Genomic DNA, 68,619 nt, shown 5'->3' with positions numbered 1-68,619 from the left:
CTCTTCAACTCGTCCCGACCTTTCACTTGTAAAAAATCCGTTATTCTTGCCAACTCCTTTCCTTTAGACTTGTGCTAGCAAGTTTGAGACTCGAGTTTTGCGAAGTTCAAGGGGTGTGTCATAGGTGCAAGGAAAACATTTACTTCAAACTATTGTTTGAATTTAAAGACCTCGAATAGATGATATGTAGACAATTTGAAATAGACAATACAATATTTATTATTAATTTAAGAAAAATGATATTTGTAGTCATAGAGTGCACAAGTAACGCACAATCATTTTGAAAAAAATGAGTAAATACGAGACTCACATAAAAAAAAAAACTAATTTTTTAATAATGGACCTCATTCTTTTTTAAAATGCTTAAAATATTTTCTCTTTCAGTTCATGTCCTCACGTTTTAATAAAAACCTTTTTTCCCAAATGCAAATGAGATTCTTGCCCATTGATCGGACATCAACGACATTAGAGAGATATTATTCTTTATATAATATTATATTATTTCCATATATTGATTTTTTAAAATACGTGTTGCCTTTAAAATTAATTTCGTCTTAGATCTAATTTATGTAAATCTTGCAATCTTCATAGAGAACGGTTGTCTAAATCATACTCAATGACTAATGTTAGTATATGTCTTCCTAACTAATAAAGAGCCTCTCTTTTTTCCACTCTCACCTTTGATAACCCCTTCCAAATCTTTCATGCAGAAAGTGAACGAGACAATGAGGGAGACAAAAAGGCTAATTGAAGTTTGGATCAAGTTCAATGCCTTAGACCCATGCACAACCTCGTGTATGGAATTCTTGGCGCAGTGCAATGCACGCAAGGCCAAAGAGTCCAATCCCGCTTGTCAATTCCAAGTCAGGTGCCAAACGCCGACCACCCGCCCCATATCACCGCCATTTCATAAACGGGGTTGAAGAGGTCTTCGAAGCAACAGCCACCCACCCATGCCCAGACCATAAGGAACATGATTCTTGAAAAGAGTCAGTTACTCGAAACCAAGCAAAAGTTTTGAGAAGATGTCGAGTCCTAGCTCGTTACCATCTCCGAGGAGGAGCTCCACAAACATGCGCTTGGTACCAAGGTGTGGACTTGTTCCCTCTTGATGCATGGATTTGTGGGTTGTCTTTTATTTGGGTTTGTATTTTGGGGCATGGTTGAGGCATATGATCAAACTAGAGGTTAATGGGTTCTAAATTGGTTGTTTTGTGGTACATATCTTCCCATATTTCTCAATTTGTTATTATCATTAGTTGATCGATTTGAATTATTTTTGTTTGGTGCTTGTCATTCTGAGCTGTTGTATTTCATGTTCACTGTTTCACCATATACCTCACCCGAGTGCATCTTTCCTTTCATTTATGAAATTTTTGGAACCATTGGTACATCTCGTTTCTCTTTCCCAAAGTTTCTACAAGTGTATGCACGTTTGAATCTGTAATGCATGATGTAGCATTTTTCTTTTTGTTATATGAATTATGGCTTCAATGATTAGAGATAATGCATGTTGTATTTTTTTGTTATATGGATTGTGGGTTCAATGATTAGAGGTTTTATTTTCTGCTATCTTATTATTTTATCTTTATACCCAATGCTATTATACTGGTAGCAAAGCTGTTAAAACTAATTTTTTTTTCTTATTATATTGGTATGGTTTATGGTTGATAGTTATGCACCCTCGTGTATGTAGCATGTGTATAGCTTTAGATAGCAGAGTATCGCCCTTTGTTTATTTTACTTGCATTGTTGTGTCTGTCTTTGTGGATAAGCTAAGATAAGCTATAACTCTCTTTCGATTTACCATGGAACTGACTTATATTTATGCTTATCTCTTGCAAGAGTTGTAATAAATGATAATGTCATAAATTATGATGCTACAACATGTTGGATCTTTCAGCCTAGGAAAACAAAGGAAAATAAGTAGTCATTGTGTCTTGCCTGATCTATGTGTTGTTGGGTTGCATGTGGAGACTGGTCTGTGAGTAGAAAATAGAGAAATAGAGAGTTCGCTTGATGTCGCTCAACCGAAGCTCAACCCGTGAGTTAAAGGAGTGCATATTGTGTGAGAGAGCAAACAAAAAAAAAAAAGCCTTACTGAGTGTGAGTTGAGATTGCGTGATTATAATCTCTTCTGATTAATAAGATTTATGCAACTCTGTGGACATAGACAATTTGCCGAACTACGTATATTGTGTGTCATGTGCTTTATTGATCATGTTTGCTTTTATTTTTGTTTGCCATCATTGATGTATGTGTTTTGCATAACATGTGTTGCTTGAGATTGGTAAGGATGGTTGTCAAGTTTTCTCCATTGTAATTGGACGTCATTTTGGCAATAAAATAGAACATAAAACAGGATTTTGAACTATGTTTTGATTTGTATTGCTTGCATGTGGACTCTGCTTCACCATTGAGGCATTGAGTGTATCGAGATGATTTAAACTTCTTGAGTTTGTGGATGTTTATAAATGTTTTCCTGATTTGATTCATCATTAAATGAAGTGTTTTGGCATGGACAATATGACAGAAAAAAGCAGTTTAAAGTTACACATCAAATGCCTACAAGAGAAAATTAAAAGATGACTTATCTGCCTGTTCCTAGCCACATTCGGAGGGAAACATCGACCAAATTTTACAGGTGTTAGTAGCGAGGCTCAATTGTCAGTGGCCTGTTTGTACCAGAGTTTTGAATTTCATATCGTACCAGCCAGTATTTAGCGTACCGGGGTAGTGACCGGTACAGGAAATGTATGTGTTTTGTACCGGGTCAAATATCGACCATATCGGTGCGTTTCGGTCAATACCGGCTGGTTTTCGACGTACTGGCTGGTTTCTGCGTACCGACCGTTTTTTTTTTTTTGTAATTAATATAAAAATTTTGAATTTTTCATAATTTTCACTCCAATTATCACATTTGAAGACTATTTTCTTAACTTTTTTTAATCCATTTTTCTCAATGACTTAAAACCAAATCTTTACTTCTATTTTCGTGATGAAAATGAGTAATTATTTTTTTTAAATAGTTAGATTGAGAACTTAGAAGTATTATTGAGTTTTATAAATATGTGTTTTAACTTTTTAATAATTGCATTAATGTTATTTTAAAATATAATTTATACATAAATAATTAATTTATTATACATAAACTATTCCGAAATAATATTAATATTTAAATATTTCATTTTAATAACTTAACTAAAATGATATTCAATACATCGGTTTATACTATAATTCACATGTTGACACACAAAAGGATTAAGTAGCGAGGCCCAATAGTCAGTCGGCTTTCTGTACCAAAACTCTGTTTTGGGAGGGAGAAGCAATGGCCCATAATATTTCGGGTAGAATAAGAGGAAGTGTTGGAATATATTTTATCAAAAAAAATCTTTACAACTTCTTAACACTCTATATTTTACATTATTTTTAATTTTTATTATTTTTTTCTTTTATCAAATATTTATTATATAAATAATGAATAGAAAATTTGAAATAATTTAAAAAGAATAAACTCAAAAAAAATTAAAAAAAAATATTAAAAATTAAAAAAAATATGAAGTGTGGAGTGTGGTGGAGATTGTGTAACAAAGCTCATATTTTATTTGGGCTCAATTAACAGTGATCTCTGTGCTCTAATTCCCCCCACTCTGGATTTCGTATTTTGGACCACCTAGGCAGGATTGGTGCCACTGCTTAGGGACATTAGACACACGTCTCTTGAGCTGATCACTGGAGTTCATGAAATTTTTATTTTTAATAACGGTAATCAAATCATCTCTGATGTTGGGGCCTCAAAAGTATAACTAAAAGATGGCCAATCATAACCATTCATACTTAACGAATTCTAGATTTCAATGGCACGTTGATTTCAGGTACGCATACGACATCACGTTATGTGGGCATGAGTTGTAATTTCTCTTTGCTGGACTGCAAATTGTTTCCAATAACATTAAAGCTGAATACAATCTCCCACCCAATAACCAGCGATCAAGACCATTTTTTCAAGTTATTTGATATGCTGCAAATACTTCTTGATAAAAAAAACTTTGTGTAGTTTAATAGTTTTTAATAGTATCAGAGCTATTATATACATTCAAGCATGTCCATATACGTGTGTAACAGAAACATGAAGTAGCGGTTCTGAAAGAAGGAAAAAAAAAAAATTCCAATCAACTAAAAACAAAAAACTCTGAGTATGGAGGAAACGATGTGTGTGATGGAATTGGAACCTAGTCTTGCGGAAGTTGAGCAGATTTTAGGATATGAGTTAAAGGCAAAAACTAAACTTGTTAATAGTTAGAAGAGTGATGCTACATACAATTATAGTTGTGCATGTATCGCATACTCATTTTAAAAAAATTGAGTAATTACAGGACTTACATAAAAAAATTAATTTTTTAATTATAAATTCCACTCATTTTTAAAGTGAGTAGGCGTTATTTACACACCCAATGACGTAGATGGACGAAGAAAATGCTAGCGTATTAAAGAAAAAGAAAACTTTGCAATTATGGGAGTAAGAACCCAAAATTGCGGTGCCAGCTTCCTGATTTACCCCATGGTCGTTCTTGTTGTCTTGCCAAACCCCACCGGGAGGGTTGAGTCCAGCTTGGAAGGTAGCAGCAGCAATCAGTGCCATCACTACTAGAAGTGCACTTCGTACATCACTGGCGGAATCTCGTTCTGGCTTATATTGAAAGTATGAAACCCAATCATCTCTGAACGTTTGATCAGGCTGGATAGGCCGCATGATGGGTGGCTGGGCTTCCATTTCTAACGAGGAAACAGCTGGTTGGTTGGGTTGGGTTGGGTTGACATCTGTAGTACTAGGCATGTAGCAAATAGCAAGCTTACAAAAAAGTGCGATCAAGACGTTAAAAGAGGCATAGAAACTCTCCAAGAAACTCTCCAAGATTCTTTCCAAGAATACGTCGAGTGATTGGGGCTATGCATGGCTGTCACCGAAGGCCACCAGGCCATTTCGGTGGTTGCTCCTCGCCTCCGATCCTATGCAGACTTGATCCTGGAGACTCCTCAGCCTATCCCTGAAGTCATGGTACCTTTCCGATCTCACAAACTTGTTGATGGAGAGGTATGTATTATTTTTTCTAAAGATGAAGTGGACCGTTCGGCTATACCTTTTCAATACTCTCTAGTATTGAAATTTCTCAGACAAAGACTCTCTCTTGATTCCATAAGAGCGTTCATCAAAACCAGATGGGGTCTATCAAACCAACCGATTGTTTCATCTATGAGTAAGCCGCGGAATGTCTTCGTGCGACTGGCGTTGGAGGAAGACTTTGTTAAGGCTTTTGCTCGTGAGAATTGTGAAATCAATGGAGTACCGTATAGAGTTTTCCATTGGACTACTGATTTCCAAGAAGATAAAGAACCAGTCCGTGTGCCGGTGTGGATCACGCTTCCAGGTCTTCCACCAAACTATTATCATGAATCGTTCCTTCGCAGCATTACGGCTCCCATTGGAAGATTTCTAAAGCGTGACAATCCCACTCGATGCGCTACTCGTACAGATGGTGCAAGAATCTGTTTAGAGATGGATATTTCTAAAGAACCTATTCAAGCGTTGTGGATTGGTACCCCCCGTCATCCACAAAGTCTCTATCAAATTATTGAGTTCGAGACCTTGCCGGCATACTGTCCTAAGTGTCATGTTCAAGGCCATAATTCCAAGACTTGTAAGGGTGAAGGCAAGAAACGGAATGTGCAGATGAAAGATCCTAAAGACAAGGCAACGATGGAACAGGTCTGGGTTATCAAGGAATCCAAAGCTGGGAGTCTTGTTCAGAAGGGTGAGTCTAGTAAGGTGGACGGGAGGCAGTTGATTGTGGAGGACCGTATTCCAAATGATCAAGTTAGGGAGACATCGGATGCTGACCGTATGAATGGTGTTGAAAACAGAGGAATGGAAGCAGTTACTCAATTAGAGCAGGAAGTGGTTGATGGTGAACCGGGGTTCATAATTCAGGTTCCCATAGTTCCAGTTATGGACCAGGTGGGGCCTGGTAGTTCAATGGACGTTGATTTGGAGGTGGCTGATCTTGAGGAGGGGATGTTGTTGGAGCCGAAGCTGCTAGATGAACATGCAGGTTTGTGTTCGGGAATAGACCAAGAACGTGTGGCATCGGGTTCGAAGACTGATATGGCAGGTTTGCAAATGGACGGCATGCTTGCACCCATTATGGAAGTTTTTCATACGGAAAATATTGAAGGACATACGCTGGAGGAGGCCTCGGTACAGGAAGGAGATGCTTCAGTTTTTGAGGAGGTTGGGCGTAAGAATTATTGCTCAGATGGTCACACTTGCTCTGATTCGGACTCGGACGGGGAAGCGGATAATTTAGCTAAAGATAAAATTGTAGTCTCGGATTCAGATTCTCAATTGAATAAAAAAAGGAAAGGGAAATGTATTAAGGTAAGAGGTTCTTCCAGGGTCGTAAATAAGCCCGCCCGACTTAATTTATGAAGCCATCTTTATTGTACTGGAATGCTCGGGGGATAGGTACGTCAAGAAAGCGCCTTAAAAAATTGGTATCTAAATTTCTTCCTTAAATTCTTGTTATTGCTGAGCCAATGGTAAGTAATTCCCGTTTAGATTTGTGGCGTGATTGTTTGCGGTTTGATTATTGTTGTTCTAATGTTAATGATGGAGGTAAGTTATGGATGTTTTGGGTTCAGGAATTAAATCTTGTAGTTGAGTTTATGGGTGATCAATTTTTGACAATTCGTATTGATAATCCTAATGTTGTCCGCATTACTTTTGTATATGCGAAATGCTCCTATTTGGAGCGTAGAAGACTGTGGGATGTTTTGATGGCGGCTAATATTCACCAGTTACCTTGGATGGTGATGGGTGATTTTAATATTATTAGGAATGATTCGGAGCGCAGAGGGGGACAGCCAAGATTAGCTTTGGCTATGGAGGAGTTTAATGATTGGGTGGGTGCTTGTGGTCTTCTTGATATGCCTTTTTGTGGGAATTCTTTTTCCTGGTGTAATGGTCATTCGGGGAGATCTAGGCAATGGGCGAGGCTTGATCGTTGCTTTCTTAATACTGCGGCTCTTGATATTTTTCCTGATGCTAAATTGGAATATTTATCTCGAACCTCTTCTGATCATGCACCTATGTCGATTTTTTTGGAGAATCAGTTTGTTTCTTATGGCTATCCTTCTTTTAAATTTCAGCAAATGTGGGTATCTCATGCCCAATTTTTTGAATGTGTTTTGAATTCTTGGAAGGTGGATGTGGTTGGAGGCTCTAGTTTAAATGTGCTGATGAATAAACTTAAAAGACTCAGAATTGCTTTGCGAGAGTGGAATAAGCATGTTTTTGGGAGGACGGAATTTCATATAGCAGAGCTTGAGGCTCGTATTAGGGGTTTGGAGGCTAGTCTGCAATCTGAATATATCAAAGATGTAGAGGATGATCTCGTGGTTTCTCAATTGGAGCTTTCAGTTTGGTTGGAGAGGGAAGAAAAGCGTTTGGCTCAACAAGCTAAACAAGGTTGGATTCAGAAGGGAGAAGCGACATCCACGTTCTTCCGTGCGGTCAGTCGTCGTAATCATAAAGTGGTGAAAGAGATGAAACTTGCAGATGGTACTATTCTTTCCTCACCAGAACAGATCCATGACGGGGCTATTTCTTATTTCTCACAATTCCTGGAGGTTGGTTCTTGTTGTGAAGAGCCGAATCTGGGGGGTTTGGTCATTCCTACTATTTCTCAGGGTGATAATGAATTTCTGGCTCGTATTCCATCATCCCAGGAAGTTTACGAAGCTCTTTGTTCCATTCCGGAAGATAGTAGTCCAGGTCCTGATGGGTTTGGATCGGGATTCTATCGTTCATGTTGGCATATAGTGGGTAATGAGGTTGTTGATGCGGTTTCAGAGTTTTTTCGAGGTAAGAATCTTCCGAGGTTTTTTAATGCTACTTTCTTGGTTTTAATTCCTAAAGTGGATAATCCGACAAGTTTTGATAAGTTTAGACCAATTAGCCTGTGTACCGTGTTTTACAAAATATGCACTAAAATTATGGTTAATCGTCTTTCCCCCATATTGGCAAAAATTATATCTCCTGAACAATGAGCTTTTCTTCCGGGTCGAAGCATATTTGAGAATATTAGTATTACACAAGAAATGATCCATTCTATTAATAAGCCGGCTCATGGTGGAAATGTTGTTTTGAAGATTGACATGGCTAAAGCATATGATAGTGTAGACTGGTCTTTTCTTTTGCATGTTCTTAAAGCATTTGGGTTTTCAGATTTTTTCTGCATGTTAATTCAAAAATGCATCACTAATCCTTGGTTTTCTGTGATTATGAATGGGGTGCCCAAAGGTTTTTTTAAAGGTGGTCGTGGGTTGAGACAAGGAGACCCTATCTCTCCTTATTTATTTATTATTGTTGAGGAAATTTTTACAAGGATGATAAAAAAACAGGTGGATATGGGTAAGATTATTCCTTTTTACCATTCTAGGGGTACTCCCATTATTTCTCATTTACTCTATGCAGATGATATGGTGCTTTTTTGTAATGGGGGAAAAAAATCTTTAAGAACTATTTCTGATGTGTTAAAGACGTACGAACAATGGTCGGGGCAAGTAGTTAGCAAAAACAAGTCCTCTATTTTTTTCTCTTCGCAGATTCCTATTTCTAGACGTCGGGCTCTTCTTCGTTTCACGGGTTTTACGGAAGGGACTTTTCCCTTTAAATATCTAGGAGTTCCTATTATTTCAGGAAGATTGAAAATTGCTTATTTTGATGACTTGATTGCTAAAGTTCAATGTAGATTGGAGGGTTGGCAAACCAGATTGTTATCTAGTGGGGCGCGTCTGATTCTTATTAAACATGTGCTTCAAAGTATTCATGTTCACAGTCTTTCTATCTTAAGGACGCCTAAAGCTGTTATTGAGAAACTTAAAAAAATTATTAGCACCTTTTTCTGGGGTGTTAAAGATGGAAAAAACAAGAAAAAATGGCATTCTTGGGTGGATATTTGTAAGCCTGTTTCGGAAGGCGGGATGGGTATTCGGAGCCTTCAAGATGTGCAAACATCTCTACATATGAGGTTAGCTTGGAATCTTTTGCAAGGTACATCTCTTTGATCTAATTTTTTTCATGCTAAGTATGTTGGTGATAGTCATATTTCTATAGTGGATCCAAGGAAAGGGTCTATTTTTTGGAAGATGATTTTGGAAAATATTCCTTTAGTGCAAACAAATTCTAAATGGAGAGTTAGAGAGGGTAAGCTTCTTTTTTGGCATGATAAGTGGGTTGATGATGCCCCTCTTAGTCATAATATTCAGATTTCGGGTATGCCAAATCTTAAGTTGGAAGATTGTAAAACTGAGTTGGGTTGGAATATGGAGATTTTTGCTCAGTTGGTTGGGCATCAAAAAGCTGAAGATATTATTATGCAATTGGGTAGGGTTAAACATGGGAAAGATAAATTGATATGGCTTCCTAATGATGACGGAACTTTTTCTTCGAAGAGTGCTTGGAATTGTATTCGCTTGAGGGGACCAGATTTCCCTTGGGCAAAATGGGTTTGGCACTCTGTTCTTCCTAAAAAAATTTCAATCACAATGTGGAAGGCCATACATGATTGTCTTCCTGTGGATGATAGAATTTGCAGAATTGGTATTCCTATTGTTTCCCGTTGTGATTGTTGTTCCAGTTATACTTGTGAAGATCTAAATCATATTCTTGCGGGAGGTGATTTTGCTGAAAAAATTTGGCGTATATGTTCGGTGGTTATTGGAATTCCGTGGGTGGAAGGTTGTTCATGGAGACAGAGGGTGGAGTGTTGGTATAGGAGGGCTAAGAATTCTAATCGTCCTGGTCAACTGTTGGGTCTTCTTCCGGCAATCATTACTTGGCGGTTATGGGGCCGTCGTTGTAAAGCCCGGATGGAAGGAATAATGGAATCGGTTCAACAAGTTTGGTGTTCTATCAAATATTGGGTTTCTTGGATTGCAGTTAAACTTAACAAGGTTAATTTGTTCAATCGGCGAGATGAAGGTATTTTAAAATGTTTTAATATGCCGTTAAATGTCATGAGGAAAGAGATTGTCATTCCAGTAAAGTGGAATCAACCTAAGCAAGGTTGGGTAAAGCTGAATGTTGATGGTTGTTCTCTAGGTAATCCGGGCCCTTCAGGTGCGGGAGGTATTATTCGAGATGAAAAAGGTAATCTGCTTTGTGGGTTTGCTATTGCTATGGGGCATCATTCGAACAATTATTCTGAGCTAATGGGTTTACTTCATGGGCTTCGATATATTGGTTTGATGGGTTTTCTTTTTGTGGAAATTGAACTAGATTCTTTGATAGTTCTAAATTGGTTGAAGAATCAGAGATGTGGCTTATGGTATATGGAAGACTATTGGGATGAAATTCAGAGTCGTATAGCTGGTATTAATGTTTCATTTGTTCATTGTTATAGAGAATGTAATTCGGTTGCGGATGGTTTAGCTAAAATGGGTGCTAATGGTATTTCGGGATCATGGTTGTCTCTTCCTGAGTTACCTCCTGCTATTAGAGGTAACATTAGGCTGGATAGAGGGGGTCTCCCTTACTTACGTAGAATCCGAAGCAGTTGATTAAAAGATTTGTGAGCTGGCTGTTTGAGAGGTATGTATTTTTTTGCATTTGATCATTTATTTCTCACTCTATGTTCGTGCAGATTTTGTTTTTGCAGGTTGTTCTTTGAAGGTTTTTTTGGAGGTTTTTGTATAGTGGTTGAGTTTTTTGGTTTTTAGGCTTGGGTTTTGGTTTTATTATATTATTTGTAGCCCACAGGCCTTGGGTTGTAACCACGGTTTTCCTCCGCCACAAGTGAGGGTTGATTAATAAAATTTGGGACGGAATCACAATTGGACATGTGACTTTCGGCTCTTCATAAAAAAAAAAAAAAAAAAAGGCGTTATTTACATAATCTATAATTGTATTTTAGTATTATTCAGTAACTTTTTGGTTTCACAATTCAGAAAAGTATTGAGAACGACATGCATCTCACGGGCCATTGGCTTTTGTTGGTGACTCGATACTCAACTTTTTAACTACGAGGAAACTGTTCTGCTTGCACCCAAAACTCTCTTCTGGGAAGTTGACCGATCTCCGCAGTAACAATTCTGACAAGTGACAATGAAAAAGCTTGCATGTGTGGTTTTCAACATGGTCTGCATCGATTTATACATTGCAAGATGCCGGTAAGTCTTCAATATGAATTTGTATATGGTCGAACAGAGAGGAGGGATCCAAAATCCCAAAACACGAGACACATAATCTGGTCCTAAAGTTTGACAAAGATCAGGCGAAAACCACAAATTTGGTGCATGACTATGAATTTTTAAATGTGGGTTTGATATGGTACCAAAGAAACAGATCATTAATGTAAAGGTATGTTGAATTTTGAACATGGTTTTATTTATTTATTAATTTTTTAACATGGCTTTTTGGTATTATATGTAACCTAGATTACTCGTCTGGCATTTGGGCATTTTCTCGACAATGCAGAAAAAAATGTAGAGGTTTATGCCTATTTTTCAGCAATGCAAGTCACTAATAAAATTAGAATGAAGAAACGTTATGGAGCAGGGGAATTTGAATTTGCCACTAACTTGGAGAATTTAATATTTATAGCCAATTTTAAAAAGAGTAATACTACATATAATTGTAGAGTGCACAAGCATTGTGCAATAGATTACTAATCTAAAATTTAGCTAAATCCATAATGAAAATTAAATTAGCCTATTTTAGCTAAATCCATAATTAAATTTTAGCTAAATCCATAATCATTGCCTCCAAAAGTCAAATTAAGTTTCGTAGGTTTGTTTGAATTGAGCATTGTGTCAGAGAAAGAAAAATTATATTCATCAACCTTATAACATATGAAAAAAATAAAAAAGATAAAAAATTAAAATTCACTTCACACATAGAACTACTGAATAGAAGAATTCTAATTACAAATATACATTGTTTATGATATAATGCATGATAAGTTTTTTGGGATGTTTTGGAGCCTTTCGTAACCTCGGAAAAGCTTGGAGAGAACCCTGTGGTAACACTATTAAGGATGTGCAACAAGAAGGGATTGGAATAAAGATTTGAAACAGACCCATGGGAAAGGCCGAAAGAGACCAAACCGCTAAAGTCTATGCGTGTGAGAGACAAAACAATGATGTTTGCCATCACGCCCCCACAAGCCCCATTAGATCAGAAAAGACATCGTCATCAACTTGAGTGACAGTAATCAACGTAGTTCATTGCACCAAAGTAATTATACCTTTTGCAAGACTTGCCTTTCGTATTTTCCAATTTCAAGCTATTAAATAATTGCTGTAATTATTAACCTTTTTCTATCTATCATCAACTTATGATTTCACAGAAACAACAGAGTCTCTCTTCCTTCCTTTCTAGTCTTTGGACGTCTCTCTTTTTTTCCCTTTCTGGTATTTATTATAATAATACTGAGATTAAATCGATTGTTCTGTGTGTTCATCACAACCATGTCACGGGAACATATTTTCAATCGTCCCGTGACATGGTATGATACCCTGCGAGATGGAATCATGGAAGAGAGGGAGTATGAGTTGGATTTCTCGGGCTTTGACTTTGTATGGACCATTTGATCCTTACGTTCTTTACCGAGGATAAATTTTACGAGCTATTGGATTTGGGCACATCCTATCTGCGATGCTTACACGTGGATAGACGGACTGTACTCTTACGAGGAATGGATAAAAGATTTTCTAAAAATATATTTATATAAAAAAAAATTTATAAATTAACGATTTCATATGGTTAAAATATATATTTTTTAATTTGTCAAAATGAGAGGTGTCCAACTCAGGACAATGATTAACTTTTTTACCCCTCTATTGTCACTAAATGATAACACATTATTAAGTTTGCATAAGTCGTAACACAAATTTTTCTGGATGTAATTTATTTATTTATTTATTATTTCGAGGAATATTGTTAAGACTTTGTTGGATGCATAATGCATAGGTCGTCGTCTCCAAAACATTTACGGATTGCGCCACAAAAATTTAATGAGTAGTGCTAGTAGTAGTTAGAGTTTTACTTATATTTTTATTTATAATATTTATTTCGTTAATTATATTTTAAATTTTAAATTTTATAATTTTTAACATATATATGTAGAAAAATAAGTTTTTTGTAAATTTTTTTAAATACATTTAGCATTTTTTAAATTTAATTAGTCTACTAGAATTTGTTTTGAGGAAAAAAAATATAAACTAATTATGACTGAATATATCAACCTTGCCCTTGGGGACAGGCTTGAATTTTTTCGGAACCTGCTGCACCTAATTAAAATTTAAATGATAAATCCCTACAAAAATTGAGTTTATTTTATTTTGTATTTTATTCGATAAGTAACACTATTCACTTGTGCGTAAACAACAAATAGATAACGGCATAAAGATTATGAAATATGCTATATACTACACTATCAAATATGTTATAACTCTATTTAAATCAATTAATATAATTGTGACACTCCATTCAAATAAAAGCAATCTTATACAGCTACCTGTCATTTTAAATTTTTAAGTAGAATGATAAAATAGTTATAAACTAAACCTAGATTTATCAATTTTCTTAACATATTTTTTTAATGTAATATTTTCATTATTATTTTTTAAATATATCTCAGATTTATAAATAATACACATAAAAAATATGAATATAACGATATCGTAGTGTATAATATTTTTCTACTTGTAAAAAAAAATGTAACATTTTCATATATCACATTATCACGAGACATGATTGTAAATTGCTAAAGTATAAAATAAATAAAAATTTATAAACTTTTGAAATAAGTGATATTTTTATATAATAATCACTCTACGCTTTATTTCAAGAGGTTGAACTTAATTATTAAAAAAAATATAAAATAAATAATAAAATTGATGTCCTTCGTCTAATTAAGCTTGAACGCGAAGACAGCTTTACTTCGTTCCAGCTACAGCCGATCTGATCACAAGCACAACCGACAACCACCCAGCATCAAACTCACTGTCTTAATTTACAAAGGACTGCGTGCTGTATGCCATAATGCCCTCTTAATTTACAGATTGTTTGCCAAGTCCTCTCTTTCACCTGCTCCACTTCACAAATCTGAATCTCTCAGAACCTTCTCACTCACTGTCTTCTCTCTTTGGTCGAAAAGTAGAAGCAGCAAACGCAGGATGGGCTCGGTCTCTCTTAAAATAGGGGATGGAACAGCCAGATTCAGAAGAGCATCCCTGTGCTCTTCAGCAGTCAACATTCTCATGCTTTTCTCCGTGCTCACCACCAATCTTTTTGCTCTCTACGCTTTCACATCCTCCCCAAAGGACCACCAAAACCACTTACTTCTCCGCAATCACAAGAACATCTCTCTTATCTCGGAGCAGGTCTCTCTGATCCTCAGAGAGATCGCTGTCTCGCAGAAAAAGCTGGCCAAGATGGAGAAGGAGCTCCTTGGCTATGAAAGCCTCGATCTTTCAAGACCCAATCTCGCTAACGAGCTCAAAGTCTATCTCCAGCCCCACCAGCTCCCACTGGGGAAAGATTCAAAAACTGGAATCACTGAAATGGTGGCTTCCGTGGGTCATTCCTGTGAGAAATCCGTGGACCTATTGTCCCAGTATATGGCCTACAAGGTCTCTGGGCCTTGCCCTGATGACTGGAGCCTTGCCCAGAAGCTAATTTTACGCGGATGCGAGCCTTTGCCGAGAAGGAGGTGCTTTTCCAAATCTGTTCCTAAGGTTGGTCTCTACCCTTTTCCTACTTCTCTTTGGAAACCTGTTGGTGATAAGAATGTTACCTGGAGTGGGCTTGGGTGTAAAAGTTTTGAGTGTTTGAACAACAAGAAATTGAGCAGGGATTGTGTTGGTTGTTTTGATTTGGTTAATGGGTATGAGAATCAGAGGTTTGTTAAGGCTAGAGGCAAAAATGATTTTCTTATTGACGATGTTTTAGCTTTGGGAGGTGGAGGGATCAGAATTGGGTTTGATATTGGAGGTGGGTCAGGTACCTTCGCTGCTAGAATGGCAGAGAGGAATGTGACTGTGATCTCTAATACCTTGAATATTGATGCCCCATTTAGCGAATTTATCGCTGCAAGAGGACTTTTCGCTCTATTCTTGAGTCTAGATCATCGGTTCCCTTTCTATGACAATGTCTTTGATTTGGTTCACGCCTCAAGTGGATTGGATATCGGGGGAAAACCTGAGAAATTGGAGTTCCTTATGTTTGATATTGATCGCATTCTGAGGGCTGGCGGCTTGTTTTGGTTGGATAATTTTTACTGTGCGAATGAAGAGAAGAAAACGGAGTTGACAAGGTTGATTGAAAGGTTTGGATATAAAAAGCTGAAATGGGTCGTGGGGGAGAAGGCAGACGCAGCCGGGTCAGGGAAATTAGAGGTTTATTTGTCTGCCGTTTTACAGAAGCCTGTAAGAGTATGACAGGAGCTTCACTAGGAAACTCCAAGAGGTAAGATATTTATTGCTATATCTATCGCTGTTCACACAGAAATTGTGTGATTCATTGCTTATAACATCCTCCTGATATTCCTTACAGAGCAGAATAAGTTTGTTAATTGTTTCTTTCGCCGACTGCAAATCAGCAGTGAAGGATTATATGTTATGTAGCTTTAAGGCTGTTGTATCTCTTATCCTGTGCTTTAGGTAGCCATCGTATTTATTTGGACAATCAAATGTTAGGAAATGAAAGAGTCATAGTGTATTTTTGCTTCTGTTAAGGTATTTGAATTGACGTTTTGAGTTTTTAGCACTGAAATATGTTTCCCTATGAATAATGTTTATAATTGAATCAAGATGCGCCTTACTCAGATCCTAACGATTAGCACTATTCCAATTTTTGTTTAGGATATTAAAATGTTTCTTACCAATAATCTCTGTGAATGACTATATTGCAAATTCTGGAACCACTCAGATGGTGATTTGCAGACTTTTCGTGCATATATTTTATGGAATGTTTGACTTTGCATTAGCTCGATTGTAATCTGTGCATGATTAAACATTGCTTGTTATATGGACTCCATGAAGTCAACGAGTACATAAATTATGATATTCCGTCAATTCAGTACCCTTACTGCATGCAGTAATTGATGAGTTTTTTTGCATTGGTCAATATTGCCCACAAGCCACCTCTCCAGGCCTAACACCACCCATCCTACGACCATATTTGTATAACCAGCATGGGCTACTGCCCACCAAATTTTGCTTATAAGTCATGACCCTCAACATTCATTAATTCCATCCACTTCCTCTTCATGATGTGTTCATTCTTTTTATAGGTAAGCATAAAGAAAGTGATAATCGGATCTGTTCATTGGAGTAAACTGATAAATTAATCAGAAAACCATTTGTGGTGCCTTACTAATCTCTGTTATAAGATATTCGAGGTATTTTATTTAGAAAACTGTAGATACTACCAATTCCAAAATAAAACATCAGTGATGCATTGAAAACGGGGACTGTTTATCACAATCATTAGTTTGACTTTCCCCTTATAGATATACTACATGATTGCAATAAGGGTTTGTCATACCTTGGCTCCTTTCTTTAGTTCTACAGTTATGGGACCTAAATTCTAGGTTGATGAAGTAGGCACTTGCTGCATTGCAGCCTTGATTTCTTAGACCTCTCTCATCACATACTGGTACTGGATGCAGCTACCTTCTCCATTTTTCACTCTGAATTATTGATTGAGGATAGTAGGACTACTGAAAAAAAAGGCAAGAAGTGCTCGTTCTGTGAAATATTGATCAAGTTCAAGGTCTCAAAAGGTTATTTACTGTAGCGCAATATTGACATCAAAGTTACAAATACACCTTTAACCTTCAATGCTCTTTACAGAGAGGCCATAGACCCAAACAGGGGGATTTGCCCACGAACCATGGCCCTTGAGTCTTATGTGCCCGGGAAACCGGACCCCACCCGGAACAAAGTATTGGGCACTGCAGCCCATATGCATGGTGGAGGCGAATCAGTTAACCGACTCATGGTCCGACGCCTAAAGTAAAGGACCGGATCCTTTTTAGCTTTTGCTTGGATATCTTTCTGCCTTTTTCTTGGTAGTGCAATCAATCATAGTGACACTGTCTTCATCAACATTTCTTTCTTTTCATTTTTGGGTCTTTTCAGATTGAGTAATGATACCACACTCTTATCCTACTTTTATCACACTACATAAGATATGACATATTTTTCACCAAGAATCATCTAATAAGAGATTATTCAATGATGATAAACGTAACACATCTTACTTAGTGGGATGGTAGTGTAGTATATAAAATTTTTCTTTCATGTTGTACGAGTTATAAAGGATGCGCTACTCTTTTTCCTTTTCTTTCACTTTGTATTAAAGAACTTGGTGTCTTCTATTAATGTTTTCCTTTCTTAGCTGCATAGATTGTTTTCGCCACTCTCTCTCACTCGGCCGCCCTTGTGTCGGTCAAGAATTGCAAGAAAATCTCTACTTTTCAACGCTGAACTCGTGTTATTGTTGTGAAATTTCAGACACGAAGTGATCCTACGGGTACAACTTCAGTAGGATCTCGATCTTCTTCTATCTTATTACCCAAAAAAACAGAACCATTAACATCCATCATTTCAAATTAAATGATTAGTTTCAGGATTTATCAATTTCAATATTTAATACATTGCCAGCATATGAAGTTACTACATGTTATAAATACTAAAATTAGCAATTTAATTCTAAAATTGAAGTTGGTCTATGGCTTTTATCGTCCGAACTCTGTTATCTAAAGCTGTCGCTCCCATTAACCTCTCACGAACACTCCCGCCGCCGGGGGATCAATACCAACACGTGGCTCAGAGATTTTGGGTCGCTAGCAACTTGGGTTTAAAAAGTTGCATTTCAGCGGAATCAGGCCCAATATTGGCTAGTCCCCGGCACATGAAATGGGCTTACTTTTCAACAAAAGTTTTGAAAAGTAATGTGTATTTCATGTATTTTTTTTAAAATTATTTCTTATATAAATTTTTTTAATAATTTTAAATATTTTTAAAAAATAAAAAATATTCAGAATATTATTAAAAAATATTTTCTTAATCACAAAATAAAATAAAAAATTATTATTTTGTGATTAAGGAAGTATTTTTTAATAATTTTTTTTATTTTCTAAGTAAGTATTTTTAATGATGTTCTAAATTTATTTTATTTTTTAAAAATATTAAAAAAATTACTTAACAAAAACACATAAAAACACATACTATAGCTCTAGCGGGAGCCCCAGCTAGAGCTGTAGCATCTTCCTTTTGAAAATCGATATTTACCGAACATTTACGTTTAGTATTGGGTCAAATGTTGGCCATTTTGGAGTGTTTCGGTCAATACCGGCCAATTTTAGACATTTCGGCCGATATATCAATTTCGGTCCGATACAGTAAATCGGGGGCTGGACAATTTTGTAATTACAATGAAAGGTCAAGAGCTTTTTCGTAAAAATAACTCAAAATCTAAGGTTTTCTTTATGGGAAAATATTTATTGCAGCCTACTGTGTGCTGCAGCCGCAGCACACCCTGTGCTGAGTTATAAAAAAAAAAAAAAAATCTCATGTGAAGTGTGGGAGAGTGGGGCTGATGTATAGCCGCACTCTTTCTTTTTCCCTTGATTTTTCTTGGTCGGCAACAACAAAACAAAGGAGAATTTTTTCCTTTAGTGAATCGGTCCTCTGCCTATCGCCACCGGCGCCCAGAGTCCCACACGACCAGACCCGAGTCGGCAATAACCCACCCCACGCCTTTCTCGGTTTCCCCTTCTTCGTTTCTCCCTAGCGCCGCCCAGAGTCTAAACCGAAATCGAGGAAACCTCTCCACGCCGCCATCGTCGCCTCTTTCAGCTCGTGTCGATGTTGCTCCTCTATCGCATGTAGACGCTCAAGCCCCAGACCCCACATTCTTAGTTATCTTGAAGCTTGATGATGACGTTTATTTTTGTTGTAAATAACCTACATTCTGATGTGTATTCTGGTCATTCTAGGCTCAAAGGCTTCAATCAAAGGGGTTAATTTAAGAGGTTTCTAAACAAACTTCATTTTGTTTTGTGTTTGTTCAGTGTTTAGGATAGAGATGTATTATTGAGAACTTACAAGTACGTGTTGTTAAGACTCATATTGAAAAGTATTATTGAGTTTATGACTTATATTGTTGTTTTTTTAGAATATAATTTATATATATATATATAATCAATTCAGAACTGCTATAGGTACCTGTCATGGGGTACCTTTTGGGGAATCGGCTGCCATGGTTAATGCCATGTCAGCCTATATTAAAAAAATAATAATAATAATAATCGATTTTAGAAACTCACCTTGCGGGAAACTCATCTCACCTAGCGGCAAACTCATTACTGATATTACATCTCAGAAGAAACGTACCTGCAACAACTTGTCTTCATTCTTGGCCATCGGAGCAACATGTATCACATCTGATCAACAGGTATCTACAGCTCGGTTTCGTTCTGTTGAAACTGTGCTGTTGTGCCAGAAGAAACAGAAACGGTAGTAAAGTATACAATCGACCCTCAGTAGATTCCCCATTTGAAAGCCATGGGCCCAAAAAAGGGAAGGTAGTAAAGCATACAATTTTTGCATCTTTCTAGTTTTTTCTGATCTACCGCAAAACCAGATATTCAATGTTTTCGACTTTTCCCAAATAGTTGGTGGGCAAATTCCATTATGAATAATGACCAGGGTAGTGACCATGATCATGAATCCCTCGCCTCACTCTGTCCCCATCAAACAGACCAATAATCAAACATTCTCCATCTACTTCTATTCTTGTTCTACATAGGTTAATCAGAACATAAAATTGGAGATTTCTTCTTCGGTTTAGGGTATGCGAAGAAATGGGGCACGAAGAAGATTTCAGAAGATGAGAAGAATGTGTGAAACAATAGATGAGAAGAACTTGTCTTCCCGTTTCATCTTCGTGGTCGTCTGTGGGGAAGCTTGCTCCAGAAAGTCGAATTTGTTCCATGGGCTTCAGATGAGAAGAAGCAAAAAATGAAGATGAGAGGTACTTGATCTTCGTGGTTCTCTGTGGGGTACAAGAAGAAGAAGATGAGAAGAAGAAGATGAATCGATCTTCGTGGGTTTTTGAAGCTTGCTCCGTTTCAACCTAGCTGAATTCAACGAAACGACACGTTTCATTTTTACACGTGGACGGACGTGTACATGGGAATTCCCTAACCCCGAGTGCGAGTATAATTTTTGTAATTAATTTATTCATGTATAAACTATCCTAAAATAGTTCTGATATCAAAATATTTCGTTTCAATATCTCACCCAAAACGATCACTGAAACAGTATTCAAAGCCTTGCTTTTCATAGTAAAATCTAATGAATCAATGATAAACCAGGCTGACTCATTGCAAGCAGTAACCAGTGCTGAAGCCCGGCAATAATGGACCAGACCATTGATCATCAAGCCCAATTACGCCCTACAAATTGGGCCAAATTACAGCCTCCACAAGGTGCATGATTTAATTGTTAGAAAATGATACTTGACCCCCCTTAATCTTACCGCTCAAAGTTATTGATCAAGTATTTTAAATTTTTTTGGTTTAAAAATTAAGGAAGTGACTATCAATAAAGTTGTGTTTAAAAAAAATTAAAGAAAAAAAAAATCTCAAATACACTAGGGACATGCCGAGCGGGACATGCTGGGCGGCCCCTAGCGTTGTCCTTAATTATTAATCTTCCCTATCAACCATAAGCTCTATTACACCAATAAGGGTTCCACGTCTAATTTCATGTTCGAACAAATGCGACTCAAATGTCAAACAGCACATAGCAGCTTTACAAAGGCAAAAGCAAGTAATAGAGTACCGTTCACCCACATCAACTAGCCTGATCGAGGTGCGTGCTAGACCCAGTTAAACTCATGCAGTTCCTGGCCAGAAACTGAGATCTCCCCACAAATCAGACTCATGTGATCTCGAGGATGATTGCAGTCAAGTTAATGTCCAGCATGCTCACTTAGACCCCTTGCATTGCAGCACTGTTTAGAAGCTTCATTCCCTCTTCACTCATCTTCTGAACCTCTGAAGGTGATAAGATTTTGATGCACCGGACACATCGAACAAATTGCCTGCACAGACACCAGGCATATTTTGTAGCTGAGACAGAGAGTATCTCCTGAATATTTATGCAGGCAAAGCAAGAGCAGCAAATGAACCATCACACAGAAGAAAGAAAACTTACTCCCAAGGATCATCTCCTACGAGTAGAACATCATTCTCGTAATCTACATATACTAGCTTCCACCCTGAACCTCTTGGGTCATTGAGCAGCCCCTCAAGTCCAAACATGCACTCAATTGCAGCACACAGTTCATCGTAGTTTTTAAAACCAGTGACATCAATAGACCTCCCAACAGATCCTTTTTTCTGGACCTGTAAGCCAAAAAACAAATTCATTACCTCTGGACAAGTTTATATAAAAGTAGAGCCTCCAGAATACACAACGTGCAGGCATAGAGAGCTTATGACATATTCTGGCATCCACTGAATCAATGGAACTTAATCCAATTCAGCCAGTGCATCAGGCTTGGCAATTTGGCAATATGTGCTAGGGCATGATATACTCCATGAACATAATGACAAAACTGTGGATATATATAGACACGCATACGTTTCCCAGATCGATAGGCTACTATGGCCACACAATACAAATAAACTTCCAGTTCACAGTGTGGGGCAACATTTTGACAATTTAATAATATCCATACCTTTGTATAGGTTCGCACAGGCAGAACTACTTGCTGCCATGAGTTATTCTGAAGAAGACTGCCCTCATCAAAATCTATGTTGCTCGAGGACGTACCTCCTGAGTTGTCGGGTAAGTCCTTACGAGAGAGAGCCTGAGAGTCTCCTAGGCTCACCGAGGTAATCTGTGATTGAACATCTTGACCAGAACTGAAGTTGCCTATCAAATAATCAGGAGGATTCAGAAAATCTGTACTCTTTAGCATACATAGGTCATCCACAATGGTGCTCGAAACAGAAGGATCTACCATAGCACTTCGACCATTATTTACATCAATGTTAGGGCAACTGTAAATCCCACTTTGGTTGTAGCTCTCATCTGACATATCTCTTAAAACAATTGAATTAGACGTACAATTAACGTTACATGGGTCTTGTTGTGAAAAAGAAGAGAGCTGCTCCGCTTGGGATAAACTATTTAAATTATTAAGTTGATGATCCCAAATTTCCTGTCCCATTGAAGGTAGAGGAGGATTAACTGCTTCAGGAAACAATGTCGAAGGGTCTTGCAATCCAAACACAGATAGAGGTCCAGGTGATCTAAACATCCCACTAAGAGGTTGGCATGAGGGATAAAATTTCCATTCATCAAGGTCTGGGGATGGAAGAAAGCCATTGAGATTAGAAGAATCAGATTGGGGTACGTCAAGTTGTTCAGTATGGTAGATCAATGATTCCAATTGCGGCTGCATAGGCCATAGACTAGTTTGTGCTTGTATCGATTCCTGGCTCTGGTTAAAGAATGTTGGCTGGTTTACAGGGTTTTGAAGACTCATAGGTCCTGCAGCCATCTTTTGCTCATTGCACTCGCCAGTGGATGTCACCTGGCTTAACTCCTCTGCTGAAATCTCAGGCTCAAAATTTGGCTTCTCTGTATTAGCTCCAGCCAGTGTTTGATTTTCAAATTTCGGTAGAGGGTTCAATTTTCCTGATGCAATTGCTTTCAATGATGAATTTGAGTTCACGACGTCTTGTTGGTCAAGGCATGACTGAGGGGGAACAGGGGATGTACCTTCTGATGAGATGGACTGAGACTTTTGGTTCATCGTGCCCAGCATGGTCTTCACATCTTGTAAGGGCTCTACCTTAGTAGCATATTCTTGTTGAGTAGATAAAAAGTTTCCAGGATGGTTAATAATCTGAGGTTTCAGTAACATGTTGATCAGTTTTTCTGAGCATATATTAGATATTGAGTATGGCAGATTCCCGTTTCCATTTTCAGGAACCTGGACAGGGGGCCTTTTAACCAAATGTCCCCATTCAGTTTCTGTTCCTGGTAGCATAATAAATGGGCATAAGATAGATATATGGTCAACTCGAACAGAAAAAACCACTGAAAAGACAGACTTACCAAAAAAACCGGAGTGCAATGGTCGTTTGAGACCGGAAGTCAAAGAAGGGAAAATGAAAATACTTTCAGGAGTCTCTACTTCCCATGGACTGACCCTATTCTGTTTATCGCAACACCCTGGCTCATCCCACTCCACCTGTTAAGAAAACAAACATGAGGTTTGATTCACAAACATCAAAAGAAAAAACAATTTCATCAAAGAGGGAAAAAAAAAATTAAATAGAAAAATAGTTTAGTTCCTTAAAAAATAGGCATTTAATCCACCTGAAGATTTCTCCACTTGGAACCAGGCCACCTCAGGGGATCGAAGTCACTAATACCGACTATTGTACCCATATACCTGCAGGAGAGAAGAAAAAAGTAAAGTCTTATAAGCATACTCAGGCAATGAACTCATGCTGATAATGCATCAGCGTGGTTTGGTCAAGCAGAGACAAGTGGCTATATTTTCTTGTCCACTAAAATTATCAAGCAAAGAACTCACCATGATAACATTGATATCAATGTCTTTCGTCAACTAGATTCTAAATGGACATAAATTGGCCCATATCATATACATTTTGGCCAATAATTAATCACAATACCCGCTGGCTATGAACAAAAATGAAGCAGGTCCAGGCATTAAGAAAATTACCTCCGCTTACCCGACTCCTCTGTTTCAAACATCATCCCAAACCTCATGCCAACTGACAGTTGCGTCCCATAGACAGATTTGCGGAATCTAGCTAAATGAATGATAAATTCTGAAGGGCATGCCCTACAAATAAGAAAAACGATGATAGGGTAAAGAAGCAGATACAAGATAAAGGAGTGTGGCAAAAAGAACAAAGAAAACACAAGTAGGTGAAAGATTGCAGATTCGGTGAACCTTGGGTTGTAGAAAATTGTGAATGGGCAGCGGTCAGCTGCGGCGTGAGCTGCGGCAGCAAGGACACCAATGTGCATGCTATCAGCAGATAGAACAGATGACGGTAATGTTGTTTGCTGACGGTTGGCACGCCTCACGCCAACCAGTAGCTGTGACTTTTCATCCCTTGTAACAATACCATGAAATGCACAATCAAATGAGGGCAGTATATTATAGCGTAACAGGTGGGGGGGTTTTATTTATTTTTTTAAATGGTGTTTAGAATGGTATCACTTCTACTACAAGTAAAGTACATTGGATTGGCAAGTAATACAGCCCCAAACTTTAGGATGGCTTAGATTATTCTTGGATTTGGAGATCTCAACACTCCATGAAAGGTACAACCTAGATTAACTTTGTTTGGAAATTATTGGGACTTTCCAAACTGCATTGCTAACCGTTTGCCAGGCCAGAGGTTTTAGGACCATTATTCGGTTTTGTTCATTCCAAAAAATGTTGCAATAACCCGGACCCAAATCGAAAAACAATAAACTTCCTTGAAGTTGTAAAGCAGAAAGAAGTTGTCAAACATGAAAGGAACTGAAAAAAGATACCAACAGCTATTGCATCATAAGACAGCAAGGTAGGTGATTACCATTTACCTGATAAAAAGGACAGCATCACCTGCTTTAAGCCTTTTAGCACCAACAAACAAACTCCATCCAGTTGTGAGAAGATGTCGCTTCGGTTGTCCTATATAAAGGAGAAACAATAGGTCATACTTGATAGTACATATCTAATGCATTGAGGACAGGTACATATAAACAAACAAGCTACAACTATGCAGAATGGAAAAAGTCTGATTACTAGAAAAGGCAAGCACTTACTAGAGAAAAAAAAAAAAAAAAACTAGTAATTCTACGCATTAAAAGTCATATGGTAGCACAAAAAATAGAGAAATCACAGCAAACTCACCACGGTATATGTGACGAAATGTCCAGGTGTTATCATGCAAATCGCGGACAACAAGTTCTTGAGTTGGTGGTTGCATTGTATAATCCTGGTATAGGTATTCCATTTGAAGGTGAATATATATAAAGCATTCCCTAACCTCTATTAACGGAGAAATGATTTGTACAAGTTTCAGATAGACAAGTCTTGCGTAGGCCTCTCTAAAAAATAGATCTCACTTCGAAAAAATATTAAAAAAAATATATTCTTTTTTAGGAGGACCCATCTTTTCACAAAGGACCTATGCGAGACTTATCTATTTAGAGCTTATACTTGCATTACTCCTATTAACATTAACAGGTATATATAAACACAGGAATTTTAAAGCCTCACCAACGGAGGAAAGAGCTTCTCTGCTGCTCTGCGCGGTACTGAGAAGCCACCATGTGTGCTTGTATCACTTGCGGTTAACGTTTTGCAGAAAAACTCGTTTGGATGTTTGCTGGGCTTCAGCCCAAAGTCTGGTACAGGGAATACATCTTTTTCCTGCAGATAATGATAAATTAATAATTGGAAATAAGTAACCTACACCAAGAACTCGTGTTGTTCTTTAATCCTTTCAATTTCTGGATTGTTGGAACACTTTTAAAGCTAACTAAACGTACAGAGGTCACAGGTTGAAGACTCATTTGAGCATAAATTTCGTCCGTATCTTTGTCTGCCTATCAAAATGTAAAGAAAAGGAGAAATCATAGATGGTCTAATGTTGTATATAAGCAATAACATCCATGAGTACAGGCTGTACAGGGAAGCAAGTAGCCATAGACAAACACATACATGCAATGTGACATTTTGAACTTGGCACATCAGCTGAGAAGGGAGATTCGGATAATTGGGAATTTGTGAAGTAACTGTCCGTTTAGTGGAAGCAGCTACCTGTTTCAAATAGAAGCACAATAGTGTTAGCATTTTTTTCTGGAAAAGTACAATGGTGTTAGCAATTATAAAGGCAAAATAAAAACAGTAAAACTGAATATAGAAGACCCGGTGCATGTATCCAGAAAAATCACTTCCAAAAAGCTCCATTTTTGTTTTAGCATTTTATGAAACAAACCTAAGTATACAAACTTCATTTAAAAATGCAAAACCTGTTTGTTTTTTCTTTTGATAAGTATATTTAAAATATAATACAAATAATTAAATTTATCTCTCGTTCTTGGCCCAAATGAGTTAGCTCAATTATAATGCAGTAATTCAATTGAAAGCAGGTAGCCCAATAATATACAATTCCTCCCTTTATAATCAGTACATTGTTTACCAATTTCATTCTGTTAAGCCACAAAAACCTGAACTTTCAATCGAACGGAGAAAGCTGCATGTTTGACATACTGGAAGGGATATAAAAAATAACTCGTCTCTTTCCGAAATTCTTTTTTTTTTTTAATTTTAAATACACAAGGAAAAAGAAAAAATATATATATATATAGATATATATATATATATATATATGCACATCAAGGCACCGAATGATCTCAAGTACTCAACGACGATATAAATTTCCCAATATGCCTTCATCTAAGCTACAAATTTGTAATCTCATAGTTATAAAAAAATATTCAAAAATGACAACTAAACTAGGAAACGAATCCCATTATTCCAATTTCCCATCCTCGATCTACTACTATTAGATGACCAGAAATGCTTTACTATTTCACAATAAAGGCCACACTGGAGGCGCCCCCAAACAAGATGTTATGCAGTGGGGGACTCAACGGCAGCTACGAAAACAAAAAACAAAAAAGGGAACTCGAACACATGATGAAAGTTAATTGTAAAAAAATATTTTTTTTATAAGTAATTGTACAAAAATATTATCCTTCCTTCATCACTTCATTTTGATATATTGCGATTTCCACCCCTGCATGTCGCTAACTATACCTTACTAGCAGCAGCTTAAAGAGCATATCAGCGCATCACAGAGCAAATTTTTGGAAATGAAAAAATGGAAAGCTTAGCAGAAAGAAGTTGCAGCAAAAGAGTGGTTAATCTTTGGAGTAAGGTACTCAAACGTAAGGGAACAAATGCAAACCTGCTCGCTATGACCTTGAGGGAAGTAGTACACCAGGCTCCCCACCTGCGGCAATGAAGCAAGGGGACCGGCGCAGGCGTGCCATAACTCGGAGTTTATAGCCTTCCTGGCCCCTGAAATCAACCCGTACATATCCTAAGTAAGATACAATCGTAAAAATAGTCTATGAAAGACAAATGCTTCAAGTAAACTACTTATGAGTCATTGCGGTATCAACGCGTTATGAAGTGTATTAAATATGCTCCAGGTTACGCCTATATGAAAAACATTCAGCCCCAAAAAATTCAAACCCAAAAAATTCCCAGCCAAACTCAAACTCGAAAAAAAGTAGATTTTCACGAAAGAGAACAGACCGGACTGATCCTGCATTTCCTTCAAGAACTTCATCTCCTCGAGCAGACTTGTACGTGCCCCACTACTTAACCCTCCAGCTTTGACTTTCTCCTCAACACAACCCATCATGTGTGCCCCATAAACATCTTCAATGAGACACCAAGAACCCCAACTTTCCCCTAAGTCCCAAGAAGGAAAGTCTCATTTCTCATCCAAAATAAGTCCTAGCTCTTCAGCTTACCTCTCCTTCATAACTTTTCCTTCAGAAAGATGGGAAATTACAATCAACCCTCGTCTCAGTATTAAAGATCCTCCGAGAAAAACAAACAATCCAATCGGGCACAAAAGCAGAGCCGAGCCCCCCACCCCCAAAGAATCCAAAAATCAAGGAACAAAAACTGCGAAATGGGTCTGCAAATTAAGAGGTGGGGCTTTGGGGCACAACCAAATAAGGGAAGAGAAATGGAAAGAAAAGAAACAAACCCATCAGTTTGTATCAAAGCACGCGGACCAAAGCATGGGTGGCCCTCTCTCTGTATAGTAATCGAGTGCTTGTTTTTATCTTACAAAAGAAACCGACCTTTCGATGAACACCCCCACATACTCATGACACCGATTCTCTCCATTGCCTCCCCTCTCCAATCAACAACACCAAAGAGAAAAGGCCTCTCTCTCTCTCTCTCTCTCTCTCTCTCTCGGTGTGTTTATTTGTTTGAAACGGGGAAGAGTGCAAGCTCTTATCCTGCGCACACACTTTTCTGTATATGGGTGATTCCGTTGCAGCTTTAACTGTGAGGAAGTTTTTAAAAAGAGTGCATAAATATTAAAATAAGAAATGGGAAAAAAGCATAACAATGCTATGAGAACACGAAAACAGTACAAGAAAGGCTGAACCATAGGGAGAGTGTGTGTGCGCGAAAGAAAAAAAGGGAGGGAGTTGGAGGTGCTTTCGTAGGACAAGAAAGAATGTCATGGTGGCGCATTTTAGCACGTGGATTACGGTGATTTGCAGGCTCTTCTTCTTCTCTCTCTACTTTCGCCTGCTCCACCAATTTTCTATATATATACGCATATGTATCGAAAAAGAAAAAGAGAGAGGGAAAGAGAAAGAAAGAAAGAAAAGGTTCTTTCTGAACTCTTTGCGTCTGATATTTGACCGTTCGGCACGCGTGCGGTTCACGACAAAATAAAACCAGGTGTCGCACGTTAAATTAACTGAAACGTGTCTCATTGCTGACTGTGCGGTCACGGCGTCGTTTCTGTGTTTCCTTTAGATCACCCGAATCCCTCCCTCACGTCTGTTTGCATGCGCTTCGCCTCGCTACCCCGCTGTCCCTAATAAGAAGGAAGATGGTTAATATATATCTCTCTACAAATTTTTTTAATAATTTTATATTAAATCTAAATATAATTTTAAGAGAGCTATAGGTATTATATCATTATTCCAATAGCAATCGCATTTCAAAATTATGAAATTTCATCATTTAAATCTGTTAATCTTAATAACATAATATTTATTAAATATTTTACTTTATTTAAGTGGCTTAACTAGTGAAACTATTTAAAATGTTCTATATTATCAAATATGATTAAAAATAATAATAATAATAATAAAATCAATAAAAAAAAAAGGGGTAGATTTAATAAGTATATATTATGGTATTCCAGCTTGGGAGATGATGTGAATTATCAGGTAGAACAAATGTAGTATAGTTGTGTGGTTAAGTTCGTCCTTTTCTTTGGTACATAGGTAGATTCTTATAATTATGCAGATCTGAGCTGGACTAAATACTGTCGCAGTGGGCATATAATTTATGTTAGGTGGATGTGATTTTGGCTTTTAAAGAGATAAGATTATAGTGGCTGGTTTAATAGCAATTTATAGCAACATTAAATATGACCATATTATTGGTGATAACTATTCCGTACCTTTTTCTAACAATTTTTGAACTAATGTTTATTGGGTCTTTTCGATGAGTAGGTAGATGTTATGCGTCCTACTCCGATCCTACATACATTGTCAACTAGCTCTGGATACAATTTATATTTCTGTTGAGTGAGTCATGAGTCATGAGGTTTTTCCCTTAATTTTGTTTCTCTTTTTTATTTTGATTGGGTAACATTTTCCATTCAAGTTCACTTGATTGTTGTAGCGTATCATTTACCACCCGCGGTGACAGAACCAAAGACCACAACACGCTGCCACTCGTGTTCATGCTTTTTTCTTGTGTAGGTGCTAAAAATGCTTCATTACTAAGATTTTTGAGCTATTCTCTCCTTTTCACTTATAGGAAGCTGCTTGTGTATGTGTTTTTCTTTCAGGAGTGTAAGATGTGAGATCTGACATCTTAAACTATTACCTCGACACAATTAGAGGCACAAGTGCTCAACCTCCTCTCGAATGAACCTTTTGCAATATTACATGATTCAAAACAATATAATGATCCGATGGGACCAAGCCATATTTTGTACCATTTTTATATTTGGTTTTTATTTCTTGCACTGAATCTGTTGTTTGGGGCTGATCGGAACTACATTGCCCCTTGCCCCCTCCAAAATTCTAAAAAAAGGTCAAAAGGTTCAGATGTATTTATAAAGATAATTTTCTAAATAAATTCCCTTCCCCCATGGGCCCCATCAATATATATATATATATTTTAAAATTTTACCCCGCAATTTTAAATTCCTAGTTACACAACTCGTTATGGGGTGATTGTCGGACAACACAGTCTCATGATATAATTCTTTAAACCGCGAAATAAAATGATAGAATGGATAAAACATTGCAAGAGAGCTTGGCTCGGTTGGTTGGCAAGAGGGGGGGGTGCTGCGAACATGTGAGCTTTCCATAATTCGATGGCTCAGGCGGAGTACATGATTAGGAATGATGTCTTTGCGGCCCACTGTTTCCATGGCTCCATGTGCATGGGCATCGGCCCCCCCACCCCTGTACAACTTCTGTTGCATGCTTCTGTACGCAAAAGCGTCGCGCACGCATCCCTACGCATTGTTTATTTTCATAAATTAAATGAGATAAATTAATATTAAAATTAAAAAATAAAAATATTTTATAAGAATATTTTATTTTAATATTATTTTATTTAAAAAATAAAATTATTTATTTTATTTTATATAAAAATTTAAAATAATTATAATAATTCAATAAGATAAAATAAAATAAATTATAAATAATTGTAAAAACTAACTAGGCATATATCTCCTTTTCACTGTTTCCCTGAGAAATACGGAATCCCCCCATATTCAACAACAACGTACAAACCAACAAACAAACAAACAAAAAGGTGTATCTTACAGCCTACTCCATTAGGGTCCAGAGTCCAGACCACACTAGATGGTGCCACGTGGGACCACTTATATAAGATCAAACATCACAAAGATTTCTCTTGTTTGGCCCACATGTTTGGATCTTTCACGTTTCCTGCCTGCTAGAGAGGAGTGGTATCAGCTTCCCTGGAAGACTGGAACATATAGTAAGCAAAAACAAAAAATCTACTCAACCTCTTACTATTCACACAACCTCTTTACTTCACATTATTTTTAATTTTTATTATTTTTTTCTTTTATTAAATATTTATTATATGAATAATGAATAAAAAATTTGAAATAATTTAAAAAGAATAAATTCAAAAAAAAATTTAAAAAAAATATTAAAAATTTAAAAAATTTAAAAAAGTGTGGAGTGTGGAGTGTGGTGGAAGTTGTATAGCAAAACTCAAGCAAAAATATATAGCAATATTATACGATCTCTCTAATTTTTAAATATTATATTTTTAAAAAAAAATTTAATTTTTTAATATTTTTTAAATTTATTTATTTTTAAACTAATTCAATTCTTCTATTCATTATTTATATATTAAATATTTGATAAAAGAAAATAATAATAAAAATTAAAAAAAATGTGATACCTGAAAATTATATGAATAATAAGAGGTTATGTAAATTTTTAAAAATATAACCCTTATTAATAATTTGTACAAGTCTTAATAAATAAAATTTATACTGCTTATTTATAAAAAAAAAATAGATTCCATCATTAAAAAAAAGTAAAAAAATATATATTATTTTTTAATGAGATTTACTTTTTTTATGATGGATATAAGTATATGTACAAAATTTGTATATTGGAGGCTTATACCTGCATTACTCTAATAGCCAATAATGGTTAAAATTGGTGTACATCATTTATTCTAAAAGTTGGCTAATCTTACATTTAATGGCAATTCTATTGCTCATAATGGTATGTTCTAAAATTTTCAAATAATGCCCATTTGTTCAAAGATATGGAGAGGAAATGATATTTTAATAGCATTGAAGAAACAATAGCTAATGAGATTTTTTGAATAGGTTAGTCAAAAAATAAAAAGTCACTTTTTATAATTTATCTAGATCTTATAAGTAATAATTCGTACAAATTCCAATTATACAAATCTTACGTATACTCTTTATAAAAATAGACCATGTCATCAAAATATAAAAAATTATTATTTCTTAGTAAAATTAATTTTTTTTATAAAAGAGATCCACAACATTTCTAAACCAAAAATTTATACTTACTTATTTTTATACAATCCCATGCCAATTCATAAAGTAAGAGTGGTCATATGTGATACGATTTGTAAATTCAATATAAACATAATGTAAAATTAGCAAGTTTGAATTTGATATTACCGTTTTCAAGTCAAAACGGGTTGACCAGTTAAGATGATTTATATAAATGAGTCTACTTGCTTAACATCAAATCAACTCGTTTTGATCAATTTAAAATTTATTTAAAAATTAAAATTTTATTATTGTTAAATTGTAATATTGATATTTTTCAATATGTTTATATTTTTATTATTGAGATTATAATTTTAGACTTATGTTCATATTTGTTATTGTATGGTTTGTAATATTAGTTTTCTTGTATATTAAAATTTAAAAAATATTGATATATATATTTTTAAAATATTGTAGTTGTCAATAAATATAGATTTTAAATTTTATTTTAAATTATGTTAATCAGATCAAATGAGTTATACGTTTTAATTTAATCTATTTATATGAAACAAACATGTTTAGATGAGTCGTGTCATATTAAAATATTTCTAATTAATTAGTAAACAGATCAAAACGAGTTATATGACACGACCTATAATTTAAATGAGTATTGCTATTCATAAACCACACACACCACATATTACTACAAACTACAATTCTTTTTATTTTTTAAAATTTTTATTTTTTTAATTTGTTTTGTTTTATTATTCTTGAAATAATTAAATTATTCTACTCATTATCTATATATTATAAATTTGATAAGAGAAAAAAAATAATAAAAAAATTATATATGATGTGCGAGACTCTTGAATATAATTTTTTAATTTGAATATATTAAATAAAAATTTAAAATTTTGACACGTGAATTGATTCACGATAAAAACTATCCGAAAAGACGGTTTGTTATCCTTACACAAAAGTGCAAAATTTAAAAATAAAAAAAAAAAAAAAAACCCGACGAGAAGTCCATGAACGTTGAAGATAATCAGCATAATAATAAATCTACGCCACCACCAATTAATTAATGCCACGTGTTATCTACGGGTCAGGAAAGTAATGTCAGTCGCACATTAATTAATGTGGATGTGAGAACATGATCGGACGGTTCCATTCCGACACCGAATTCAAAGCGGCATGCGGATTTGGAAACTGTGTGAGATTGTGTTTTGAATGTTGAGTTAAATTGAATTATGTATAAATAATTATAAGTTGAGTAATGAAAGGAATTATGTGTAATCTATTTAAATTGAATTTAAAATATATTTAGATATTAAGATAAATTTAATATTTTTTTTATAAAAAATTAACAAAAAATTATAAAGATCTTTTAATTAAAAATATCACATATATGAAAATTTTGAATTTGGATGATTTTGACAAGTCAACAAAATTCAACTGAACTTGAAACTAAATGCAGCCTTACTTTCAAACTGCTGCACGCTGTCGGCTGTTCAATGGGCTTGAAACTTATCTCGTCGTATCTTCTCGGCTTTTCCGGCCAGGTTTTTATTTTTTGAGTGGAGAGGAGAATTTCGATATTCAGACCGCTCTTTTGGAGATTATGCTGCTAATCAGGCTAAGGCCTATCAACAATTAATTACAGGCTTAACTGTGGTGCTTCAACCCTTGTTTGGTCGTCAGAATACCTTACCAAACTTTTATTGGAATTATAAGACTTTAAAAATATATTACAGTTGATTTAACATATAAGACTTAAAAAAAAAAAAAAACATCCAAAATCTACCATAGATGGGATTAAATTATCTTTTTTTATATTTGATCATGATTTTCTGAAATGAAAAATTCTATAAATCACACTTTATCTCACTTTTATCCCATTGCGATGAGTTGACATTATCTATTAATTTTTATATTTTTTATTTCGAAGAATGATAAAAGTATGATATTTACGTGATGAAATAAAAGTATAATGAAAATGTAGGTTTTAGCATTCCTCGAACAGAATTTTGCTCAATTCGGATGATTTTTTTTTGAAAAAAAAACCTGTTGATTCTTTGGTAGGAGATCTCCTTTTGTTACTTGATAGATTGGATAACACACGACTGACTGGCTGACACATTAATTTATTGAGGTTATCATTAATCTTAATATTCTATAATGAGAGTATTTTTAAGTACGTTTGGTTATCAAATTTATCTCAATTCATTATATAATAAATAATTTAATTTTTTTAATTTTTAAAATAATAATAATATTAAAAATAATATTATAACAATATTTTATCATCTCAATTCAATTTAACATCCAAACGAAATCAATAATCACTCAATAGTTAATTATCGGTCCAAAAATGACGTGGAAAAGTATGAATTTTTGTTTAAAAAGATCATTAATCAATGGATTATGGCGGCAAAAAAACTGGAATTATTATCTAATTTAATTTTTGTAAGATGCAGTGGAAGAGAATGTACAGATCAGAGTGTTAAGTTGGGGAGGCAAGTGGTAGTTGGCAATCATATGGTGCGGCTGTTTGAACGGTGATAGGTAAAAGAAGTGGAATGGCAGGAATTGGAGCAGAAGAGATCAGCGGCACCTGCGAATAATGTGCCGAATACCCCAATGCCATTCTCAATCTCATCTGCTTTCCCAGTCATTATTAATTTTGGACAATGCGCTTAATTGAATAAAATAAAAAGAGGAACGCGTCGCACTTTGGTGAAGGTCGGGTGGAATATAAATGATGGACTCAACCTAAAGAAAGAAAGAAAAAAGGGGCAGAGAAATTTAATCATTTCATCTTTCATAGCATGCCAAATCTGCACAGTCCTCTGCCTACTTTACACGTCTCTTTCTCCGTTTACTGGCCGGAGGTGTGAGATAGATTTAAAGCGTCAAAGGACCTATAATTTTAAACGTGATTGCTCATATTTATAATTTTCTTTTCATTTTGATTAGTGAAAAAATATATTGCATACAACAACTTTGACTAATTAAAGCTTCAACTAAATGTATTTTTATTTAGAGAACTGTTACAAATATAAAGAAATAATACAAAATAAATTCACAAACTGATATAGTTTCATAAAATTCGTTAGATTTATTTTATAATAAAAATATTTTTATAATATAACATAATTTATTTTTATATAATATCTTTTGTAATTAAAATATTTTTCTTGTTTAAGCAACTAACATAAGAAGTCGCCCAAAATGTATTAGGTCAAATTGTGATAACTTACTATAATAAATTCAAGATAAAAGAAATATCATTACTAGAAAAATAAAAAATAAACAAAACTAAGTTATGCAATATTTAATATTGTCAATTGAATAAAAATTATGTTAATGTGTATGTAAACGTCAGATTATCTGTGCCAACGTCACCTAATCACTAGTGGATCGAAGGGAAGTCGTAATTTCCACCAATAATGATGGGGAATTAGTAAGTTGAAGAACAAAAGACCAACATATGGTATACCAACAAATTAATTAACCAAAAAACAAAAGGAAGTAAGCAAATAAGAGGAAGAGCCCACGTCGGTCAAAAAACATCTCAGCCATCCAATGAAAATGTTGTTTGAGGAAGATAGGTCAGGTGACTGTGAAACTTTACAGAAGGAAACAAATGATTGAGATTATTATGGAGATCATAAACTTTTATTAGGGTCAAAACAAGAGTATTAATGAAGAGAATTTTAGACGAGGAATGAGTACAAAATATATATGCATAGTAATGTTGGGGGGTGTGTGAGTGAGGGTCCACAAGTGATAATTGAGAGTGAAAGAACCTAAAAAAAGGGAGCCGTGGCGTGAGGGGGGGAACATGGAAGCAGTGCAGATTGTAGGGATTCAAGGGGACATTTGCTTCTGAAACTTTCTGACGAGAGAGAGCTCCATTTTGTCTTCCAGTGATCTATCTTGCCAAAACTCAAAATATATATAATATATAAGTTCTCTGAGATATTATTTTTATTTTTTTGGTAAAGATGATTGATACTATTCATGCAGTCATTCTCATGACTTCGGTCCTTGTGGCTTTGGACCGAGATTCGAGGCTACTTTCATGGCTTTCCGATGAAAAGAAGAGACGAGAGGCTATTTCCCTATTTTAAGTGATGAGTAGAATGGATGAATTACGTATATCACAATTCTTTTTGTATTGCATGGCTTCTAGCTACGGTGATTGAGCTTACCAATACGGCACTAGCGCCTAGCCGCTAGAATACACAAGCTTTGTTAAAAGAGAGAGCCCGGTTTACAAAACTCATGTTTACCTCCATTGAATTGCCAAAGTACCCTTATTTACCAGAGATATTCATCCATCTTCATTCTCCCCCAATAGAGATAATAAACTGCCTAAAAAATCCATCTTAATATCAATGTTATAGCACGTCATTTATTTATAATATTTGATGCAGTCACACCATTAAAATGTATTTGGCATCACAACTCGACGAAAGACATGCATTGTCACCTACTACCTCGAGTCCATGTTTTATGCCAAAAAAAAAAAAAAAATGATGACATGTGATTGAGACACCTTCTGATAAAGAAAATAGAGACAAAACACTTTTTCACTAACTTTATTTTCAAATCAAATTCCATAATATTTCATTTTAAATAGATGAGTTTTTAATTAAATCTTTTTATCTTGTGGGTCGAAAGAAATATTGTTGCGAGATTTATCACAAATTTAGTCAAGGTTTTTTAAGATCTAAAAGAAGTAGGTGAATGCGTTGAAAATTGATTATATTAAATAATTAAGAACTCCTAATTCCGTCTCACCTAAAGATTGTTAATTGAAAAATACGATGCGACAAAGGAAAAAAATAAAAGGTAGAGATGATTCTTTGTGAAAGACTGGCAAAGGAAGGTTTATAAGGTACCAAACGATGAAACAGCACAGTTTTTCTTTTCTTTTCAATTTTTTCTCTTTCTTAATAAACCGTTATGTAAGAAGACCAATTAGGAGAAAAAAGCCCATACAAAGTCGAGCCCCTTACCTTCATCGTTTTACGGCACGCCCCAAATCCCAGGAGCCCTTAGGCCCGTAAAAGATTTAGCAGAACCGTCAAATCCACGCTTAAAGTGATACACAAAACAAGAGCCCGACGGTTGAGCCCAAGCCCTCTCGGTTGTTAGGGTTTCGTAGGGTTTTGTATGATATCTCTACACAAATGAAACCCTAGTTCTATTTGTAATCCTAGCCCCGTAATTTGAGGGTTTGAAGGTATCAGATGCCAATTTGATTTTTTTTTTTTTTACGTGCACCCATCGAAGAGTACCAAGGTTCCCGAAGCTGTCCTCTGCGTGCTCAGCTCTCTGCTTTTCATGTACTCTTTGTTTTTCCCTTTTATAGGGCTTGGAGTACAGTTTATTGGAATCCAGTATGAATGAGCTTATTCTCTATGATAGAATGGTTACTTGGTGAGCTAAATTAATTGGGTCGGGGGCGTTGATCTTCTGTTATCTGGTTGACGAGTAAACATGGAAAAACAACTTGGAAAATCTCTATGTTTTGGTGAACACGATGCAAGTTTACAATGGTTTTGCTACTAGTCTTGCTCTTAAACTTTGTTACTCTCGTGATATTCTAAGCAGACATGTGAATATGATGCCTGATAAAACTGTTTATTTTAATATTCACTGTTAATTGGCTTCTATTAATGATGCAAAATAGTCCTTTTGCGCTAAATACTGATTAACAGTGTTTTCTGTTTCCATTTTTTTTTTTTTTGGTGCAAAGTTAGTGCACGTGATGGTTTACACTTGATCTCTGAACTTCAGGTAAGTTCATATGTTGACAAGTACATATACTGATGCTCTTTCTTTGCACCCTGTGTCTGAATACTTAATTACTATGTTCTATGTTTGCTTTTCTGTGTGAATGCTTATTTGTTCAACCACTAGTCTGTTGCATCAATATTTCATTTTAATGCCTAGAATTTTGTTACCACTCTTTTTGTTATTTTTTTTTTCTTACCAAATGTGGTATATGAATGATGTGGTATATGAATGATGAGTAAAATAATTTAATTATTTTAAGAAAAATACAAAAAAAAAAAAAAAACGTGGCGTGTAGTGTGATGTGCACGAATTATAAATAGCAAAACTCTTTATTATATGAGCTATTTGTTCTTCAGTATCCCCATTAAGCTTATAATTACACAATATCACTTTTGCAAGACTAAAAGCTGTATTGCTGTATGGGTTTTTCAGAACGTAACTGGCACCCATAATTAACTGGGAATATCTCTGGGTGTTACATTTATAGCGATAATCTCAAGATAACCCATCCAGCTTTGTCGTCTTCATGAAGCAGTCAGGTGGTGCATCACGTGCATTTACATTCTCTTTACTGGAATCTGAAAGGTTGATCCAGAACACTTGAGAGGCAGATGCTCAAATCCATCTTATAGTAGCCCAGAGAGTTCTGCCTCAGCGTAGAACTTAGGCAATAGGGCTCCCTTTCGGTGTCAAACCAGAGCCCGAATGGCCCAAACTAGCCACACCAACTCCAAGTCCATTCCTGAAACATTTGTGTTAATTTTTCAGGTGCCACGTCTGGAGGATCCATTTAATATTGAGGTAGCACGGCTCTGTCTTTTTCTTTTTTGGTTAAACATTTGAGTATCACATGGTCACTCACCCAACCTGTTGCTTGCCAGATGGTCTTTTATAAACCAACTAGGATAGTGTTCACAATGGGACTTGGGTTCTTTTGGGGATTCTTGATGTTGGATTTCAATCCTTTGTAACGCTACAGATAGATTGGACAGAAGAATTCTATGCATCAATCATTATTTACTTTCACACTTTATATTTATAATTTTTTTTATAAAGTATATGGTAGTGAATAGTGACTGATACATAAATTTTTTTATTGGACAAATGTCAATATGACAATAACCCAAGGAACAAGCTTGAGATTTCGTCAAATCGTAGAGTGTACAAAAAAGCCATGGGGAACCACCAAGTGAATCATTTTTTTTAGAGTAGTACTCGGCTGCTGCCCAACATTGACCCTGGGTGCGCCGTCTAGCACAAATTCATCTTCTTATTTTTTTTCAATTTTTTTTTCACATTTTTTATTATTTTTTAAAATTTTAAAAAAATATAAAAAATATATCAATCACTACTTCCTTAACTATGAAGTAAAAACAAAAATAAAATATAGGAGGTGTCAAAATTAAGTGTCAAAGTAGCATTTTCTTTTTTTTTTAAAGAGGGATTTGGGAGTGTAAGGTACATTTCATCGCAGCTCCATATCTGCTTAGCAAATCTTAATTAGAAACTATATATATATGTAGGACAGATCTATGTGTAGGTATAGGTGGAATATTTTATAAATCATCATCATCATCAGGTACGGGGCCTCTATCAGAACCACCACCATAACAGCTCTAGGTTCTCGCATAAATCCATTAAAAAAACAACGAAATATAGAACTTATAAAGTCTGTTTGAATATTTTTTACTAATGAAATATTTAAAGGTTATTAGATGTGTTTGGGGTGAAAGCGACGAGTGGGAAAGATATAAAGGCTTCTCAGTTGGTGAATGATTCTCCTTGTTTCCATCAACCCCCCATGTGAGCAACTCTTATTTTAATCAGCAGAATAGGCATAGGAAAAGGTCGTGACAGAGTTTCCCCGTATAATCCGGTAGTATAACATGTCCCGTACTGTCTTGTTTGGAAATTTTGAAAGTATCAGAATTCAGAAACCTCTCTCTCTCTCTCTCGCCGTACTTGATGGGCTATATATTGGGCTTGTTACCTCCTTTACGAATGACATTTGGAGCATGTTAGGAAGGGATTCTTGAAGAAAAATGTTATTTTGTCCATTTTATTTATCCACTTACTTTGTTATCTCGTATTTTTTAATTTTTTTTTTAATTTTTTTGACTATGAGTTCATTGATATTTTTTTATATTTTTTAAAAAGTACCGCTCGTTGTTGAAATCTTTTCTGAATTCGAATATATTGGAAAGAGACATCAGTCATATACAATATATATATATATATAGAGAGAGAGAGTAATGATAGGCTTATTGCATAGTACTAGTATTAATTTCTCTATATGCATATTTAAAATCACATATTTTGAAGATTTATTTTGCATATCAAGAAAAACTCACACATTATATTATGTATCTTTGAACTAAATAATAATAAAATTTTATTATTTTTATTATTTTTTTCAATTTTTTTTATATATTTTACAATTAGCACTATGTGCTCAAAAATATCAATTCTATATATTTAAATATTACCAATTTCATATATCCAAATGACCTATTTTATTGATAAATATTAATATGTGCTAAAAAATATTTTATATCATCAACTAATACAAATTTCATATATCAAAATCATCTTAATACAAATTTCATAACGTTGATTTTAATGGGTAGGAGAGAGAAAAAACAGTAAAATAATGTTTGGAGAAATTTGAAGAAATATTATTCATAGCAATGCAAAATTTTGAAGACGCATAATCCAATTAGGGCTGAAAGTTGGTCTGATCCTGACCGGACCGAACAGAGACTGAGACCAATCGATCTCGGTCCATGAAATAGAAGACCAAAAGTTTTCGATCCAGTCTCGGGGTGGGGTTTTTCCACCCCGAACCGGATCGGACCAGATCGACCAAATAGTAAAATAAATAAATAAATAAATAAATAAATAAAAATATATTATATATATTATTTATATAATAATTATGTAACTTTCATCTAACCTATCACCATTTACAATATAAAATTTTAAATATGTAATTACAAATTAATATTCTATTAATTAACTAATGTATATTATCAATTAACCTATCACCAATTCACCGTTAACTAATTACTAGCATTTACATCTATAATCTAATTAAAGTTATTTGATAAATTTTTTGTAAAATATCTAAATTGCAAGTAAATATAAAGCATGTATGGACGAGGACCTATGGATAATTCAATTATTTATGTTTCATATACAAAATGTAAAAAGTTTGATATAGCTTATTTTGCATTAACTATCATAATACATTGACATACTCTAAGTCAATAACAAATTAGCAACTAACATCATCAATATAATTATAATTAATTTTTTTAATGAGTTAGTTCTATAATTTAAATTAATAATTCACTTAATTTTAATTTAGTAATTTAAAAAAATATTTTTATTAATTTATTTAAATAATAATAATAATAATAATAATAATAAATAATTGGGTCGGTCCGGTCCCTATGGACGTTTGGTCTGATCCAGTCCGAAGAAAATGATGAATAAAAATTTTTGGTCCATCACCCCCCTCCCCCCGGACTGAACTAGACCGATCGATTTACACCCTAAATTCAATGTAGACCAATTTAGAGAGATAATATGTAAATATGAAGATGAATATAAAAATGCATAAGTCATTGCCAATGATCTACCACCTATTCACTATTTAATAGTGTATTTGAAATTTTTATTTTTTTATTTTTTAAGTATTTTCTTAACATCTTTCCTCTATATATATATATATAAATAATGCTAGTATTCATCTTCATTTTATCTATTTATTTTGATCGCTCATACATTTAATTTTTTTTAAATTTTTTTTTACTTACTTATTAATGAAATGATTAATGAAAAAATAATTTTGACGACAGTTGAGCGGGCACAGAATAGCATTGCTCAAAAAGAAAACACCATCTCATATTATTATTGAGAGTGGTGTTACTCTACAATCTCACTCTTATCGTTATATATATATTTTTAATACATTTAAATATTTTTAAAAAATAAAAAAATATATTAATATATTTAAAATTACTTTTTTAATTATTAAATAAAAAAAATTCTTTTGCCAAGCAGTCAAATAGAGCTATATAAATGAGAGGATAAAGTAGTGTTTTCCTAATATTGAGTAATGAATTTCGGACATCGTCCGCTTCTCTGACTATGTCTTGTCCCGTATTAGAATATGTGGGCTTTAGTTGTACCAATTTCGGACATCGTCCTCTTCTCTGCACCGTCCACAATTATGGTCTGAAAAGGCTGCAAGCACTCGAAAGCATTTTGGTTTTTGAGCGTGTGTTGACATCATATCATTAAAAATTAAAAAAATAAAGCAAGCGTGTTAGCTTGTACTTTGTTCCTTAGAATTAAAGACAACGTGAGGGGTTAACTTTGTAACGTACGTTAGCATCGTTTCTTTTCTTGGGAAAAATCAAAAAAATTCCTGGAGGTTAATTTTGTACGTTAAAATTTCATCTACCATCTTTACCTCATATGTCACAAATAATTTTTTAATGTTTAATTAGTATAAGAATAATAAAAATAAATAAATAAATAAATAAATATAGTCTATTATGTATTCAAATGATGAATAGTAAAATTCTTTTGTACGTTCTTGTTAGAGGGCAACTCCATCTATACTGTATCCTCCTTTCAAGGACGTGCTTTTCCTTTCATCGTGGGTCAGCTAGAATTTATAATCATAGTCCCCGAACTATTACCAGTTTACGATTATGATTTATGGGCAAAATTGAGTGTTATATGTATAAGATAAAGTATAAATGTGAATGTAGGATTAAGTTTTTTTTTTTACAAATATAAATTGAATAATTAAATAAAAAATCATCTTTATCAACTTATGCATCCTCACCATTAATAGTTATTTCCAATTATAAATAGTTTCACCCTTCCATTGAAATTCCACTTCGCCTCCATATTTGAGAGCCCATGAAGAATTTATTTATAAAAACAACGAAATAGCTAACAAATGGGATTGGAGCGGACATTTGGATCCTGGGCTTTGGGCCTATCACTAAGACCAAGAAAGTTAGCCCAGTGCTTAGGGTTAGGAGCCCCACGGCTAGGGGGCTCGTAACCACAATCATAAGACAAATAACTCCCAAAGAGTTAGAGATAGAACCCACAGTTGGATACAATCGTATTAAGTGAGATAATTATTACAAAACAAGAGGTATTTTCTCCATTTAATAAAGGATCATGAAAGATGCACATACGAGACTGGTGATTAGAGTTAGTCGTTATCACGCCACATCATTCTGTAAATAACCTATAAGAGGTAACAAACATTTTCATCTTTATTTTATATACACTTATCTTTATCCTGTTATTGACTTAAGTATCAGAGTCTACCTAGGGTGATCAGCGCCGTCTCTTCACTGTTGCAGGTTATCCGTACGGTTGGTAGTGTGAAACATGTCATTTATAGTTGTGCCATATGTGGGATCTTCACAGACCTCAATGTGATTTTTAAATGCAAACCATTAAGCGATCACAAGTCGATCGGGATCCAGGAACGAGCATGACAAAGGTATAAATAAGGTAAGCAAAAACGAAGGAAATGCTGAAACAAGTAATATCGGTTGTTGAACTACTACTACTACAAAAAAAAAAAAAGAAATTGAAGCGACAAAGGGATAATCCCCAGCCCAGAACGGGCAACTAGAAGGAGATGCACACAGCGCGAATGGAGTTAATAGTGAAGAAATAGAAAAGAAAATAATGCATGATGAGTTGCGCATTTTGGTGGATAATTACGAGGAGATGGCGAAGAGGATGAGTGGTTCCTCTTATGTGGAGCAGCTTCTCACACGCATAGACCTCCCTTACAACGAGGAGGTTATGTCGATTCCTCTATTGGCTAAGTTTAAGGTGCCACAGATCGATCTATACGATTGATCTAAAGATCCTGTTGATCACCTCGAGAATTTCAAGGCGCACATGACTCTCCACGACTTTCCCGGAGAAGTAGCTTGTGACACCTTCCCATTAACATTGAAAGGAATAGCATGAGGGTGGTTCGGGACCCTGTGCCCCGAATCTATTAGCAATTTTGAGTAGCTCGCTAAACAGTTTCTCACACAGTTTATGGCGAGTAGATAAGCTGCCGGCTTAGAAGGCACCGCAAGCCGGCAGCTTATCTGCTAACCACAAAATAGAATAAATGGGAGAACCTGAAGACTTACCTGACATGCTTCAATAAAGAGAGGCTCACCATAGACAATCAGGATGAAAAGATTACCTTAGCCACACTTTTGGGAGGAAGCTGGCCCCAAAGCCTGTTCATGGCTGAGCTGGCCAGACGAATTTCGTCTACGTTAAGGGAATTCATGGACCGAGAAGATGATTTCATTAATGCATAAAACACACTACATGCTCTGCTAGAACCACGAAAGTAGGAGGCAAAACTCAAGAATAAAAACTAAAACAATTCTAAAGGTAAAAACAAAAAAGCAAACGGACAAAGCCACCAAGATGACAAATGTGATTAACACACCAGCCGCCAAGAACAGAGGTGTCGATTGATCCATAACAACCACAACGTACAGGAGAATAATAGGACCGTTGGGAATGAATAACTCTTGCCAGGCAGAGGCCAACACCACTGCACCTATCATGAAAGCTACTCCCATTAGACTGAGGATTGCATCACCTTGTTGAAGAAATGTCTAGAAGCAGGGAGCTGGAAATGATGCTGGTTGTTTATATCAAGTCGTAGAGGAAGGAGAATCGCGAGAGAGAGCACACACAAGGTAGAAGCCCCAAGCGCCAGAAACAAGAAAGACAAAGAAGAAATAACTCTCCATGACCCAGGAGAGACCAAGAACATGCCCCCTAGGTGAAATCCGCACAATTGCGGGTGGATTCATTGGGGGTGGTGCTACAGCATCTGGCATGAAAGCCCACACACGTAGGGCAAGGTATCACGAGGTATACATGGCAGACAGGCCATATAAATACCCTAAGACAGAGGCAACTCCGACCATCTCATTCTAGGACGAGGATTGTGAGGGGGTTATGTGCGCCCATGATGACGCATTAGTTGTTACGTTGCTGATAGCCAACTACACAACCAGATGAGTCTTAGTCAACAATTGGAGCTTCGCCGACATCCTTTTACGGGATGCGTTCAAGAGAATGAGGATCAGTATTGACAAGTTGTGACCATCACACTCTTCACTGAAAGGGTTCTCAGGAGAAGCTGTTCAACCTATTGGCACCATCACGCTTCTGGTAACAACATAGCAAGGCACCCACACAGTGACTAGCATGACATATTTATTAGCTGTCAAAGCCTCGTCATCCTACAACGTCATTTTGGGATGTCCAACACTCAATAACTTAAATGTTATTATCTCTACGTACCATCTTAAAATAAAATTTTCAACAGAAGCAGGAGTCAGCGAAGTCCGAGGTGAGCATATATTGGCTCGGGAGTGTTATGTCCAGGAGTTGAAGACAAAAGTGCCAATGTTATGTTCGATAGACAACTTAGACGAACAGTTGCCGCCGCCACCACCTCAGTTAGAAGAGGGAGAAGACATAGAAGTCAGGGATGAAAGCAATCTGCTACAAGTCGAGGCCAATGAGCCCTTACATATAGTGAGGCTGCATCCATAACACCTAACTGCCACCACAAGGGTTGGTTCGAAGCTCTCGCCAGAGTACCAGGAGGCCCTAAAACAACTTTTGATCAAACACAGAGACATATTTGCCTGAACCACGAAGACATGTTGGGGATCGATAGTACAGTCATAGAGCACAACCTTTGCATCAACCCAACCTAGAAGCCAGGAAAGTGCGGCAGAAAATGAGGTCATTCAACACGGAGAAGTGTGCAGCTATAGCTAAGGAGATCGATAGGCTCTTAGTGGCAAATTTCATACGAGAGGTTCACTATCCCTATGTTTAGGGTTAGGAGCCCCACGGTTAGTGGGCTCGTAACCACAACCATGTGAATGATAACTCTCAAAGAGCTGAAGATAGAACCCACAGTTGGTTACGATCATCTTGAGCAAGATAACTCATACAGAATACGAGGTATCTTCTCCATTTAATAAGGGATCACAGAGGATGCGCACACGGGATTTGTGATTAGAATTAGTCGCATCACATCACATCCTTCAATAAATAACCTACTAGAGGTAATAAATACAAATATTTTCATCTTTATTTTATATACACTTATCTTTATATTGTTATTGACTTAAGGATTGGAGTTTATCCAGGGCGATCAACGCCGTCTCTTCATTTATATAGGTTATCCGTACAATTAGTAGTGTGAAACATGTCATTTATAGGGATGGAAAAGAAAGAAATGTAAAAAATATGGAAAACTGATCCAATGAGATTTGTGGGTGCAAGAACAAGCGCGAGCTCGACTATATAGGGAAATGAAAAATGGAAATTAAGGGCAGGTTTAGGGGGTGAGATGAGAATTTTGTGTTTTGTTTTGAAGTTTAAAATATTATGTTTTAATATTATTATTGTTTTGAGATTTGAAAAGTGTGTATTGAGATTTGAAAAAATTGAATTGTTTATTATATTTTGTATGGAGATTTAAAAAATATATAATGATGAGATAAGATGAGATAAAATGAGATGAAAATTTTATATTTTGTCTTGAGTACCAAACCTGCCCTAAATGACCGTGAATATAATGGGATCGTGATCATGGTGGTGTACCCACGTCTATACGTACCATAATGGTCGTTGAAACCCTTAATATTTGATAAGCATAAGGTATATTGATGGACCATATATAGGAGATGCTTTTTTATATTAAAGTTTGAGCCATTTATTTTGTGGAGTTTAATTTCCTCTCACCGCTCAATTATACCTCTAGTGTATTTTCAACTTTTTATTTTTTTATTTTTTCACATTTTTTTAATATATTTTATTTTATTTTTAAAAATAAAAAAATACATTAATACATTTAAAATTATTTTTTTTAATCATTAAGTAAAAACAAAATTAAAAAAAAATTAAAATAGCAAGCGGTACGGTAGACTTCGGACGGCAAAATAGTATTTCTCAAAGTAGTAAGTGTGGTTCCGAACCCTGAGGCTGAGATGTTTCTTTGTTCCATACATTCATAATGATCAGGTATTTTAGGCTGACGCATAGATTGCAATGTGTGCTTCAATAACTGGCTTGGATCCGTACGTAAAAACTTTTTTTTTTTCCACAGATAAAAAAAGGTATTTAAAAAGAGAGAATTTCTACATCATTTAAAGTTAGACAGTGACGAGACGTTGGGGGGGAAAACGGGCAAAGGACACTATTAAGAGTCCAATCACCCGATAGCCTTTTAGCAGTACAATATTGAAGATTATAATTCGTTAGGGTAAAATCACGCATGGTTGTTTGTTTTTAAAGGACGTTGATGTCCATAAGGAATCTTTCGCTTTAGTAGTACAAGCTTTATTAGTCACGTCTTGTTGGTACTTCAGGTCAGTTGCCTGGTGACTGATTAGATTTAAGTTGTATTTCAACGTTGAGTTGAGTTGAATAAGGATAATAAAATATTATTAAAATATTTCTTTTAATATTATTATTATTTTAAAATTTAAAAGAATTAAATTATTTATTATATTTTATATTAAAATTTAAAAAAATTATAATAATAAATTAAAATAAATTTAAGATCCAAACCAAACCTTACGCAGTTTCGACATCTTAGAAATTACCATCAACCGTAGTAACTAAAGTCAGTGTCTTTGCAGTCTGCTGCAGCAAGCAACTTGCTAGGCATTTTAAAATTATATTACGTACATTTATTATACAAACTTTGACACATTTATTATTATTAATTTATTATTATAATAATAATAATAAATGTTAAGTAACATTACTCTTTTCAATTATCTTCTCTCCTATTCTTATCAGTCTCGACTTCAATGACAAAAAGAGAACTTCTGCCTTCAATCATGTTTGAAGATTTTGTAAGACTTTGATAGTCTTCGAATTAGAAAAATATAAACTAAAAGGATTATAGCTAGTTGATAGTAACATCATTTCAAAAGATAGGATTGCTGCTATAACGTACATTGCTGCTATAACGTACCTAGTATAAGGTTTAGAATCGAGCCCATAGATAAATAAATTGACTGCGATATAAAAGGAAAAGCAGTTATGTGCATCAGTCGGAAGCCGCAGCACACTTCACGTAAATTTTTTTTTTTTTAACTCAATACATTAGTGTCCTGCGACATCAGGCTGATACAAGAAATATTTCTAAAAAGAAATGACTTGTAATTCAATCACTACAGAAAAAGATATCATTAAAAAAAGAGAATCTCCTTAAATTTGGGTAGACTTTACTATGTCGAATTACTGAGATAAGTGCGAATTATTGAGATAAGTGCGAGATAATAAATTTATCATTATAGTGAATTTTTTTTCTAATTAACTCGTGAATGTAGACTTTTATACTAAATTACATAAATATGTGTGCCTATCTTCTTATTTATTTATTACTTATTCTCATGGGTGTAGGTACATATGAACATCGTATCGAGGCCCAAATCATGTTCGTGGGCATGGGCTTTTCGACCACACCAACGCGGCCTGAATTATTTTTACAGACTACAGATGACTCATTCTTCCATTTCGACCTACAGTGTAAATTTACACATTAACATGTATAGTCTCTCGCGCATCTATATTGGTTTTTTTTTTTTTTTTTAAACGATGTGATGATATTGGTAAGGGATATTCATTTATAAGAGACTTCGAATAATGACACATGCCACCATTTTATGTCAATTTTCTTTTAATGAGAAAATGATTTGTGGAAATCAATCTTGGATGCACAACAGCACAAGTTCGGATAAACCTTTAAAATAATTGAAATCTATTTTTTTTTTTTTTAAACAAAGCCGTGCAATTCACAATCAAGCAGGCGAAAACTACTTTTTTTTTATCTTCTCTCTCTCTCTTCATTTTCAAGTCTCGGACATGTTATTCAACCCATGTGACTCATTTTTACGGTACGTACGTAGTTGAACAATACTTGGAACGTAGCCTCTCTCAATCAAACTTGCCAACTGATAATCTCAATTCATTGAACAAGATCACTGGTCAAAGGAAAAATATTAACAAAAACATCGAGTCAAACTTGCAATATTCAACTGTGGAGGCACGTGATTTAATAAATAATCCTCTAATATATTAAGTTCTTCATCTTAATTAGCCTCCTTCAATACATATAAATATAAATATATATACATTATATAGCAATTAGCACGTGTAATTTTAACAGATTGAACAGAGTCACGTTGATCTATATATGCGCATACTTGCATGTGGTACTGTGGCATTATGTTCTGACAGAAATCGTGAAGCAAATCTTCCGCAAATTAGAACTTCTTGATCTCAGTCAAGCTCGTGAGCAAATAAAATGCCGCATTACTTGGGCCTCATTTGCACTATCCTGTGCTAGTGCTTTCAGATTCATCCACTTCTATCTACTTTTTTTTTTTTTAATGTTTTGAATGACACTTCTATCCACTTAACTTTGTATAACAATGAAATATCTAATTACATGCATTGTATACATCCTCTAGTTTCCTACCAATGCTTCTCAATAATTTGAAATAAATAAATTAAGAATATATAAGAGTACTGCTACGAGGAATGTAGCCCGAGAATCGACTGAAAAGACAAAAATAGGTTTTTTATTTTTCGTTTATTTTTTTTCATGTATTTTTTTAATCATCATAAATATTTATTTTAAACAAGTAAAAATTATCAATATCATTAAAATTTTAATACTTCCTTAACAACTAAATAAATAAATAAATCTATTTGGAGCACAAATTCAGATCCCAAAGCATTTTTGAATATATAAAATGTAGAGGTTCGAATTCAAAACATTTTATTTATACGGTAAGCTCCAAAAGGAAAAATCTTATTGCAAGCAAGTTCGTGCACCAAATCGTATACAGATGCTGATATATAAGATATCTGTTTAATGAAACAGTACGAATTAAAAATAAAAATAATTTTTATAAGACAAATGACCTATTCTTCTTTCAAAAATTTTTTTAATAAAAAAATCATATCAATATTAATAAGCAATTTAATATATCAAACCACTTGTACTAGCCCTCCAAAAATACTACACAATTATATGTAACAGCCATTACCCAGGGACGACGTGGCAGTATACAGAAGCCGCTTTGCGTATCCCCCACGGAGGGTGGGCGAGATGAAAATGAAAAGCACAATTTAATTTATTTTTAATGGAAAAAGCAGAATTGATAAAGCAGATGAGACGTCCCTTTTTGAAAAAAAAAAAATATATGGTTCTTAATTAATTACGTGTGTAAGCTTGCTTAGCACGTGCCGCCAGGGAATAATTTCTACTTTATAATCTCATGGCAACAATATTAATGTCGGACTTCATCCAAATTGATAATTACCATAATGCCTATAGGATGATAAAGGATAAAGCGATTCTGAAACAAATCAAATTAACACTATTACTACAATTAAAACCAGATAAGAGCACACGTATCCCTGCCTTCCACATTATAAACTAACAAACAGCCTAGCTTGTATAATTTGATGTTTCCCTAACCCATTTGTCCATTTCCCTTATTCTATGGATCACTGTCAAGTACGTACGTCAAAGACCTCATGACGAATATATATAGTATAATATTTTTTGAGATTCGATCCATCAAAACCATAAGCTTTAGAAATAATTTATAAGTGAATATATGCCATATATTAATCCTTTTATTTTTTTGTCCCCAAAAAAACTCATTTGGAGTCTTTGATAAAAATTGCAAGATGAAAAGTAACGACAGCAAAAATATTCATCACCGTTTTAATTAATCTGAGTTCCCTAATATGTTATCACATTCTTGACATATTGAATCGACAATGATGAAAATACTATCTTTTTTTTTTTTAGTCTAAATGAAAATATCATCTTTAAAAGTTGATAAATTATAAAATTGAATAAATATATGAACAGATTGGGGGGTTTTGTTTGTCAGTAGAATATTGGCTACAAGAAAAGCTTTTACGTTTGGGTAGTGAGAAGTATTGAGAATGTTTGTGAATAGTAATAAAAAAATAATGAAAAAGTAATAATAAAATATTAAATAGTAGTAAAAAGTAGGTGAAAAATAATAAATAATAAAAAAGTAAATAAAAAGTAATAATAAAATAAAGAATAGTAGTGAGAGTACTCTCACTTGCCAAACATATTATAGAAATTATCTCGTTTCATTTTATCATTATAATTTTATTAAATTATTATATAAAATATAATAAATAATTTAATATTTTAAAATTTTAAAATAATAATAATATAAAAAATAATATTTTATTTAATTTTTAATTTTTAACTAAAATCATATCTCAACTTATCTTATTATTCAGATTTGACTCAAAAATGGCGACTGCCCGTACGAGAAGTAGACGACGGGCCGTGGGGCCGAGAGACCCGTAACACAGTCCAGTACAACTAAGCGGCTCCGAACCTGGACGGCCTTTTCCCAAAAGAAAAAGTAGCACATAAATAAAACTTATATTATATTATTATGAATCTATGATCCACCGCGAGGTGGTCTTTCATAACTGTGTCCCTACTATTAAGAAGTAAGAGGTAACCTCTTTCTTATATTGCGTGTATTCTCAAATATTTTTTGAATAATAAAAAAAAATTAAAAAATAATAAATAATAAAATATCTTAAAAATATATTAAATATTCTTACTATCTAGAAGTTAATACCTGGCTTCCGAGACTCAAAGACGTGCCATGTCAGCGTTTGGCTGTGAAGTGGGATAACTGATTTCCTAGAGCACTGTGCTGCCACGTAATTGAAGAAAATTAAACCAGAAAAAATGAGCCGGGTTGGTTGCATCTTGTAGTTTCGGAATTATCCTTCTTCCCATAAATCCAGCAAATATTCCCCCAAATCTGCCTACAAATTGTTGTCTGAATAGAAACAAGGAACATGAAAATTAATTGTAAGAAGAAAACAAACAAAAGAAATTAATGAACGTAACATGATTCGATTACAGGATTTTTATAGGTTTATGTCGCTCAAATGTGGTTTTTTAATTTTGTATGAACAATGAAAATAAATGCTATGATCCTTAAATCCTAACAAGTGGGGTATCATCTTTAGTAATTGGACACTTTGAGGGGATGCACCATACCGAAGCCATAACATGCACGTGGACCCACATTGGCTCATTTAGAGATCCTAATTTCCCTAGTCATCTAGCTAATGGGTTTAGACCTTCAAAAATCATCAAGAAGGTGGGGTACTGGGGGGAATAATGAAATTGATTGATCTTAATTGAAACTTTTCAAGTCCCACATCGAAGGATTATCATTGCGTTGATTTTAATTTCTTTTTTTAAAAAGGCTAAAATTTGATTGGGTAAGATGCTAATAATATAATATGGGTGTCAGTGTGTGAAAGGAGCTATTAGGAGGGAACAATTTGGCCGTTTGTTTGTGGGAGTATAAAGAAATGGGGGAGGGTGGAGCCACCCTGCACATGGGAAATGGTCAGATTTGGAGAATACAATTTATATATATATCGCCTTCGTGAGATACTTATTAATGTTAACAAATTCTATTATTCATATGGTGTATAGAACACAAATAATAAGTGGTTACATGATATAATTTAAATTATAAAATTAAAATTAAAATTTATAAATAAAATTTTATTGTTTAAGTGAAATGAATAATGTAATCTACGAAAATAAAATAACTTTGTAATGTTTAATGTTTTTGGTGAGCAACAAAAGAGAATTTTAGCTGGGTTCAACTACGGTCTACACTTGTATAATAGATGCAAAGAGAGTTTAGAGAACCTTTTTATCTTCAAAGTATGCACGTGGTGGGTTTGGGAGTTTCATTTTTCTTTTGACTAGGATGCGCCAAAAGCAACCCACAAGGACAGCTCAAACGCTATTTTACACCAGACTTTTTTGTCTCTTGACAGCGGCGGTAGACTGGATAATCAAGGAACAAACGTATATGAGATTTACCATTTCGAGATTTGGTATCTACAAAGTTCAAACTTACCGTTTACAGCACAAGAAATCGAGATGCGACGGCGGTTTAATAAGTTAAAACGACTAACGAGTATCGCTATTCCACCTAACCTCTTGCACACCCACGGCTCCATCCAATGTCACATCTTAAAGTAAGATAAATGTGTAATATATTGTATATTCTTTATTAATTAAAGATTTATTAATTTTTCAAACCTATTATAATTAAATTGAGTAATCAAAACTTCATTATGCCCGTTTTAGTCTGATACCCAAGTCATCAAAATATCATGTGGTCTATAGTTGTTTTGTTTTTATTTTTTTATTTTTCTCTGGTTTTGGTCCAAAATTGAGATAATGTATTCAGTTGTTGATTGCTTGATGATGTTGATGAGTCTAATATTCCATCAAATAATGTTTATGCTTGGGTCCAGTTTCGTATTTATTTGACGTTCACATGAGTATGTTACGAGAGATGAGACTCACATCCAATATAGATCGAGTTTTCCAATAGACAACCTCAAATAACTACTACTAAACTTTAATAATGTCTATTTTTCACTACGTGATAGATAATGGTATTTATGGATCATAATTTGTTTTATTATAAGCGGTAATATTAGATGTTATAAATGGTCCCTAAGGAATCCCTGCACGCTTCAACCTCTTGCAATTCATGACCTAATTTCCTTTAAACTACTTTAGTAATTAATATTTGTGTCTGCTAACACCTTTTTCCCGCATTTCATCCTAAAATATCTAGAATTACATTTTTTTTCTTTTTTGGGATTTTCGGCCATGAATGAACTACTTTAGGTACTTACTAGTTGAGGAACGATGAAATTAACGCTTCTTTTGTAATTCAATAATTAAAAAAGACAGCCCATATGTACAACGGATCGAACTTGGTTTTATTTGGAAGGAGGATTTGGGTTTTGAAGCTCAATCAAGTATGGTAGTATAGGCTGTATCGTTTCTACAGCATTTAAACGTCGTTCATCATGTATTTTGTAAATTCAACTGGCATATCACATATATCTATCTCTTCAATTGTAAAAAATATTTAAAATAATAAATCATATAAAATTATGATAGGTCTTGGTCCGTTTGCCTAAAATTATATAAAAAAAAGTATGCATTAATAAATCATATAAAACTATATTGTAAATACGTGCCACAACTTAAATAATTGCATTGATTATACGTTTTTGATTTTTCAGAGCAGGGTTCGTCCAAAATACAGGATTGTATTATCCAACATAAATCTAGTCATCCAACAGCTGCAAAAACCGTAGACAGAACCTCGTAATTATCGCCAAAAGTAATGGCAATTTCGGGTCATCGTCTCTATATAGTCCTCCTCCCTCCCAACAAGCCAATTCCCCAGCATTCTCTCATCCCTCTTAACTTTTCAAAAATAAAAAACTAGTATCAAAACCCAACTACCAGGGAAGAGCTTCTTTTCCGTCACTTTCCCAAGAAAATGTCAGCCGGACTCGGAAAATGCAGCAAAATCCGCCACATTGTGAGGCTCCGCCAAATGCTGCGAAGGTGGCGCAGCAAGGCCCGCATGTCAGCCAATCGCATTCCGTCCGACGTACCCGCCGGACACGTGGCGGTCTGCGTGGGCACCAGTTGCAGGAGATTCGTGGTGCGCGCTACGTACCTGAACCACCCCGTCTTCAAGAAGCTCCTGGTGCGAGCCGAAGAAGAGTACGGGTTCAATAACCAGGGTCCGCTGGCGATCCCGTGCGAGGAGTCACTCTTCGAGGAGGTGCTCCGGTACATCTCCCGTCTGGAATCCGGTAATTCGGCCCGGTTCTTGAACCTGGAGGACCTCCAGAGCTACTGCCATGTCGGCATCAGGAGCAAACTTGATTTCTGGGCCGAATCGCGACCGTTGCTTCATGGACTTACCGAGAAAAGCATCTGGTGAAAAAAAAACCCCACTGCCAGCTGATTCAGTTGGTGATTTTCATAAAAAAATAAAAATAAAACAAGCGCTTTTGGTTCTGACCCGGGTCTGACTCAGTCCGAGTTGGCTAGCCTCGAGGGAAACCCTCCACAAACAAATTGAATTAAACGGCCTACAGGTAAAGGGAGTCGTCGCCGAGTACACTGTGCATTTGACTCGGCCGAGTTAACCAAGGAGGTTTTACCCTTTGTTTTCAAAATTTTCTATTTTATGGGTTGAACTGTGATATTGTTGGGTACTGGGTTTGTGAGCCGTGTACCATACAATGCTCCGGAGAATGATGGAGGAGATGGCAAACGGGTGGGTGAGTTATCCACCGAGTCGTCCCGGGTTCGAATCGGAGTGAAGATCAGAAACTAAAAGAAGACCGGAGGCACTTTAATTTTTATCTAAGCGAAGGCGAAAGGAAGTGATGATTAGCGACATGGGTCTCTTAATGTAAATTCTACGATTTATTGATTAATTAATGGAAAATTGTAGAGAAATTCATTCCATTATCTCCATAATGCTTTCTTCCCAGCTAATCTTAATCATTTTATTGGTACCTTTGTTTATTTTATTTTTTTGTGAATATTATTTTTTATTGATTCAATTGTTTATACTTCAATCATGTTGGCGTTGTGGAAGTTATAATGAAATGGTACCACAAACCCACGTGAAATCAAAACAAGTTTCCCATTTGCTCTGTTTCACCTGATTCAATTTTGTCTTTAACCATTATTTTTTCTCGACAATGAGTCATGAAACCTTAAAATTATAGCATGTTTAAAAAAAAAAAAAACTTAAAACCAATGCCAGTGAATGATGTTGTCGAGGTAAAATTTCACTGTACTAATTATGGAATGTGGGGTTTACTTATGGGTAGAACCGTAGTAACAGATTTCTTGGTCGAATATGAGGGAGAATAGATCCAGAAACATTATTATTTCTCTTTTACCTGTCGGATCCTTCAAAACGATCATGGTCAATCAGGTAGCAGCAACTTTCTGATGGGCCATATATATAGGACGAAGTCAAGCTGATTAGCCAGCCATTATTGTACCCAAATTATGAAATTTTGACTTGATTGTGAACCTTGCACTTCTTTATTTTCGTGTCTGATTTTTAGACCCAAAATCAGGTTCGAAGAGAGCTATAATATAAAGTATAAACCCCATTATCAAAGTCCGGCTTAGGCTGTTACTGAACTTTAAGAAGGGCATGCAAAACTACGGATCAAAATCGAGACCCAATATCTATTAATTTCAATACTGGATCATTGCACCAAAGCATATTGATGATCAAGTAAAAAAGCAAAGATGGATCATTTTTCATTTCAATTAAGAAACACAAATCCTTTGTTCGCGCCTCAGTGGGGCAGCAGAAGCGGTTGTTCAATTGAGCATCATTGCATAAGTCCTATGTCCACGTTGAATGACATTGATATTGTGCCCATCCACCGCATACAAAAGACAAATCTTTGTTGAAAATGACAGGAAACCTCAGCATAATAAATCACCCATGTGAACTGTTGACTTTTAATGTCCTAGCGTTAGAAAATGGCTGTCGAAATCAATGCTATGTAGCAGGCATTTGAGTCCAAGTGTCAAACACTTGGAATGGGAGAAGGTTGGAGAATCAAGCTGAGAGTAGTAGAAACAGTGGTAGTGGGAAATTATCGCTTTCTTTTGCAGCATATCCGGTTTGGGGAACATCAAAGTTGAGTTTGTTTTAGCAGAAGAAGGCAGATTTTATTCATTGGTGTTGGGTCTAATCAGAATTTGGACCAGATGAAGATTAGATTAGGCAGGATTGGCTTCCATAGCAGTTGTGCAGAGTTTGGAGTCTTTGGACGGTTTGATAATGGGTGCACGATAGATGAGTGATGGCTACGGGAAACGCGCGCACTTACAAGGACATGTTCTCAGGTTGTCCGCTCACACGCTTGAGCAGTCAACACGAATGTTTCGATCAACCCCTATGTTATGAATCCCATTTAAAGTGGGCTGAGCTTGATGCCCAACTTAGTTGTTATTTGTTATTTTAATTAGTTGCTGTTGTTAGTGGCCCATGGGCCTAGTTAATGTGGATAGGTAGCCCATGACCTTAGTTTGAAGGTTGTGGTTTAAGGAAATTGTTTCCCAGTATATGTAGGGGGAGGTAGTCTTGTTGAAGTATTCTGGAATATTGTTGAAGTTTCTGTTATTTGCATCTATAGAGGAAGCGGGTGGCCCCGAACTCACCCCAGCATAGCCATTATTCTTGATTCATCCTTTATTTTCTTCATTCCTACACGCCTTCCTCAATACAGTCCATATACAAGCAGGTACATTACACCCTACTTAAACCTGTTTATGCAAATTAGATTACAAAATAAATCAATTTTCAAGCTTGTTTATTAATATATGAAATGCGCGAGGTAAAAGTTGAAGTACATCAGTTATTTCAATAAAGATTTATATTTTGAATTTTTTAACAGGACAATAAATTTATAATTAGAGAAATGTTATGTCTACAAAAAAAAATTTCACAAAAGTAAATTCACAAACGGATATGGTTTCATATGATATGTTAGATTTACTTTATAATAAAAGTAGTTTTATAATCTAACATAGCAAATCAAATCACATTAATTTATGAATTTACTTTTATATAATCTATTTGTGACTAAAACTTTTTTTATAATAAATAATATATGTATACACCGAAGTTGTCAGATTTTATTTCAGATTCACGAGCGCTTAGAGCATTAGTAGTAGGTTCAACAAAGTTAAATTTTAGCTAAAGAATAGCTAAAAGTGCAACAATAGACCCAACAAATGAATAATAATTTTAACTTCAAATTATATCACTATTCAAATTTATTGAGTTAAAAGGGCTGGCCAAATATTATTTTTGGACTAAAATATTTATGTTCCCGCTGCTTCTCTCCCGTACAAGTAGAAATGCATTATTTTTCGTTGCTTGCTTCTCCACCCATGCCACTGTGATGACTTTTTGAATATGAACTTTTAAAATAATTTCTCTATATATATTATATATATATATATATATTAAAATCTTAACTACGATTCCCAATTTTACAACACTTGCTAGCTCAACGAATACAATAGAATATACGCTAGAGGTAAAATTTCTATTAGTTTTCCAAATAAAAAAAATTTATAAGTAAAATAAATAAAGAATATCCACTATAATTAAAATAAAAAATTTATAAGAATAAATTATAATTAGAATTAAAATAAATAAACAGTTTAAAATTAATATTTTAATAAAATAATAAAAGATCTGTTAAGTCTATTATTTAATGTTGTTAAAAAGTAGTTAGTTAAATTTATAAAAGTGAATTTTTTAAACTTAATAGGTCGTCGATTGATATTTCAGGTCGAGAGGCCCAACCCAAAGAAAAGCAAAATGCAACAGATGCTGCCAGAGATACTCGTGGATATGGACAGGTACTGTTAGGTATGTGAGTTCAGGTCAAATAATTCCTGGTTTGCCCAAAACGGAACGCAATATTAATCGCAAGGCCAATTATCACAGATTCACAGGCCCTATTTTAGTTGCAAAAAAATTCCCAAAGTTGCTGTTTTTGATGGAACAGTAAAACTGAAACCAAACAATAATGCTGACGACCAAGCAGGAAATCTGACAATGACGTTCCAGCGTTTCGCTAATGAGAAATTCTAAACGTCCCGAATTTAGCTGATTTTTCGAGACCAGTAAATAATAGAAGAGGCTAAAAAGAATGACTATCCCTTGGTAAAAAAGCTATGCATGCACGTGAAGCGTTTTCGATTGAAAACATGTGAACCAAAAACGTTGCAGCCGTTGTGTCCAAGATTGCAGGTCAGGACAGGAGGTACTTGCCGCCCACAAAGAAGAAGCAAACCCCCATGACGAGGCTAGAACTAGAAGGTTACAATTAAGCATGTTTGCCTAGCTAGGAACATTGTGCAGTATGTTGGGTTTGGAATTGGATTCTGGGCATCCCCAGAAAGTCTAGGAAAACAGGCTTTGGACCACTTTGTGCCGTGCACTTATTATTTATTACTGGCTAGCTTGGCATCTTTTATGTACTACGATATATTTCCTCTGAACCAACCCTAGCTAACACTCTGGCTTCTGACATAGACTGTAATAAAAGTTTCATTTTCCATCAATTATTAGTTTTTTTTTAAAAAAATAATAAACTGATCAATCATTGACGAGTCATGATATATCAACGAGACATAAGAAGTAAGATGATCAGACGTAGTCATGATCTTAGGATTCCTGCCTCCTGTCTTTTTAGTCATAGCGATCGAGTCACGAGCCATTGAGCCTGGGCCTGGGGGGGACCTTTCTTTGTATCCTTCTTATGGTATGTATTCAGTAAGTTATCAAGCAAAACTACTAAACAGTTGAAAAAAATACCTAAAACTCACTACCAATATTCTGGACGTTCAACGACCAGAATCGGACGTTCACTTCATTTTCATTCCATGATCAACTGCCAAATCACGACCAAAAGCATGAAGATAGTGTAATTATAATTTTTTCGTTTCTTTTTTTACTCTATATTATATCTTTTTTTACTCTGTTTGTCGTTACCAGCTTTGTCTTGTCCGGACTCCGAAAAACCAAGGATTATAGTTTCAATCATTACACAAGGAAAAAGAGGTAAAGAAGTAAGATTAGTTTCAACAACGAATTACCAAAAGAAATGGCAAAAAAGAAATTGCTCCAATTAGGCACTGATTTGTCATCATGAGTAAGATCTATATATAAATTAATGACAACCATAAAAATTTACTTGAACGCTGTCAGCTTAGAAAATAATGATCGATGTTATCGAGTGATTTTGACAGTGATCGGGTAATGCTCGATCTGTTGTTTTCTTTTGTTGTCGTTTTGTGTGCATGCAATCCCGTGTGAAGTTAGATTCTTGCAATTTTTATGGACTTTAGTGGGGGAAAAAAATAGACGAAGTTTAGGAAAACCTTGCAGAATGAGATATGAAAGAATCATTTCACTATTCAACTTTAATAACGGGAATAAAGCTTACAGAATGACGCAATAGTATAAAAATTTTATAAAATTAAATTCATAAATTAATATAATTTTATATCATATATTAAATTTTTTTTATAATAAAAATAATTTTACAAGTTAACGTACCACATTAAACCAAATCAGTTTCTAGATTTATTTTTATAAAATCTTTTTATGAATAAAATATTTCTCTAAATTCCAGAACATTACCACATTTCACCTGATACGTTAGAAATTTCAAACTTCATGACTGATAAAATATTATATACTATAACTATAAAAAATATTTTATAAAAGTAAATTTACAAATTAACATAATTTCACGTGATACATTAGATCATACACTTAAATTATAGTAAAAGTATATTTACAATCTAACGTGTCGTATCAAATTACGTCAATCTATGAGTTTATTTTTATAAAATCTTTTTATAGTTAAGGCAATTCTTTTAAAAAATATCATTAGAACTATTAATTAAATAAAGTTATAAACATAATGAGATATATTGTAGAACGATTCCAATTTTTGAAACTGCCGAAGGAATATGATCAGATCAAACACCTATTAATCATTTTGTTGAACTGTGCCGTCAAGTTTTTTTCAGATTTGAATAGATATAGATATGTTCGCGGAAACACATCCATTTTAGGTGTTTCTATATCTTGATGCACATACTCAATGAACTTAAGAGAAGGAAGTTGAGATCACCTACGGTACCTCATGACTAGAGTTGTATTATTCACTACATTACACCGCAGTCATACTTCTGTGCCATAATTCTCTGCGCGCGTACTGCCGTTGTACGTACGTGTGTGTGAAGTAGTAGCAGCACTAAATCAGAAAGGTAAAAAATCCAAAAGAAAGAGAGAACTTTGGCGACATGTAATGGGGAGTAAAATGCACGTATCAAAAATCAAAGTATATACCACACTTCAACTTCAACGACATGAATGGGCCATATAAATATGTGTGTACATGTATATACACACACATGCGCGCGCGTGCATGCATGTGTGTTTCTTAGCCACAGCAATATAAAGCCATGCCAGTGAGGAGAAGCCATGACCCAGAATATTGCAGCTTGCATCAAAGTTTTTGGTGTGTCAAATCAGTGATCAATTTGATCCTTTCTTATGTTGACGGAATATGATTATACCCTCCCTTCGTTAAAGCCAATTGTTTTTATCTCCTTTTTGGGTCCTCCTCCTCCGGTCCCCTCCTCTCTCTCTCTCTCTCTCTCTCTCTCTCTCCTTGGCAGATCACCGTTTTGATTGGTAATCCATGACATTTCTAATCCGAGCAATATTTCTTGACATTGTATCCATACTTTATAATCATAGCCATTTCCACGGGTTTACACCCTACTGCCCTAGCTTAGGATCACATTCCCTTGACTTGTCTTCTTTCTCACTCTTTTTTCATTCAACGTTAGGAAATAATTACTCTTTCATATTGTCATATTGTAATTTCAATGTACCATTATTATTAATCATGATGAGAATTATGCTATATACTATATACTTGGACGGATTTTTTCATTCAAACCGACTGGAGAATATTTTCCTGATCAATTCATCTGTAGAAATTATAGGTGACGCTAGAGAATATTTTCTTCAGTTCATCAATAAAAATTATTAAGTATAAAGAAATATTTTTTTAAGTAGAATCTACTTTTTTTATGTAGTGTTGTACAAAACTTGCACAACCAAATTAAACTTGTACTAGTACTACTCTAAATCTTATAAACCGGCCTACCTGTAACAAATAGACTTTTAGAGAAAAGGGTGCCATTAAGTTACCAGAATATTGATTGTCTGGGATGGAATAATGCTAGATTTTGGTGCAACTTTTGGAAAAAAACTATTTACTTGTACTTTATTTTCTTCATGAGCTCAAGACAAGATAAACGAGAAGCGATGATCATAATGAGCAAAAGAGAAAGGCGAAAAGGGAAAAGAAAATAGCACATAACTTGAAGAAGTACCAAAGGCAAATAGAATCCGAGGTAGGAAAAAGAAACTTGGTTACACTGGAATTGCAAAGTTTCTGGGTGGGGGAGGTGGACTAAAGCTGTCTTGTGTGTGGGGGGTGGGTCCCCAAATCGTATAATTTTGGCTCTAGAGGATTACTACCCCTCCCTCCAGCCCACCCATAAATAAAATTCTTTCGTACCCACAAAGCAAAGCAAAGGTTGAAATTCCCACAAAAAGATAGAACCTATACGCAAAAAAATGAATGAGGCTGCATGTTAGCAATCATTCTCACGATCTTATCCCATGTCACCACCACTACCTCCCTCTCCTCTTTACAAATAAATTTTAAGAATATTTAACTATTCATCTCCACTTGAATCGCGTTGCCTCGTTGGTTAATTAAGTTGGAGACTTAAATGATCTGATGGATAAAAAATACATGTGTTTTTTTTTTAATGGGATATTAAGGACGTGGCTCAATAGTCTTTAGATTATTATCAAGTGGCTTTGCATATATTAAGTTTGGGTTTGAGTTCAGATATGGAATCCCCTGGTGTCTTCAGCCTAATAATTCATTAAATTTTTTAATAAGATTGGAGTTTGAGTTATATATAACTCAAATATGACTTGGTCCTTATTTAGATAGCGAAATCATCTCAATTTATCTCATTTGAAAACATGCATGTGTACAATTATGTACATGCATATGATATGGCTACGTCGACATAGAACTAAGGTGTTTCACATGTATATCACCATGTTTCGCACTGTAACACGTCTTTTGATGTTTAATTATTAAAATATTTTATTCATAAATTTATACGTCCCTTTGAAAACATTAATCTAAAATTAATGTTACATGTAGTCGTAGAATATATAAATATCATATAATTATTTAAAAAAAATGTGAAATTTATTATTAAAAAATTATTATTTTTCATATGTCTTTTTATATTTATTTTTTTAAATAATTATATAATACTTATATATTTACGACTACAATTATCAATCTTTTAAGTACTTTACTTTTAAATTTGAGTTGGAAAGAGCCTGCAAACTTTTTTAGTGGATGAGTTAATTTATTAAAGTAATAACATTATTTTACGCAGTTGGTAAGATTTGTACTAATTTGCAACTTATCATGGATTTATTATTATTATTATTATTTTATTTTTAAAGGTGTTTTATGAAATGGGCTCATTATGCACGCTCATGGCGTGTAATTATCGCGGCGCTTGCATATTCACGATTGTAAATATCATTTCTCCATATTATAAGGTTCAGATCATATGGAAATGGCTCACCTCAGCCTTGAATTAAGTTCAGATCGCGATTCATGGAATCGAATATAACCATATACAATTTTATATATTTATATAGAAGAACTGCTACAGTCATTAAAAGAATTATAAAAAAGTAAATTTATAAACTAATTGAATGATTTCATTTAATACTTTAGATTAATTTATAATAAAAATAATTTTACAATTTAACGCACTACATCAAATTATTATATCAATTCGTAAATTTGTTTTCGTAAAATATTTTTCTGGTTAAAACATTTTTTATATGTGTGTGGTGCTTAATAGTATGATGATTTTTTTTTGTAATTATTTAAGTTTATTAAATAATCATATAATCTCTCTCACCAACATAAAATATACCCAAATATATATAACAGATATTGCACGAAATATCTAAAGATCAGATTGTAACAGCTAGGCCATGATGAAATGTAATCAAATTGCATTAGGCTCGTTCTCCCTCCAGCCACTGATCAAAGAAACAGGTGCAGTACTGGATAAATTAAGTTGGATAATCCATGCAATCCAAACAATTAAATAAGCCAAACAATAAAACAAAAGTAATCTACAGGTCATTCTAATAGTTTTTAAATTCTAAATTAAGTCGCCATTGCATACCAATCTGATCATATATATGGGGATCGATGCATGCAATAATATTATATATTAATGATTAATTATATATATATACATCAATCTAGCATATATAGCTTAGCTAGCTAGCTGGCTGGCAAAGTACTGGAATTAATTCCTTTTGCAAATAGAATCGATGCCACTGAGGAAGCTTCCAATGGCTCAATTCCTTCTATATATCCTTTTCCCCTTTACAATTCAGATATCGAATCAATTAATAGTACTGTATATACATATATAATATAAAAAACTATAGCCCTTTTGGAATGCAACGGTGACATCTAAACCACTGATTTCACTAATCTAATGATATTAGAAAACACAGCAAACGCCACGTAAACCTCCATCACATGAGAAAACTCAGCCCCACCACCTCAAAAAGAAACCCATGCCACAGTTACGTCAACTTTCTTTCTTTGTAATTATTAATCTTTAATTAATTCATGAACTGTCACAGTCTCTACATATATATATATATATATATCGTCAAAGTCGTATTTTATATAATTATTCATCTTATATAGTTTCTATTGAACAATAATATATAATCTGGAAAGAACAACGATCGACCTGGCCGTACGTGAAAGTCTGCACTTTAAAACAAAAATTTAGCCAAGTTTTTTAATTAATCTGAAAGTTAAAACAGCATTAATAATATATAAATTAATCGTAACAAGAAAATGATGAAAGATTATTTGGTCAAATAAATATCGTCGACTGGTGGTAATTATTCATGATAATGCTTGAAGCTGGTCATTCAAATTCAGTGGTTAGCTTGTTTTTTCAGAACAAGCACCTACATATATAGAGCCATTTAATCTTAATCTAGCTTTGCAGTATTTTTCAGTGGAAATCTTTATGAGGAGTATCAACAAGTTCACGTCACGCCTGATATGATATAATAGCCATCAGTCCTGACAGAGTTAATTTAATTTTCATTTGTTAACACTTTTTATTCGAAGTTCTAGAGATTTTGCCCAAAAAAAAAAAAAAAAACAAACTAAAGGAATTCTAACGGTAGCAATGAATTATTAATGACAATTCAATGTTAACTAATTTGTTGTGAGTTTTTTTTTTTTTTTTTAAAAGAAACGATGTTATGTATCACTACATGAACTGATGTATCACATCTTAGTACTTTATATTTTAATGGCCAATATATAAAATCATTAAAAATATATTGCAATGATAAAACTCAAGATAAAGAGTATTCATGTTCTTTTTTGAAATAGAGACTAATTAAAGTTTGTACATGATTATATGCAATTGACATACCATTGTAAGATCAAAATAAGCAACATTAATTATAAAAGTTCGCTTAAAGAGTACTTATCGAATTGATCTGTGCATGTTGCTTAAGTGCCAGTTTAGACACCAATTAAGCATGATTTTTGTTCTAGTTGAAGTGGTAATTAGCACTTAATAAAGTCTCGTTTATTTTCATAATTATTTTCATCTCATCTCATCTAATTATTATAATTTTTTAAATTTTTATATAAAATAAAATAAATAATTTAATTTTTCTAAATTTTAAAATAAAAATAATATTAAACGTGTCAAGTATATGCAGAACGTCATTTTTCATGTGCTAGATGGGGGAATTAGCTATGCACTTTGGCTAAGTTCTTCCCCCACAAGAAATCCTTGCGTTGGACGCATTACAAGGTGAATGTAATGATTTAACATACTTTTAAAGAGAGGTATCATAATTGCCAAGGATTGATTTGTGCATCCTCACTTTAAACAAATGACGTGTTGTTGGTCTAATATTCACTAAAATAAAGTAAAATCCTCTTAATTTCTTGGAATTACCGTTCTTTACATTTTATTGTTGGTTTTAGCTAGGCTGTGTTAGTTAGGCACACTCGTATTTTTTTAAAAAATAAAAAATAAATTCAGGTTTGACATATATAAAAAAATTACTTTTGAATGAAAGATCTCATTTTTTTTAAAGTGAGTGTAAAAAATTTACACATTCTAAAATTGTATCTAGTATTACTTTATCTTTATCACTCCACGTGCATTATAATGAAATACAATGATATGGCTTTTAAAAATTTTCTTAAAAAAAACACTTTATAAAAATAGTGTTTTAATAAACAATAAGACTAGTATATTAAAATACCTTATGGTTATTTAAAATATCATAATACACTTGTTGATACTACATATTTTATTTAACTTGATCTAAATTATCTAAGATATATCAGATAATAAATTATGATTACAAAGATTGATAATCAAACAAATAAGTGTAAATGTATTTTTATATTTTTGTCTCTCTTTTTTCTAATAATTTTTTATATATTTTTAAACATTTAAAAAATAAATTTATTAATATTTAATTTATTAATTATTAAGTAAAAAAATAAAAAATAAAAAAATCAATCGATCACTTTTATACATATTTTTATAGGTTTAATTAACATTTTTTATAGTGAAATTCAAACTAAAAAATAACAAATTTCCGAACTGTCACCGAAGGTTCACTCACTGCCTTGACAGGGTGTCAATGACTTTGACGCCATTACAAGTGTTGTGAAGTTCACATTTGTCAGACGTAAAAATTTATTTTTACTTTTTTATTTTTTATTTTTTTCACTTCAATTAATGTCTGATGTTCGAGATCGAGTTTTTTTTATTTGGTGGTGGGGAAATAATATGTTTTTTTTTAATCATTAAATTTGTCGTCACTTATATCTAAAGGCTCTCTCTTCTCTCTGCCGACGCTGTACGTTTCGGTAATCAAGAGTCAAGACCTGAGTATCTGGGTTCTGTGAAACGTGGTCGCTTTCTGCCGACACGTGCCAATGAAGCTCTTAGAGGAGTGGGGACAGCTGGTCCCCACTTCATTGAAAAAAAGTAGTTAACACTGATACGTGTGTGTGTAGGACCACGTGTCTTTTTTCTAGACATCATTGGATGCTGCTTTGTTTTCTCTCCCGCTCTGCTCCACTATGTATTTGGTGGAGGGACTGCGTTCTTTTTTATACGCCTTATCCTCAACGCGCTTCTACATGTGCAGGGCCCCACTCGCTCCGTTTTGGGTACTTTCCCATTCTGTCTCGCACTGCACTGAACTGAACACCACCGCCGATATAAAGAGGAAAAACACCCGCACCACATGTTGTAATCTTATCATTTTTTATTTTTATTTTTTAAAAAAATTTAATTGTAAACGATTATATATATTAATATACACATATATTCAATATAATTGATCAGAAAATAAATTTTATTAAAAATAATATTAATTTAAATTTAGAATATGAATACAACAATATTAATATGCAGATTGATATACAAACTTGCTTGTAAATAATAAAATTCTTTTTCCTAAATCACTCTAGTCATAACATTTCTCAAATCGGCTAGCTCTAATTAATTTTTTAAATATTAAAAAATATATAAAATTACTAGTAGTAAGTTTTTAAAATATTTAAAACACAAAAAATTTCACCCTAATAGTTAAACCCAAAGAGAACAAATTGGAATTTTCATTTCCTAAAAAATATTGGAAGAATTTAACGGAGCATGAAAACGAATTAAAGATATAATATTTAATTCCATGTTTTACGGTGGTATATACGCGCCACCATTTTGTTGAGTATAATACGGGAGCTTGTTTTCTGACGGCTGTAATCAGTGGACAAGCTCGTGTGCAGATAGAATTGATCAGAAATGTACGGTGAAGGTAAAATTACCGCCGTCAAACTAAATTCATCGACGAAAATTTCCTCTCCTAAACACTAGGGGTGGTTATAATGAGTCAAGATTAGACGATAAATCAAGCTTGGATGGGAGAAATTTTTTATCTCGTATTATCTTATTATAATTTTTTAAAATTTTTACATAAAATATAATAAATAATTTTATTTTTAAAATTTTTAAAATAATAATATTATTAAAAATTAATATTTTATATAATTTTAAAATAATAATATTTTAATAATCGGTACAACCTCATAATAAGTAATATTAATAAGTAATAGAACTAATTTCTAAATCGAGAGATAGAGCTTATAATATTTAAGATATTATTATTTTAATATTAAATAAAATATTATTTTTTAATATTAATATCATTTTAAAATTTAAAAAATTAAACTATTTATTATATTTTATATAAAAATTTTAAAAAATTATAATAATAAAATAAAATAAATTGAGGTGAATTATTAAAATTATTATTATTATTATTTTTTGTTTTTTATTAAAATTGAGCTGTAAATAGATAGATCAGATAAACCTAAAAAGGTTGTCTTTTCAAGGAGCGGGGTACGAACCAGTTAGCTATCTCATTAATCTGCGGTTGTAGCTGTTCCAGCTTTTATTATCCCTCAGAAATATTTTTGACGTTCTGACACAAATTTGATGGACTTCCCAGGTAACACATTCTCTTCTGTTCACTTCTCTTCTCTTCTCTTTTCCTTTTCTGGTAAAGAAATTCATTAACAAAAGTAGTTATATTTAATTTAAAATTTGATTTTTACAATTTCCTTTTAAACAAAACTCGTCGGAAAAAATTCACTTTTTATCTATAATTACTCAATGTTTCTATTCCTGAAAAAAATCCAATCGCATTCATTTTTATTTTCCAAATAAATAACTGTATTTTTTCAAAATCCTTATAATTAAAAATAAAAAACTATTTAACGGCAGTATAAGAAATTATAAATTATTTTATGCTAAAAACAGAAGAATCTTCCTATTTATCACCTTCCAGCAGTAGAAACGAGGTGTAACATTTTAATAGTCGTGGTACTGAAATAATTGCCCAGACTTACTTTATGTGCTACGTTTTACACCGTCGTACTCCATCTCTTTAATATTAGACTAAGAAATTCTATTGAATTATACTAATTTTTTTTTTTCGTATTTGTACCTTAAAAAATAAAATATATAAACAAAAAGTCAACATCTTTGATTGATGCCCTGTTTGTCATTTTA

At 34.2% G+C, this 68,619-nt stretch overlaps 4 protein-coding genes and 1 non-coding gene across 8 annotated transcripts; 3 read left to right on the top strand and 2 right to left on the bottom strand.

Moving 5' to 3' along the window:
• Positions 1-4,423: 4,423 nt before the first annotated feature.
• On the bottom strand, positions 4,424-4,774 carry LOC109000162. Its single transcript, XM_018976995.1, has one exon. It carries the CDS (start codon positions 4,772-4,774, stop codon positions 4,424-4,426), a length of 351 nt encoding a protein of 116 aa, XP_018832540.1.
• A 9,220-nt stretch (positions 4,775-13,994) lies between these two features.
• On the top strand, positions 13,995-15,895 carry LOC109018445. Its single transcript, XM_019000608.2, has one exon. It carries the CDS (start codon positions 14,239-14,241, stop codon positions 15,499-15,501), a length of 1,263 nt encoding a protein of 420 aa, XP_018856153.1. The 5' UTR covers positions 13,995-14,238; the 3' UTR covers positions 15,502-15,895.
• A 4,816-nt stretch (positions 15,896-20,711) lies between these two features.
• Positions 20,712-28,395, bottom strand: LOC108980535 (auxin response factor 5). Of its 4 annotated transcripts, XM_018951476.2 has the most exons (15): positions 27,446-28,390; positions 27,093-27,205; positions 25,841-25,939; positions 25,669-25,725; positions 25,397-25,549; positions 25,028-25,112; positions 24,715-24,805; positions 24,074-24,238; positions 23,840-23,962; positions 23,470-23,545; positions 23,206-23,341; positions 22,867-23,127; positions 21,818-22,782; positions 21,292-21,482; positions 20,712-21,178 (listed from the first exon to the last, which is right to left on the bottom strand). In XM_018951476.2, the coding sequence occupies exons 1-15, from the start codon at positions 27,552-27,554 to the stop codon at positions 21,067-21,069; spliced, it is 2,736 nt and encodes a 911-aa protein (XP_018807021.2). In that variant the 5' UTR covers positions 27,555-28,390; the 3' UTR covers positions 20,712-21,066. The 4 variants fall into 4 exon arrangements, with proteins under 4 accessions (XP_018807021.2, XP_035538543.1, XP_018807020.2 ...); XM_035682650.1 differs by having other exon boundaries at positions 23,840-24,238; positions 27,446-28,395; XM_018951475.2 differs by having other exon boundaries at positions 21,818-23,127; positions 27,446-28,389.
• A 9,311-nt stretch (positions 28,396-37,706) lies between these two features.
• On the top strand, positions 37,707-37,770 carry LOC118343864. Its single transcript, XR_004797654.1, has one exon. It is a non-coding gene; the product is annotated as a small nucleolar RNA snoR101 (small nucleolar RNA).
• A 16,370-nt stretch (positions 37,771-54,140) lies between these two features.
• On the top strand, positions 54,141-55,430 carry LOC108989331 (auxin-induced protein 6B-like). Its single transcript, XM_018962887.2, has one exon. It carries the CDS (start codon positions 54,254-54,256, stop codon positions 54,704-54,706), a length of 453 nt encoding a protein of 150 aa, XP_018818432.1. The 5' UTR covers positions 54,141-54,253; the 3' UTR covers positions 54,707-55,430.
• Positions 55,431-68,619: the final 13,189 nt, after the last annotated feature.

The sequence above is a fragment of the Juglans regia genome, chromosome 11, assembly GCF_001411555.2.
Source record: "Juglans regia cultivar Chandler chromosome 11, Walnut 2.0, whole genome shotgun sequence".
Classification (NCBI taxonomy): domain Eukaryota; kingdom Viridiplantae; phylum Streptophyta; class Magnoliopsida; order Fagales; family Juglandaceae; genus Juglans; species Juglans regia.
Note: the sequence above shows the minus strand (reverse complement) of the source record. Positions and strands in the feature narration are given on the sequence as shown.

Excerpts from the sequence above, each read along its gene's own strand:
- LOC108980535 (XM_035682649.1), bottom strand. The coding sequence starts at position 27,554 with ATGATGGGTTGTGTTGAGGAGAAAGTCAAAGCTGGAGGGTTAAGTAGT. Across the intron at positions 24,239-24,714 it reads GATGCTGTCCTTTTTATCAG|GGATGAAAAGTCACAGCTAC; the intron begins GTAAATGGTAAT and ends TATTGTTACAAG. Across the intron at positions 21,179-21,291 it reads GTAGGAGATGATCCTTGGGA|GCAATTTGTTCGATGTGTCC; the intron begins GTAAGTTTTCTT and ends GTGTCTGTGCAG.
- LOC108989331 (XM_018962887.2), top strand. The coding sequence starts at position 54,254 with ATGTCAGCCGGACTCGGAAAATGCAGCAAAATCCGCCACATTGTGAGG.
- LOC109018445 (XM_019000608.2), top strand. The coding sequence starts at position 14,239 with ATGGGCTCGGTCTCTCTTAAAATAGGGGATGGAACAGCCAGATTCAGA.
- LOC109000162 (XM_018976995.1), bottom strand. The coding sequence starts at position 4,774 with ATGGAAGCCCAGCCACCCATCATGCGGCCTATCCAGCCTGATCAAACG.